The following is a 72089-nucleotide window of genomic DNA, read 5'->3' on the forward strand; positions in this document are numbered from 1 at the left end:
CAACAGAGAAGGAGGGCTCTTCTCCCTGCTCCCAGCTCTCGTGGGAGCTATTTGCTTTCCTGTAACAAAGACTCTGCATGCTTGCTACCTGTGTGTTCACAAAGTTAATTCTTCGGCTGCATGAACAAGAACCTGGAATCTGGTAACATCTTTCCAGCATCAGAAGGTGGCACAGAATTATGTTCCAGGCAAAGGATACCTCATGTACCCAAGATCACCAGTAGGGAAGAACTTGGCAATTTGGAAGAATATCAAGTTCAGTGGGGCTGGGGTGAAAGAGGCACAGGATGGGGCCAGGAGGGCAGGAAGAGGCAAAACCAGCCTTTGTAATAGAATTCTGGCTTTACCCTGCAAGCTGTGAAAGCCCATTTCACTTTGGATGTTGGGGAAGCATACTCTGTAAAAACGGAATCATCTAAAGCCTTCTGCAAGAAAAATTTGAGCTGAGAAATGAATCACCTTTTAAGACGAGAATCAGCTTTAATTAAAGGGAAACTGAAGAAAATCCCTTGGACCTAAAAATACTTTTGTTTATCCAGGCATTATGTTGCAAATTGCTTTTCTTGGCGCAAAAAAAGAAGCTGGAGGATAAAGATTATTTACAACCCAGGTAGTTAAAGAACCTATTTGCTTACAAATCAGATTGAAATTGGTCCCCAACAAAAACCAAACTACATTATAGTCCACTTAAGGGACAAATTTCTTAGCTGCCATTCTGTGGAAAAGATAAGGACTGTCTTTCTGTCAAATTGTTTTGACAGGCCTGTTTTTTACCCATCTGAAATGAACCTTTAATGTTTGCTTGTGAACGTGAACTGTGAAACATGTTTGAGATAATCATGGGGAATCATAAACATAACTGGAGATTGTAATGGTTGGAAAATTTGTAATTATTACTAGTAATGTCAAATGTAAACATAAAAGAGATCAAATGCTTTTTTCCGTTTCTTTGCCTAAACCCTACTATTGACCAAAATTACAATATGGGGAGTTTGAAACAGCAGTTGCCAGTGTTTCTTTGGAAGCTGTTAAAATAAAAATGGGTCGTGGCTCAGCAGTTAAGGAACCCGACTAGCATCCGTGAGGATGTGGGAGCAAACTCTGGCCTGGCTCAGTGGGTTAAGGATCCGGCATTGCCATGAGCTGTGGTGTAGGTCGCAGGTGCAGCTCAGGTCCCATGTTGCTGTGGCTGTGGTGTAGGCCAGCGGCTACAGCTCCTATTGAACCTCCAATTGAACCTCCATATGACTTAGGGTGTGGCTCTAAGAGACTAAATAAATATACAAAATAAAATAAAATAAAAATGGGATCTTTGGGTAGAGTTCACTCCCTCCCATTAACCTCGACAATGGCTCTCACCACCATGGGTCCACGAACTTGCACACCTTTTGCTGTCATTGCCCCACCTGGAATTCCCTTCTCATTGCCAGATCCAGAGCCTAGGATGCCATACCAAATGATTAAGAAGCCATTGCTACTTACTGGTAAGGAACGCACACCATAAATTCAAGTCCTTGGAATGATGGATGAATAAACATCTTGAAAGTTGCGACTCTAAATCCAATTCGCTGCCTTTTGCTGAGTTCCTTCTTTAGGCAGGGAACAATATCCAAGGAAAGAACAGCTGTTGCCAGAATTCAGCCTCTGTCTGCTGGTGCCGAATTGAAATGCAGAGACGGTTTTGGGTAAAGGAGAAAAAAATAGCTTTACTGCTTTGCCAGGCAAAGGAGGGTCACAGCAGGCTAATGCCCTAAAGATGGTGCCCCCCTATTACAAAGAATTGCGAGGAGCTTTATAGTAGAAAGAAGAAAAACAGGTTTTCAGATAGGAATCCGGCTTGGGACAAACATGCATTCTTCTTTGGGGGAATCTTAGTCATCAAAGCTGGAGTCAGGAGATCTTGGTATGATTATGACGGTCTTCTGGGTTATTGCCTAGAATAACAGCACTTGCAAAAAGGGCATATTGATCAGAGATGAGAACAAACCAGGAAAGTTCCTGAAAAACATCATGTACTAATAGTCTTTAACCCACAGGCAATTATGCTCAGGGTTCCTAATCTTTAGCCTATGGGTGATTGTGTTTAGGGTGCAATTAAGCCAGGGAGAAGGACAAGGAAGGACTCTAAGCCATTCAGTTATAAAGTATTCTTTTCTAAAAGAAGCATAAGGAATATAACTTTTCTCTTAGGTGTATAAGATGCCTATGTCATTATATGTATCCCTTGAGAGGGAACCAGGATCCTGCCCCAAAGGCTGGACTATTGTCGCTTGACTGTTCCTCCCTTGTCTTCGCATCCCCTTCCTTCCCTGATCAGCAGCTGTCTGAACCTGTCCCTAGGAACTCAGGAAAGGTCATGGAAGCCAAATGAAGCCCATTTCCTGAGAACAAGAAGTGAGGGACACAGAAAGGCTTTTGTGCCAGGAGCCCCATAAGGCCATGCTCCGTTTCACAGCTGAGAACAAATCCATAGTCGAGCTGTTACCAGAATCTGGGTTCTTGTTCATGGGGCAGAGGAATAAACTTCGAGAACACACACTCACAGGCAGCAAGCCACAGACTTTATTACAGGAAAGCAAAGAGCTCCCAGCACAGACACTGGGAGGGGGAGGAAGAGTCCCCTCTTTCTATTGCTCTATGGAGGTTTTTATTTCTTAAGGACAGGGGTACCAATGTGGGGTCCAGATATCATTCCTGTTTCCCATTGGTCTTGTCCAGTCAGCAATATCAGGCCTTAGCCAATAGGGTCTTAGAGATGGATATGCCCCATAAGTTTTATGGCTACTTTGTTCTTCTTTCCCCTAGACTGGGCGTTGCCATTCTTCACTTTCTTTTGCTAACAGTCAAATGTATAGGTCAGGGGTTAATGTCCACCTTGATGTAAAACAAATGTACCTTCAATAGTTAATCTTCCAACAAGCAAGGCCTGTTTGTCTAGATTTACTTTTACAAATCTTAAACCATGGACATTAATCAGGGAATATATCGAAGCCCATGTTTCTACACTACCTACCTAAATGTTTATTCATGACTCTGCCTCAAAATGACATGCTCCATGAGTCAAAGTGGCAGTCACTCACCCACTGTTAAGAAAGCATGTGTTTTGTGCTCCCCCTTAGCCACTGAGGTGAGAGGGCCAATGAGCTACCCTCATCCTCTCCTCCTGCCCCTCAAAGGTCAAAGTACATGTAGCAGATGACCCAGTTTCTAGACCCATTTGTAGCCAGAGTGAGGCAGCCTGGCTCACATATAAGTTGAGCCTGTCCACACTGGCCTCACCAAATCCAAGCCAAATGGCAACAAAATAGGGTAGGAGTAATCCCGGATATATGGTGCTTGGTCAATCTGGTAGTATTATTGAGACAAATCCTCAGATCACTTAAGATAGTAACACCTTGGCGCCTTTTCAGAGTTTCTCGGAGAAGGGGAAAGATGGCAGGACCAAACTTATCAGAAGGCAGAGGTCAGGTGGAGAACAGTACTCCTCATGCTGCAGAGAAGAGACGAAGGCGAAGTACATGTGGCCTCAGGGTTACTTCTGAGTACACAAACTTTCAGGCATTGCACCCCAAGCTGTATCCACAAACCAACAATCAAAATGGCACCTTGGTGAGTTCCCATTGTGGCACAGCGGAAATGAATCCAACTAGGAACAATGAGGTTGCGGGTTTAATCCCTGACCTCGCTCAGTGGGTTAAGGATCAGGAGTTGCTGTGAGCTGTGGTATTGGTCACAAATAAAGCTTGGATATGATGTTGTTGTGGTGTAGGCCAGCAGCTGTAGCTCCGATTAGACCCCTAGCCTGGGAACCTCCATGTGCCCGTGTGTGGCCCTAAAAAAAAAAACAAGGCACCTTGGAAATCTTCTGGTGTTGGATCTGGGTGGACAATCACATCAGCTCATTCAAACCAAGAACTTCCATGTTTCATGCCCCACGAGTCTTTCTGGGTCCTCATGGTTCAGAATGTGCCCCACAGAGACGGTCCCCAGGACTCCAGCAGCTAGATGTTGCAGTCTTTGTCATTCCAAATCACCACAGCTGCTCCTCTCCAGGCTATCCTAATTAGCAGCATGGCACTCATTAACAGCTGGTGCCAGTTTAAACGTCCCCCGCCCATGTGGAGCAGGAACTATAAAACCTCCCCCAAATACATCCTCCTGCAAAAGTGATGCATTCCTGGAAACATGTTTGCTGATATGGGTCTGACAACTTGCTCTGCTAGGATACAAGATTCTGATCCCTACCCCCACCACACCCACACCCTGCCACCAGTCAGTCAGGTGGGACAAAGCATCTCAGAGGGATACTACCCCCACACAGATTCCCAGTGCTTAGCTGAGCACACAGTAGGTACACAATTACTGTTAGCTACCAGCAGCGCTGCTATTCAGCATACATGCACCAAGACAGCACAAAAGGTATCAAAATGTGGGGAAACTCTCCTACTGGATGTTAAACAGCCACTTCCCCAATGCCCCTATAGACCTTAGGTCCACTTTCACAGGATGCTGTGATGCCTTCCCTAAGGACCCCGGGAACATCCTCATAATCCGGCATCCATTCTGATTGGGCAGTGCCTTAGATGCCAGTCATTCAATTCAGTATCGTGCCTGGCTATCATCATCCTCATTGTTTCATCGCAGGTTAGTAGATGCAAACGATTGCTTTTGGAATGCATAAGCAATGAGAATCTGCTGTGTAGCCCAGGGAACTAATCTGATCGCTTGTGATGGAACATGATGGAGGATGATGTGAAAAATAAAAAGAATGTATACATTTGTATAACTGGGTCAATTTTGTTGCACAGCAGAAATTAACAGACCATTGTAAATCAAGCATAATAAAAAAACTAATTAACAAATGTAAAATACACACAAAAAATTCAGTATTGTGCCTGGCTATCACCTTCCTCATTGTTTCATCATTATTTATGGGCTCTCATTCTCACTTTCATACCCAGGAACTCAGCACTGCCTCCAGTTTCTCCCGGACCTCTCTGACTTCTCCTTCTCATGCTACACAGCAGAGAGACCCTCCTACCCTCTGCCCATCCCTTCAGTTATGCTATTATCTGGCTCTACACAATCCCTGAGTCATCTCACCCACAGCCATGATTTCACTTACGATGACTGAGGATTTGTCAATCCCTGTCTCGGGGGTTGTCAATTCAGCTGGGCTGGACTTCTGTTTCCCACCAGCCCTTCCCTGCATAGTTCTGGTTTAGTATGGCCACAAAAGACGTTTTACAGGAGACTTGGAAGGCAGAAGTGAAGGAGAGACAGTTTTTGTTTTAGTCTCAGAAAGCCCCAGATGGTCAGCGGGCACTGATGCCACTTCCCCGGTCCTCCTCACCCATGTGAGGCAACAGCCAGGCAGGTGGCTCCTCCTGCTCCTGCTGGATCTCTCCCATCAGCATCTCTCTTTGCTGGACCAGAGAGAAGCTCTGTGATGAAGGAAACCAGCATCTCCTGCATTGAAAACCTAAAGGCGATGAAAGAGCAACTCATCCAGCCCAGTCTCATGGGTCCTGGCTCATCTTTGCAGATTCCCTTTAGTTTTGCATCCCCACATTCCGTCTATCTTCCTTCCCTGCCGGCCCTGAAGACAAAAACTTACAGCCCTACATAAACTGTAGGGCTCTCACTGCATATTGCCAAACCCCTATAAATCTGTATCTGTCTATATCTCTATGCATATCCATAAATAAAGAGAACGAGCTCCTAATGGTTCTGCTTCTCTAACTGAACTCCAACCTATACAAAACATTCACCAGTCACCTAAGCCATAAATCAAGTGTCACCCCAATTCATCACTCCCAACATCTGAGAATCCACTGAGCAAGCCATTTCACCTCTCAACCTGTTTTGTTCTCCAAGTTCTTGGATCTTTTTGTTCTGTTCTGTTTTATGCTGGGATTTGACAATGGAACTTTTCTTTTCTTTTCTTTTTGTCTTTTTAGGGCCACATCCATGGCACATGGAGGTTCCCAGGCTAGGGATCCAATCAAAGCTGAAGCCGCTGGCCTATGCCACAACCACAGCAATGCGGGATCCGAGCCACGTCTGCGACCTATACCACAGCTCACAACAACACCAGATCCTCAACCCACTGAGCAAGGCCAGGGATCAAACCCACATCCTAATGGATGCTAGTCAGGTTCATTAACCACTGAATCACAGTGGGAACTCCGACAATGGAACTATTTTCGCTTTATAAACAGCAACTAGAAAAGCATGGTAGAAAAAGCATGGCAAAAGGGAATTCACCAGCAGCTGCTACTTAAGGGCTCAACAAAGAACTGTGAATAACCCAAGTGCAGGTCAGGTTGCCTTTTCATCGTCTCACAACGGGGCAAACATTAAACAACCAGACACGATCCCTGTCCTTCCAAGGACAAGGGAAAGGGTGCCCACACTTGTAAGTCAGAGCCTTTCACTGCAGAGGATTTGTTGCAACCAGTGACAAGCATTGCACTAACTGGGGGGCTTGGCAGCCGCCTGATTATTAAAAATGCCTAGAACAGAAATGCGTCTGTGTTTATTTATCACAAAGGCGACAGGAGTTGCTAAGCAAATTCATACTGCAAACAGCAGAAATGGTAGCCCACTTAAGAGGAAGAAGCTTAAGTACTGGCCTTTATGTGCACATAATAAATATGCTCTTTATCTATCTCCCTCCTTCTGTAATGATGCTCTGGCGTGGATCCTAACACGTCCTCCCTCTTCCCTTTCAGCATTTGTCTTGTGGGTACTTGATTATAATGGAACTACATTTCCTTACAAATCTTTTGTTTCTCCAGCCTACCATTCATCATCTGTTAACCCACGAAACATGTATTAAGTGCTTGTTGTTTGTCAGGTGCTGAAATATGACAGCTGATTAGTAGAGGGTTTGTATGGGTGGCATTTCCATTCTAATGGGGAAGATCATCTATCAAGAACTAATCAAATAAATGACATCATTTCGCTTAGTGATAGATGCCACAACATATACAAAGTTGGATAAGGGATAGTGAGTGTGAACGGGTAGTCAGAGAAGACCTCCTGGAGGAGGTGGCAACTCTGCAGGGATGCAAACATTTGGAAGGAAATGTGGCCGTTTGAGCAAAAGCTTCCAGGCAGCAAGAACCTTCCCTAAGTTCAGCATTCTTCCTGTGATATGTATACATAAATAAGGATTACTAACTGTTTCTCCCTTCAGTTCCTGGGACAATCCAAGCTCTCTTCTGCCTTTGTTCATTCTGCTCTCTTACTGGATCACTCTTGCTCCTGCTTTCATCTGAATGCCTCTTTGCTTTTTTTCAAGTTTCAATCCAAACACCCCTTCTTCAGGGAAGTCTTCCCTGACTCTCCAAGGCAGGTCATCTTTGTGATTTTCTCTGCTAACACCTGCCTTTACCTTCATAAAGTACAACTGTTTATATGTGGTATTAGGCTTCTCCAGAGAAACAGAACCAACAGGAAATATATATAGGTCTATCTATTTAGCAAATTCCAGAGCTATCTATAATACCATATAGATATTGATAGATATCAATATAGATAAGTAGTTCTAGATACAGACAGATGGAGATAGATTTATTACAGGATTTGGCTCAAATGGTTATGAAGGTTGAGAAGTCCCATGCTCTGCTGGCTGCAAGCTGGAGAACCAAGAAAGCTGATGATGTAATTCAGTCCAAGTTCAAAGGTCTGAGAATTGTGGGGCCAAGAGTGTAAGTCCCAATCCGAGACTGAAGGCCAGAGAACCAGAACCTATATCCTAGGGCAAAAGAAGGTAGGACCCAGCTCAAGCAGGGAGAAAATTTATCCTTCTTCTGCCCTTTTTTTCTTTTTCTTTTTAGGGCCAGACCCTTGGCATATGGAGGTTCCCAGGCTAGGGGTCCAATCAGAGCTACAGCTGCCAGCCTACGCCACAGCCACAGCAATGCAGGATCCAAGCTGCATCTGCAACCTACCCCACAGCTCATGGCAATGCCAGATCCTTAACCCACTGGGCGAGGCCAGGGATTGAACCCTTAACCTCATGGTTCCTTCCGTCTGCTGCACAATGACAGGAGCTCTTTTCCTCTCCATTTCTGTTCTACCCAGGCTCTCAGAGGACTGAGTGATGCCCACCCCATTGGTGAGGGTGATCTTCTTTGCTCAATCTGCTAATTCAAATGCTAACCTCTTTCAGAAACACCCTCACAGACACACCCAGCAGTAACGCTTTATCAGCTAATTTGGGCAACAACAAATAGCCCTGTCAAGTTGCCCCATAAAATTATTCATCACATACATGTACTTATTTAACACACAGAAAGCATTCAAATAACTGCCGAATGAATGAACCCATGGATGGATCATAAGACGGCATCCAAACCAGGCAGGTTGAGAATTGACAAAAGGGTGGAGGCGGAATACAAAGTGGAAAAGTTATTGCAAAAAAAACAAATATTTAGGGAAGAAGGAGAGACAGTGGAAGGGAAGCCTGCTGAGAAATCAAAAACAGAGGGGCTGGGTTAGAGGGGAAAGGGGCTGAGAGCACACCAGGCAGGACATGGGTCACAGTGGCAGAGAAAGTCTAATAGCAAAACAACAGCTGTACTGCAGGCCGTCCCAGCAAAAGCTTCAGCACTGTTCAGAAGGACAGCGTCATGTGTGCCTGAGATGCAAGGTCTGAGGGGCCCACCTGGATCACCGGCTACCTCCAGCATAATCCTCCTCTGCCTGAACACTTTCGGCACTGGGCAGGATGCTCATTCCTAGCATCCGTTTTGCATCGATCCACACACAGAGTGTCTTTTCTTCTCTACCGAATCCCTTAACCATTCATGAGACAGTGGCCAAACCATCCACAGTCTGATCACCCACCTCTGTGACAGGTTTCAGTTTAAGACCCCCTCTGCAGGGTACTGCCCGAAATAGCACCCAGAGCACGAGAGGTGGCTGAAGCCTGGTGCACTGGGACAGCTGTGACATTGGGAATTGTGATGGCATAACCTTCTCGAAAACTTTGAAACTGACAAACCCACCCGTTGGCTGGAGGCCTGGGATGGCTTTGAGCCCCACCTGCTTTCACAGGAGAGGTTACAGCAGATGCTCTTGTATTTCATTGCGTGGCAAATGAATGCAATGTGAGAGGAGAGGAAAATAGAACCTGGGAAAGGGTGCAAACCTTTCTGGGGCACCCTAACAGATGGGGCCAGACATAACGAGATAACACAGCTTCCAATCTCAGGACCAGCTGCTGAGGCGTGACTGCTTTCTTAATGCAAAAGGAAGAAATTCTCCTTGAAATGAAAAATACAAGGCAGACAACATATCCAAGGAGAGCTGGAGGATTGAATGACCCCTCAGCATTCTTTGGGGGAACCAGGAAGTTTTACTGAAAATGCCACTGCAGGTGGAGCCGATTCCTTGTTACCTGCTCAAACTGGATGAAAACAGACCCCGAGCATTCTGTGTGCACAGGGCACCCGCATCTCTGATTAACGTCATTTTGGACAGTTTTCTCCTTGGAGCTATCATTTCCCCAGATTTCTTTTGCCAGAAAAATAACTAAAGAGCTCCAGTCCCCTCCCTTCCTGGGATATTTTTTAAATGTATCTATAAAAGGATATCTTAAAAAGGAGTTCCTCAGATTTTGACATGTAGATAATTGACTTGTTACAACTCACAAAAGAGCATTTGTCATTTCGAAACGACCAAGAGCAAGACGTGCTTCTTCCTCCCCAGATGAACGTGGAGACACTTGACTTATTGCTGCCATTAAATTGAAGTGTTCCGCTGATTATTTGGTATTTCAGAATTCCTTATATATCATCGCCTTATTTTGGTGATTACAAGTTTAAGAAGAGGCACTTGATTTATAGGCGACATGAGGGAGGAGGAGGGAGGGGCCAGGAGGTGGAGCACAGGCAAGAGGCTCAAGGAAGACACAACTGGAAACATCTGTTTGATACATCACCCCCTTCTCTACAAATTGCCGCCCTGGGATATGCCTACATCTGGGAGATTTTCCTTACCCCAGCTTTGGCAGATAAATAAAACAAGGAGAAGGGGGCAGGGGCAGGAGCGAGGAGCAGGGTCCATCGCTCTTTCTACATTTGGATGTGCTAGTCCACTGAGGGTTCTGCAGCCCCTCCCCAACTGGGGGTAGAAGAGAGGAGTTCTAAAGTGAAATGCATCCTATCGTGCTGCCTGAGCAAGCCAGGAGATCTAGGTCCGTGTTCACAGTGACAACGAGAGCGCTGGCTCCAGCTGGACACAGCTGGATTCTGAGACGCATCAGAGCAGAAAATGACTTCTTAGGCTCCAGTGAGTCCATCAATCAACCATGTTTATTGGCAGCTGAAGGGAGGATGACCAGTGTAGCAGGCACTTCGGAGGGCCCCAGAAATGATTAGACGTGATACCGGCCCCGGATAAACTTACAGCCTAACTGGGAAGACCTGAGTGACATGCCGACTGTCCCCATCAGGTTAAAAACTCCTATCAAATGTATCATAGGACAGCTATGTATAAGTGGTACCTGGTTCCTAATGCCTCTCCCAGCTACAAGTTAGTGTCTGAAATTTCTTCCCAGGCACAAAGACCTTTCCTCTGGTGACAAGAGGCCAGGCTTGAGTTTCAACCCCCCTAAAAGGACCCTGACGGGTGAGATATGATCAGTGCTAGATTTTTTTTAATTGGAGCATGTACACACACACCGGGGTGGCCAGGATGGTGAGAGAGACTAAAACTAGTCTTATAGAGAATACATCAAGAAAATGGGGCATTCTGCCTGGAAAAGAGAGGGGATATGAGAGCTCATGTGTGTCTGAAAGGTTGTCATGGGAAGAAAGAAGCAGATTTATTTTGTAATCACTCCAGAGAGAAGAGTGAGTATTGCTGGTAGAAAGCTGCAGAGAAGCAGATTTTAGTTCAACATAATCCAGCAATGAGAGCTCTGTGGATTAGAGAGGTGGTAGATAGTGAGCTCACCACCATGGGGAGGGTGAAAGGACAGTCTAGGCAGCCACATCAGACTCACTGCTTAGAGAATTCTGCATTTTGGCAACAAGTAAAGCTAGATGCAATTTAAGGTCCCTTATCTCTGTAAGATTATATGATTCTGTCACTTGAAACTTGAATTCACACTAAAGTGAGAATGGTTTTTTTGGGGGAGGGGGGTTCTTTTGTTGTTGTTTTTTTAGGGCCGCATTCACAGCATATGTTAAGTTCCCAGGCTAGGAGTCAAATAGGAGCTGCAGCTGCCAGCCTATGCCACAGCCACAGCAATGCCATATCTGAGCTGCATCTGGGACCTACATCACAGCTCACAGCAACACTGGATCCCCAACCCACTGAGTGAGGCCAGGGATCAAACCCTCATCCTCATGGATACTAGTCAGATTTGTTTCTGCTGCACCACAATGGAAACTCCCAAGAAACGTCAATAGATTCTTTCCAGAAAGTATATGGTATTAAAACCAGAGGAGAATTTATAAAAAGTGATGAATATGTTGATGGAATTCTATGTGCCCCTAACAGGAGAAATGGACTTAGAAATGGATAACGACTGTGAATGCCCTTTGCAACAATGAACTTGGCATCCTAAATTGGAGAGGCAAGAAGAGATATGGAGTAAGAACAAATGCATTGGCCTTAGCAAGTGGTTATAGGCTTTGGCTCTAGCACATAGTAGCTGTGTGGCTTCGGGAAAGTTACTTAACCTTTCTGAGCTTCATCATTTTCTCATTGGCCAAGTGAGGAACTAATGATGCTACTCCCATAAAGACACTGAAGATCTGACAAGATAATTTATGCAAAGAATTAGCACAGAGCCCGGCTCCTAGCAAGCTCTCAATCATTATAAGCTTTAAGAGCAGTACTACACTTCCTTAATTTAAGACGCACAATTTTATATATTCTAATGTTTTTGAAATCAGAACATGTCTTATAATAGATATTCACATTGAATGTATCATTTCTCTCCCAGTATACACAGGTTTGTATGCGCATGCACTCACGTGCATGCATGCGTGTGTGTGTGTGTGTGTGTGTGTGTTTCTTTGTTTGTTTTTGTTTTTTTAGTTTTTTAGATGACGCACAGGCAGCCATCTAAGGAAATGGCAGGGGGTAAGGGTGGGCCTCACAGGAACAAGGATGCTGCTTGTTTCCCAATAACCTCCCAGGACAGCATTTAGTTCTTCAGCCAACTTCCCAGTCCCGAGACTGGACCTCCAGCCTCAGGGGCCTGCAAGCAGGATCTTGTCAGTCCCCAGAGGACAAGGATTCAGGAAGGCAGACTCAGACCAACACTCACAGAGGACTGGTATTTAAATCAGGCATCAGTGTACTCATTTGAAGTGAGAGCTCTGAGTGCCAAGTGGTCTGCCTATGTGGGCCTGATGAGGTGGGCCCCGTGTCCCCAGAGACAGCCAGATTCCAGCAGGCAGCTCCAAGGGTGTGGAGTCAGGGCTAGGGGGATAGGAAGGCCTGATGCCTCATCCCCAAGAGGGACAGCCTGCCAGAGGAGCAGACAGACTCCCGGGCAGGCCTGGCCCTGCTCCCACTCCCTCTGCCCCTTCAGCCCCTTTGTGGGGGGCTCCAGAGGCCGACCAGTCCTCAGTCTCCTGAAGTCTATCTCTTTGCAGAAGTTACAGGCTCCATGTCTGGCTGTCTCTGTAAGATGCCCATGCCAAGCACTACCTGTTCACTTCCCCCCAACCCCTACCCCTGTGTACCTGGGAGGCCACCTTCATCTGGAAGAGCAGGCTGGGGGGAGCTCAACAACCAGACTCTGCAGTACAGAGAAAGAGATGCTCTGAGGGCCTTGGCCAGTTCCTTACTGCTGCTACACTGCTGGGTGAGCCCAACCTGCAAGGTCTCCTGCCCCATCCCACCAGTGCAGGTTTCAGGAATTTTAGTTCCACCACCCTCAGCCTGGAGTAAGTGCTCTTGCCCCAGAACTGAGGTGTACAGAGCAGATGAGCCCCGAGGAAGGACCTCTCCAAGCTCAGTTCACGGACCCCTGCATCCACTGTCTCAGAAGGGCCTCTCCATCCTTGCTGTCTGGCGAGCCTCCCAACCTCCCTCCAGACCTGAGCCCAGGAGTTCCCGTTGTGGCTCAATGGGTTACAAACCCAATAGTATCCATGAGGATGTGGATTTCAATCCTTGCCCCTGCTCAGTGGATTAAGGATCCTGCGTTGCTGTGGCTGTGGTGTAGGCCAGCAGCTGCAGCTCTGATTTGACCCCTAGCCTGGGAAACTTCCATATGCTGCAAGTACAACTGTAAAAAAAAAAAAAAAACTAAAAAAACAAAAACAAACAAATAAACAAAAACAGACCTGAGCCCAACCCTGAACCTCAACACCTAATAAGTTCCTATACCCACTAAACCACACAGGGGGTAATTCTGGACCCTGTGTCTCCCCCTGGCCTCCTGGTCCTACCTGAGATCTGTCTAAGAATGGAAGGTTCATCTGTATAATAATAACAAAACATTGAATAACAATAATAATAATTGCATCTATCATACACTTATCAAATATTTTCCATATGCCAGGTGCCCTGCTAAATGCTTTGCATACATTCGAATCTCATTTAATCTTTCAAACAAACCCAGGAAGGAAGTGATATCCACATTTCAAGGATGAGGAAACTGAGAGGCCAAAGATAGAATCCTCAGGGCCACACAGCAGGTATGTGGCCCAGACAGGCTTGAACTCAGGTCTATCTGACCCCAGACCCATGTTGATAAGCACTGCTCTATCTTGCCACCCTTCTAGCAGTGCCACCCATCTAGTGGCACTGCCAAGTATGTCATGATGGGAAGAGGAGTGGAAGACTTTATCTCTTCCATGATTTGTTCAGAAGGGCAAAGAAAACAAATGTAGTTCATAAGATAGAGGCGCTGAGGGTATTATTATTATTATTATTATTTTGTCTTTTTGTCTTTTGTTGTTGTTGTTGTTGTTGCTATTTCTTGGGCCGCTCCCGCAGCATATGGAGGTTCCCAGGCCAGGGGTTGAATCGGAGCTGTAGCCACCGGCCTACGCCAGAGCCACAGCAACGCGGGATCCGAGCCGCATCTGCAACCTACACCACAGCTCATGGCAACGCCGGATCGTTAACCCACTGAGCAAGGGCAGGGACAAAACCCGCAACCTCATGGTTCCTAGTCGGATTCGTTAACCACTGCGCCACGACGGGAACTCCTGAGGGTATTATTTAAATGAGGTGATCAGGGAGTTTCTGTTGTGGCTCAGCTGAAACGAACTCAACGAGTATCCATGAGGATGCAGGTTCGACCCTTAGCCTTGGGGATCCGGTGTTGCTGTGGAGCTACAGTGTAGGTCACAGATGCAGCTCGGATGCCGCATTGCTGTGGCTGTGGCATAGGCCGGCAGCTGTCACTCCAATTTGACCCTTAGCCTGGGAACCTCCATATGCCGTGAGTGTGGCCTTAAAAAACAAAAAAAAAAAGGGGGGGTGATTAGAGCCAAACTTCTCCAGCACCCCCCATACTTTAATACAGACTATAAACGCTTCTTAGTCTTATACATACTTCTGTGCAAGAGCAGTCTCAGTTCTGTTTCAGCCACACTGTCACCCCCTAAAGTCTTCCAACAAGAAAACTCTTGAGTCACCTCCATCTGATTCTGCCATCATTCCTCAGGGCTAGGACCATTCTCAGGTAAACTACCCACCCACAAGGTCGCCTGGTAACACACCTGTCCTCCCTAGCACCACCTTCTGCAGCCAGAACAGCTTTCACCAGGCTGTACCTCATGCCCAGGGGTCCCCTAGCTCCCCGACCCACCAACTTTGGGATCTGTCTGCACCCAGGCTGCCTCTTATAGACCATCCCCATTATGCATGCAAAAGACTCCTTCCTTCCCACGGTCCATTGGCATGGCATCCCAGAAAAGAAGAACTGCAAAAAGAAAAAAATAAAGCTAAGGTTTTAAGACTTCCTGGCATAATTCAAAGGAAGATTATGCTAAGTATGGAGAAAAAAAAATCTTTTCATCAAAGGAGCATCATTAGAATTTTCCACATCATTTAAACCCCTGTGAGGATTTAAACCAGTGGATTTGTATAAATAAAAATAAATAATAAATAAATAAATTAAATGATAATATGACCACCATTCTAAAAGTACACAAAACATATCTAAGCAAATGCAAAGCTGCTGAAGATGTCTTTTAATGGGTCCTTCCCTTGCAATGCCAACAGGAGCTAGTATCATGGTTTTCTGAATAATTAGTATCTTGTCCAAGGGCTGTAGCGTGAACACGAGGGAAATGCATAGGAGCCATCATAAGATGATTAGAGGGGAGTTCCCATTGCGGCATGGTGGAAATGAATCTGACTAGGAACTATGAGGTTGCGGGTTCGATCCCTGGCCTCGCCAGTGGGTTGGGGATCTGACGTTGCCGTGAGCTGTGGTGTAGGTCACAGACGGCAGGTGTAGCTCCGATTTGACCCCTAGCTGGGAACTTTCATATGCCTTGAGTGTGGCCCTAAAAAAGCAAAAAAAAAAAAAAAACCAGATGATTAGAGGATGGCAGGTTCTATTTAACAAATATATTTTAAGCCCCTGCTGTATGCCACGGCCTATGCCAAGCATTTATAATGCAGTGATAACAGAGACCTGGTCCCTGGCCTCAGGCAGTTCCTAGTCTAGCAGGGTGACAGCCTAGTATGCCAGCAACTGCGCCATGACAAAAGCATGGGCACCTTTGACACACAAAGGCAGGAACCCTGGAGTTCAACTTCCAACACTTTGACTCAGTTGGGAAAGTTACAGAACCTCTCCACACCTTCCATTTCTGATAACAGAAAATGAGAAGAATCATGATTTGAAGTGTGTAACGGGCCCAAAGAGTACCTGCTACATGCTGTGTGTGCTGCCTGTTATTGTTGCTATTATAATGGATGGGACACCCAGTCTATTCCTATCTCCTCACCTACCACCACCAAGGGCAAGGTTCAAAGATGGTGTGGTGAGCTGTGTTATCAAGGATCAAACAGCTGGCCAAGTGGAAATGTTGGAAGGAAGAGCGAATAGCATGGGACAAGCAGAGGCATTAAAGGAGCTCTATCCTGGGGTGATGGGTGAGGAGGTTTGGAATGGGGAGCAGTAGTAAATAAGGAAGAGAGGTACCAAGGAGTCAGCTCCTGGGGAACTTTCCTTGCCAAACTGAGGAGCTTGAGTGTTTTTGTTTGTGTATTGGAAGCTGTTGAAGGGTTTTAAGCAGAGGAACAACGTAAGCAGATCTGCAACCTACAACAGAGCTTTATGGGGGAAGAGGCTGGAAGTAGGGCCAGCTAATCGAAGTCTGGGATCTTTCTCCAAGAAATGATGCCACAAAGTAGGATGGATCAAGAGAGGACATCAGAAGATACTTAGGACTTCCAGTTCAAGAAGGAGGATTGGATACAGGCATTTTTGTCTCTGTTTCTTCCTAAAACCCCACTAAAACACTGGTGCATGAATTTTTTAGAGTATAAACCCCAAAGGTGTAGAACAGATAGTCAATAGCAATAAACTTTTAGATACCTGAACGCAGACAACTAGTTGGTAACCAACAAGCAAAACCCAAGGAAACTAGATTCCCACCTGACAATAAACAAAACCAAGGACCACCTGATCTGCACCAGGGGAGCCCCAAGGGCCCAGGGCCAGGCAGCACTGAGTCCTCTGCAAGTGACACGAAGCAGGGGTCACATGAGAAGACTGGGTGCATGTCTATTTACACTGCAGTTAGGGAGCCAATCTCAAGAAGATGACTGCCTCTCCCCACTGGAGCATCACCTCCAGCCTCTAGGACAACACTGCCCATAGAAACACAGTGTGAGCTACATACATAATTAAAAACTGTTTAAACATGTCAAATTACCTTTAATAATGTAGTTTATTTAACCCAATATATCCAAAATATTACATCATAAAAAATTACTGGTGAGGAGTTCCCATCGTGGCTCAGTGGTTCACGAACCTGACTAGCATCCACGAGGATGCAGGTTCGATCCCTGGCCTCGCTCAGTGAGTTTTAGGATCTGGCATCGCCCTGAGCTGTGGTGTAGGTCACAGACGAGGCTCAGATCCTAAAGTGCTGTGGTTGTGGTGCAGGCCGGCAGCTACAGCTCCAATTCGACCCCTAGCCTGGGAACTTCCATATGGCACGGGTGCAGCTTTAAAAAACAAACAAACAAACAAACAAAAAAACCAAACAAACAAACAAACAAACAAAGGCAAAAAAAATTATTGGTGAGATCTTTTATACTCATTTTTAAAATATAATGTATTTTACATTCACACACATCAATCTGAATGCTAAGTTTTCGTCAGAAAACTCGATCTATGTATAGATTTCATACTGTCTACAGTTTGAAAAGTAGATCCACGTACCCAAGTTTTTCCAAAATATGTAAAACTTTCCCAATACCCAGTAGGGTGTGAATTTTTTTTTAAATAAATTAAAAAAAAATTTTTTTGAAGGTCAGGTCTCACAGTTTTATTGGCATTCCCAGTGTCAAGAGTTATGACACAGGGCCTTTTGCAGGCACAGTCCCTGCTTCTCTTTCCAATGTGCTGTAGTTCCAGGAATTAAGAAAAAGGAATTCAGAATTTCCTTTGTACAGATTTTTAGTTTTTCTTTAATTAAAATACTTAACAATATGAAGCTGGTGCAATAATTGGCAGGTACATTACACTGGCAAGTGTGGCAAAATGGTTGTGCAATGTTGTTTTTCTATGGTTCAAACATAACCTGACAAACGCAATAGAAAATAAATTGAAATTTAAAATTTAGTTCTTTGGTTACACTAGCCACATGTCAAGTGCTGAAAGCCCCATGTGACAAGAGGCTACATAATGGACAACAGAGGTCTAGGTTCTCTGGACTAAGGGACACCAAGCCCAGTTGAAACCAGGGCCACCACACAAAAATCAAAGGAACTAAAAGGTTGTTATTGAGACTTCTAGCCTTCTTCTCTGAATGGACTCAGTGATTGCCATTAAGCCACGCTGAAACCCTCCAGGCAGGAGACTGGAAAATTTTCCTCCAGGAAACCTGACAAGTCCAAGAGGAAGGTCCAAACCTCTGATATCAAGAGATAAAAAAAAAAACAAAAACAAAAACAAAAAAAAAAACCAAATGGAGTTCCCATCATGGTGCAGTGGAAATGAATCTGACTGGGAACCATGAGGTTGAGGGTTCGATCCCTGGCCTCACTCAGTGGGTTAAGGATCTGGCATTGCCGTGAGCTGTGGTGTAGGGCACAGGCGCAGCTCAGATCCCGCGTTGCTGTGGCTGTGGTGTAGGTCAGCAGCTACAGCTCCGATTAGACCCCTAGCCTGGGAACCTCCATGTGCCACAGGTGCAGCCCTAAAAAGAAAAAAAAAAAAGAAAAAGAAAAAGCGATTCAACTAAACATTCTAGCAAAACTGTCCTATATTGAGGCCCAGGTTTGTGAGTCCCAAGCATGGACAGACAGACAAAGGTAGTCAAACAAGGATCCCCCAAAACATGTGAGGAATACCTTTACCCTGAGACAGACTGAAACACATGTGAGAAAGCAGCATGAAAGGAAGAGAATGCTCAGGAGAAAGAAGACATCCAGACATCTAATGATAATAACCACAGAGAAGCATGTGAAGGCTTTGAAGCCCCGAAATTAAAACAGAATGCTATTAAAAGTAATTTTCAGAAAACAAACAACAACAAAAAAGAGCTCTTGTTAATTACCAGAAACCTGTGAGCAGAAATGAAAGCTTCAGTACAATGGCTGGGAGATAAAATTGAGTAAATCTCCCAGAAAGTACAGCATAAAGATAAGGAAACAGAAAACGAGAAAGAGAAGATTAAAAAATTAGAGGATTAACTCAGAAGATCCAGTAGCTGAAAAATAGAATTCTAGACCTAAAGCGGAGAAAATGGTGAGGAGAGAAACATTTTTTTTGTCTTTATTTTAGGGCCATACCCGAGCACATGGAGGTTCCCAGGCAAGGGGTCGAATCAGAGCTACAGCTGCCGGCCTACACCACAGCCACAGCAATGCAGAATCCAAGCCACGTCTGAGACCTACACCATAGCCCAAGGCAACACTGGATCCTTAACCCACTGAGCAAGGCCAGGGACCAAACCTGTGTCCTCATGGATTCTAGTTGGGTTCATTACTGCTAAGCCACAATGGGAACTCTGAGAAAGACATTTTTTTTTTTTTAAATTTTTCTTCAAGAAAATATCCTGGAGCTAAAGGACAGGATTTTCCGTAATAAAAGGGCCATCGAGTACCCAGCACAATGGATAAAAATAGTCACTCAAAGGTGAAAATTTCAGAACCCTGGGGCCGAATAAAATACCTTAAAAGTTTGCAGAGAGGGGTTTAAAAAAAACAAATAACAGTCAAAATATGATTAACATGAAACTTCCCAGTGGTAACTCTGAAATCTAGATAAAAGTTAAGCCATGCTCTCAAAATACCCTGGGGAAAATAATTTTCAACTCAGAATTGTATACTTATTCAAAATACCAAATAAATGTGAAAGTAGAATAAAAGCACTTTAAAACTTACCAAGTTAAAAAAAAAAAAATTGCCTCCCGTGAGCCATTTCTCAGAAAGTTACTAAAGGAGGGAGTAAATGAAGAAAGAAGATGGCATAAGATCCAACGAAGGACCTGATGCAAAGAAAAAGCCAAGGGACTTCAGGGATACAGTGAAAAGTGATGGAGTGTGGTCTCTGGGCAGCAGGCAGAGAGGGTAGCAGGCCAGTTTCATGTTAGTGGGAAGCTTCATAAGCAACTTCAAGAAGACATTGATAAGAGAGTTCCCATAACAACTCAGCCAGTTACAAAACCAACTATGAGGATGTGGGTTCGATCCCTGCCCTCGCTCAGTGGGTTAAGTATCTGGCATTGCTGTGAACTGTGGTATAGGTGGCAGATGTGGCTCAGATTAGACCCCTATGCTGGGAACTTCCATATGCTGCAGGTGCAGCCCTAAAAAGCAAAAAAAAAAAAAAAAAAAAAAAAAAAAAAAAAAGAGGGAGAGAGACAATGATGAGCTGAGGAAAAAAAAAAAAAAAATCAGAACATGGCTATTTTGGGGAAAGACCCCAATAATAGTTTTAGGCAAAAGAGGCCTTGCAAGCTATAGAACAAAATGTCTTGGGGGCCTGACTCCCAGAGAAAAAAACCAGGCTTGGAGTTCCCATGGTGGCACAGCAGAAATGAGTCCGACTGGGAACCACGAAGTTGTGGGTTCGATCCCTGGCCTCGCTCAGTGGGTTTAGGATCCAGCATTTGCTGTGAGCTGTGGTGTAGACTTGGATCCTGCGTTGCTGTGGTTCTGGTGTAGGCCAGTAGCTGTAGCTCCGATTAGACCCCTAGCCTGGGAACCTCCATATGCTGTTGGTGCAGCCCTAAAAGGACAAAAGGAAAAAAAAAAAAGAAAAGAAAAGGAAAGGAAAAAACCCGGCTTGCAGGAATAAAAGATTAACTTTATCTGTTACATTAAGGAGTATAACTAGTTGCCACAAGGCAAGAAGCTCAACTATAAATTTTAACCTTATCTGTGCCTTCGCTTTTCTGCAGAAAATTCTCCTCTATTTTTTTCCCCTCTCAGAAGCACTCCCTAATCCTGACAGCCACCATGGAGCCACCTGCTGCCGATCAAAGACGTTTGATGATTTCTGGAAATTATCAGTAATCACAAACCCTCCCTTTTGTTATAAAAGCAACTGGCCCCTTCTACATGGGGAGTTGGCATTTTTTTTTTCTGCCTTCTCCCTTGTGCACAATTTATCTCTTTTAATAAAAAGCTTTGCTTGCCTAAGAGTCTTGTGGAAGCAATATTCATTTCTATGGCCTTGCTGTCCAAGAATCTGAAAAAGACTCAGTAACAGAACTAACTTCTATGTCTGAACATACTGAGAAGAGATTTAGAGATTTAGACATCTGGGAGAGCAGTGAATTAGTGATGAGTATAAAAAAAACAAAAGTATGGAAAAAAATTTAATGGAAGATAATTTAAAATTCCACAGAGATCAAAAAGTTGAGCAAGAAACGACAAGTAGTAACTAAGCTTCAAATAAAAATTACAGAGTCGTAATCTTGATCAAACCAAAATTACCATATGAATATAAAGAGAGGAGGGGGAAACTGCAGAATTGTGTGGTGTGGGTACATGAGGAGATAAGAGTGAAAAAACTAGATTCTCACCATATCGGAAAAGCTGCAGATGAGACAAAAACTGAACTACCAACAAGGAGCAATATGAATATAAAAATTCAGAGCTGGAGGTAAATACCAAAATCAACATGAAAGGAGAAGCGCCTTGATCCAATGAAGTGACCTGAGGTGGAAAGAGCAGTATTTTTTAAAAGGACTTGTACTACCATGAGATACCACCTCACACCAGTCAGAATGGCCATCATTAATAAATTCACAAATAACAAGTGCTGGAGGGGTTGTGAAGAAAAGGGAACCCTCCTGCACTGTTGGTGGGAATGTAAACTTGTACAGCCACTATGGAGAACAGTTTGGAGATACCTTAGAAATCTATACATAGAACTTCCACACGACCCCGCAATCCCACTCTTGGGCATATATCCGGACAAACTCTACTTAAAAGAGACACATACACCCGCATGTTCATTGCAGCACTATTCACAATAGCCAGGACATGGAAACAACCCAAATATCCATCAACAAATGATTGGATTCAGACGATGTGGTGTATATACACAATGGAATACTACTCAGCCATAAAAAAAGAATGACATAATGCCATTTGCAGCAACATGGATGGAACTAGAGAATCTCATACTGAGTGAAATGAGTCAGAAAGACAAAGACAAATACCATATGATATCACTTATAACTGGAATCTAATATCCAGCACAAATGAAAAGAAAATCTCCACAGAAAAGAAAATCATGAACTTGGAAAATAGACTTGTGGCTGCTGGGATTGGAGAGGGAGGGAGTGGGAGGGATCAGGAGCTTGGGTTTATCAGACACAACTTAGAATAGATTTATAAGGAGATCCTACTGAGTAGCATTGAGAACTATGTTTAGATACTCATATTGCAACAGAACAAAGGGTGGGGGGAAAAATGTATACATGTAAGGATAACTTGATCCCCTTGCTGTACAGTGGGAAAAAAATAAATTAATTTAAAAAAAGAAAAAAAAGGACTTGTAGAATTACATGAGTCTTTATAGCCACATTGGAATTTGATAAAAAGGAAAGCTTTACACAAGTAAACTATTTAGACACTAAGATAGACAGAGTTTTCTCACTGCAAGGAGAAAAAGAAAGAGAAGAGTATTAGTCAGCTTGTGCTGCTATAACAAATACCATAGACTGGTATCCTAACCCATGGGGACTTAATCTTGGCAGTTCTGGAGACTGGAAGTCTAAGATCAAGGTCCCCTAGGGTCAGATGCTGGTGGGGCTTCTCTTCCTGACTTGCAGATGGCCACCTTCTCGCTGTGTCCTCACAACTCTTCTTATAAGGCCATAGTCCTATTTGATTATGGTCCCACTCTTATGCCTTCATTAGCCTTAGTTACTCCTAAAGACCCCATCTCCAGATAGAGTCATATCGAGGGGTTAGGGCTTCAACATCTGCGTTCGGGGGTGGGAGGCACAGTTCAGTCCATAGCAAGGAGGTAGGATTGATTGCATTCTTTTTTTTTTTTTTTTCATCTTTTCAGGGCCATACCCATGGCATATGGAGGTTCCCAGGCTAAAGGTTGAATCGGAGCTGCAGTCGCTGGCCAATGCCACAGCCACAGCCATGCCAGATCCGAGACGTGTCTGTGACCTACACCACAGCTTATGGCAATGCCGGATCCTCGACCCACCGAGCGAGGCCGGGGATCGAACCCACGTCCTCATGGATGCTAGTCGGGTTCATTAACCATCTAAGCCATGATGGGAATTCCGATTGACTGCATTCTAGTTTGAGTAACTAAATAGATGGAATGTCACCACAAAGATACAAAGCACAGGTAAGGGAAGGGAGCAAATGGCCAGTCAACTGTGCCAGCTTAGGCTAAGTCTGCAGTGCTGATGAGACATCTAAGAGAAGCCATCCAGTTGATGACTGTACATAAGAGTCCAGAACTCAAGGTCCAGATCAGAGCTGGAGATCACAGTTACAGATAGTAGTTACAAACCACAGATTTTCTGGGAATGGAGTGGGGTTAAGAGGAAAGAAAAGGCAAACTCAACACTGAGGGGTCAGTGGGACTACCAACACTGAGGGGTCAGTGGGACTCATGAAGAGGAAACCCTAAGGAAACTGAGGGTGTGACCAATAGTTAAATAGGCCAGACACACCCAAGAAAAAAAGGATGAAAACTTTCCACTTGGTTCTATGGTGAGGACACTAGTAGGTCCACCCAGAGCAGGTGGAGTGGAGTGATGAGGACATAAGCCACCCAACCTTATATTAAGGAGCAAATGGGAAATGAGTGGACAGGGCATAAGAAGACAGTAGAGCACTCTTTCCAGATGCTTGGCTGTGAAGGAAAAGACAGAGTTAGGGCAAACGTATGGCTTCAAGCACAATGGTCATGAACTTAGGGGGAAAGCCAGGAGGGAGAGAAGCTATAAAAACAAATGGTAACTGAAAGAGTGGGATGATGGTAGCTATGAGAGGAGGAGGGGTACAAAGCCATGGTGATGGGATACGTCTTAGGAAGAGCACGTCTCTCTAGGAATGGGAGGGAGTAGGAGCAAAGAGGGAAAGAGCAGAAAATAGGAGAAAAGGATAAAATGTGGCAGCTGGATCATCCTCACAATCTAATCTTTGGAGTTCTTCTTCCAGGAGTTAGTGAGAACTCTTGGTCACTATGCTCTATGATGTATTTTTCGCTCCTGCCCCTTCCTTCCTTTCCTCATTGCCCCTTCTTTGTGCTCCGGGCTACCTGCCCATTTCCTTTTCACTGCCCCACTTGCCTGTCACTAAGATGGTCTTTGTTGAACTTCCACATCCACTATGACCAGCCTTGTAGCACAGGACAAGCACTGAGGCAACCAAGGGAGGCTGGGACCGAGGTGTCCAGGTCCCAAGCACCCTATACTCACCTAATGAGCCATCCAGGGGGTACAGGGAAACACAGCTGGAGGCATTATCAGGACCACAGTTATCCTTCGGAGGATATCCTTGATGGCAAGTGGAGATGATGCCACCACCTTCTTCAACATTGACCTCATAGATTGAGGAGATGGAAGAGTGCAGGAAGGTCAGCCCACCGAGACATGAGTCTTTCATCAGATCCCTCGTCATTTCCAACCCTTTCAAATGAAATCCAAAATATTCTCAGATCCACAGGATTGTACTTTTATACTCATTGCCTGAGAAAATACAGCTCAAAAGGCTTCTCTTCATCTGCTACTGTCTTAAGTATTTTTTATACATATTTGCAATATATGTGAATATATAATTTCAAGACATATCTGTCTATAAGCAATGTTTGGTAAGTATATGGATCTGGGGACACACTGCAATAAATCTACTTTTTCCCAGTTGTCAGGCTCTAAGGTCCACCTGCTGGAAAAGGCAGATCCAGACTCTGTCCAGCATTTGGGTGAAAGATGGAGGGGGAAGAGAATGCTCTGCCATGGCAGAGAAGTACCTTCATGAGATCAAATCAGGTATCAGCAAGATCAGAGAATAGAAATCCTCCCAGAGCCAAGATTCTATGGAAAGATGAAGTTCGACATATCTTCATCTCCTCCTGCGTGGAATTGGCCAACCAGGCCCGAAGGCACCAAAGAGCAATATCTAAATGAGCGTGTGACTCTCCATAACTAAATGAATGTGTAGAGATCACCAGAGTGAAAAACTGCTTAAATGAGTAACTGTGTCAGTTATCATTTGCGTCAAAGCTCTCTCTTCATTCTTACCGACAATTATCTTGGTCCCTCCTTCTCCACCCACTCAATTTTGCAATCCCTTACGTGCAAGCTAGATGCTATATATATCATGTACACCATCTCATTTAATCTTGACAACACTTTCATGGAGTAGGTATTATTATCCTTGTTTTTATAAATGGGGAAATGGAGGATCAGAGAGGTCAACTGTTTTCTCCAAGGTCGGAGAGGCAATAATTGATGGAGTTAGAATCCACATTCAGATTCCATATGGTACAAATTCTCTTTTCAATACAGTGAGCTTCCCTCTTTCCCTCTGAACTACAGCAATCGTGTGAAGAGATGGAGTAGAAGTAGGGGCGGTAGTCATTTTTTAAGTTTCCAGGCAGAAGGAACTCCTCCTAATGGCATTTCCATAATTAGAAGGCATTTTTTTCTGATAGTTATAATTCAGGCAATTGGAGTGACATTCAGCTGAAACCTGGCATGCAAGATGTTCGCTGCTCTTAAAAGTTCACTTTTAATTGGTCCCAGTTCTTTCCAAGTCTGGAAGACATACAGAATGTGTACTTCTGACGTTTCCAATGTTGACGTCTGTTTGACAGAAGGACTCAATCCCTGGAGTTTCCACTGAATACCCTTGTAAGAGAGGGAGGACGAGGTAAAAGCAGACAAAGAGGGAAGGAGGGAAAGAGAAAAGGAGGGGCCCTGTCAGAGCATAGTGTTCCCGAAGGGACTCTAGACTCCAGAGTACATTCTGTAAACAACACGGAATAGGAAAATATCCTGCAAAGAAAATCGCACACCCTCATGCTTCACAGATCTCTGGGGAATTGGGGGCTGCATCCATGATGCTCCAGTTTATCAGTTCGGACCGTCCTTACTGGGTCTCCAACCATTAGAAAAGTGGGCACCATCCAGAGAAGTTGGACTGCAGTCTGTAAAGTGAAAAATAACATAAGACTCCTCTAGAATTCTCACTGCATTTCTGGGCTCAAGGAACAGCCCACATCACAGAGAATTCTAGAATTTGTGCTAATTGAAGGGAGAAAACCAAGGAACTAGAGCGATGTGGTGGGGAGAACAAAGGATGGATGAAATGGAGCCAGAAGAAGTAGATTTAAGTCCCAGTCCAGCTCTAACACTCGATCTCTATGTAAACTCCTTAAGCCTCAACTTTCTGGGCCAAAAAAAAAAAAAAAAAAAAAAAAATCGACTTAATAATCCTGCAATTATTGTGAGGACTAAATGTGGCCTTATATCTAGCCTTGTTCAAATTGTTTCTTACTATAGCAAATTTGAGATTCTGACAAACCCTCCCAGTAGACTACATAAAGTCTGGAAAGAAATGAGTTAGGAAGAAAGTAAATAGAGTTCCCGCTGTGGGTTAAGAATGCAACTGAAGTGACTTGGGTCACCGCAGCTGCCTGGGGGCAGTGGGTTAAAGGATCTGACATAGGCCTCAGCTGTGGCTCAGATTCAATCCCTGGCCTGGAAACTTCCATATGCTGCTGGTGCAGTCATTAAAATATATATATATATATATTTTAAAGTAAAAAATTCTCAGGAGTTCCCATCATGGCTCAGTGGTTAACAAATCCGACTAGGAACCATGAGGTTGCGGGTTCGATCCCTGACCTTGCTCAGTGGGTTAAGGATCCCACATTGCCATGAGCCGTGGTGTAGGTTGCAGACGTGGCTCAGATCCTGTGTTGCTATGGCTCTGGCGTAGGCCAGAGGCTACAGCTCTGATTCGAACTCCTAGCCTGGGAACCTCCATGTGCCACGGGATCGGCCCTAGAAAAGGCAAAAAGACAAAAAAAAAAATTATAAAGTAAAAAATTCTCAAGGGCCAAAAATAAAGGTAGAAACCAGAGGACAATGAAACCAACATTCCCTGGAGGACATTCAGCAAGCCCTGTTAACACTGAGCTTCAGTATTCATGGCCCAGTAGTTTACAGGAGACAAAGGCTGTGGCCTGTTCAAAGTAGGAAATCTAAAAGAACCACTGTCCCCTGCAGAAAGCTGGGAATTCAAAGGTCTGTGTCCTCAAATGGTGAAGTAGAAATAACCCCCAAACCCCCTTTTTGGAGAGGGGACAGTAGAGAAAACTGACTATCTCTGACCTTGGATTCTAGGTGGAGAAGATAAAAATTTCTGAGAACTCCAACTATAAACCCAGAACATAACCAGGACTTGAAGGTCAAGTTGTTATTACCTGGATTGTTCACAAAACCTGAAGCTGGCACTATCACTTAAAGAGGTCCCAGTTTAACTACATCCCCCAAAGCCTGTCAGAAACAAACCAGTGCTTTCTGGAGAGACTCATCTTCAATCCAGGCCTCAAATAATTCCTATAGATAAAGTTCCAAGGAAGGTGTAATTATACTCAAAACCTAACACACAAGGCACTATGACACCATGAGTGTCAGCAGCGACCCATAAAACAGCATTAAACCCATAAAAACATCAGATACTCAAATTAAAAGACACAATTTTACATGTTTGATATGTTTAGAAATAAGGGGGGAAGCAGAAGGGAATAGGATAGACAGGGAGTTTGGGGTTGGAAGATGCAAATTATTACATTTAGAAAGGATAAGCAATGAGGTCCTACTGTCCAGCACAGGGAACTATATTCAATCTCTTGGGATAGAACATGATGGAAGATATATAAGAAAAAAAATGTATACATATGTATGACTGGGTCACTATGCGGTACAGCAGAAATTGGCACAGCACTATAAATCAACTATATTTTAGTTTCTTAAAAAACCAAAATGGTGAGACAAGAAAAAAAAAAAAAAAAGAGGGAGTTCCCATTGTGGCTCAGCAGGTCACCAATCATGAAGATGTGGGTTCAATACCTGGCCTTGCTCAGTGGGTTAAGGATCCGGCATTGTCCTGAGCTGTGGGGTAGGCCAGCAGCTGCAGCTCTGATTCAACCCCTAGCCCGGGAACTTCCATATGCTGCAGGTGCAGCACTAAAGAGCAAAAAAAAAAAAAAAAAAAAAGAAAGAAAGAAAGGGAGGGAGGGAGGGAGGAAGAAAGAAAAAGACTCAAATTAAGAGTAGGGAGAATTATATAAATATAACCAAACAGATTTGAAAAAGAATCAAATATACCATCTACAGACAAAACAACTGTAATAACTGAAATCAAAAGTCCATCGATGGTGTATTAGATACACATAATGAGAGATTTCATCAACTTGTGGGCAAATCTGAAAAAAATTACCCCAAATGCAGCATAGAAGTAATAAAAAAAATTCTGAATATATGAAAGAGTGGTTAAGAGACATGGAGGCTAAAATAAGAAGGTCTAACTTTCATCTGATCAAAGCTTCAAAAGGAAAGGAGAGAGAGATAGGAGAGAAGCATTATTTGAAGATCTGATAGCTGAGATTTTTTCAAAACTAAATAGACATTAATCTCCAGATTCAGCAAATACCAAGCAGAATAACCAAAACAAAATCTACTTGTAGACATAGTGAATCTGCCAAACACCAAAAGCACAGAAATAAAATTTAAAATAACCAGGGGGAAAAAAAGACAAACAAAGAATAATCGAACTGGCAGATGACTTCTCAGTGAAAACCTAAAGACAGTGGAGTGATATCTTTAGGTGCTGAGTAAAAAATAAATTGTATACCCACCAATATTTTTATCAAGAATGGGGGCAAAACTTTCAGATGAAAATTGAGACAGGTATCATCAGAAGACCTTCACTGTGCCACCTGTCAATTTATGTCTCTCAGCTCCAAATTCACCCTTCTGCTCTGCAAAAGTAGAGGTGGGCTCTTTGTTTTATTTTAGTTTAGTTTAGGGTTTTTTTAGGGCCATACCCGAGGCACATGGAAATTCCCAGACTAAGGGTTGAATCAGAGCTACAGCTGCTGGCCTCACCACAGCAACAGCAATGCCAGGTCCAAGCCTCATCTGCAAGCCACACCACACCTCATGGCAATGCTGGATCCTTAACCCACTGAGCGAGGCCAGGGATCGAACCCACATCCTCATGGATGCTAGTCGGATTTGCTTGCACTGAGCTGAGATGGGCTTTTAGTTTTCTTTTGCCAGCTGGCATTATGTTAATAAGCTTTGTCAATAGAGGGCAGTAGAGAGATAATGCAGGGGTGTTTTTCTTCCTGGTTCCATTTCTTAGCCTCTCATATATATATAGCATATACGAGACATATAGAGAGAGTAGTAGTAAAGAATATAGGGATAGCGGACACAGGAAGCAGCCTATATTAATGTATTCTCTTTGCCACTTATTACCCAACCCCTTATTATGCCAGTCCCCATTTAATTAATAATTCTGTATATTAAACTTCCCCTGCTCAAATTACTGTGTGGTCTCTCCGATCGGACCCATATTGATATATTTACTAAAGGACATGCTTAATTCAGAAGAACAGTGATCATAGACAGAAAGTCTGAGATGCAATAAGGAATGATAACCAAAGCAAGTGGTAACTATGGATCAATCTGAAAAATATACATCCATTTCCGATTTCATCTTCTTAAGCCTGGTACCTCTAAAGCAAATCTTTTAAATTCTCTCTTTGAAACAGATTTGTGGTTGCCAGCGGGGAGAGGGGAGGAAGTGGGATGGATGGGGAGTTTGAGGTTGGTAGATGCAAACTGTTACATTTAAAATGGATAAGCAGGAGTCCCTGTCATGGCACAGCGGAAAGGAATCCGACTAGGAACCATGAGGTTGCAGGTCCAATTCCTGGCCTCGCTCAGTGGGGTAAGGATCTGGTGTTGCCATGAGCTGTGATATAAGTCTCAGATGTGGCTTGGATCCAATGTTGCTGTGGCTGTGTGGTAGCCCATCAGCTGTAGCCCTGATTGGACCCATAGCCTGGGAACCTCCATATGCCACAGGTGCAACCCTAAAAAAAAAAAAATTAAAAAGCAAAAAAAAAAAAAATATGGATAAGCAATGAGGTCCTACTGTACAGCACAGGGAACTATATCCAATCTCTTGGGATAGACTGTGATGGAAGACAGTATGACAAAAAGAATAGATGTATATATATGACTGGGTCACTTTGCTGTACAGCAGAAATTGACACAACACTGTAAATCAACTATACATCAATAAAAACAATTAATTAAAAATTCAAAAAAAAAAAAAAGAAATTCTCCCTTTGGTGCTCCCCTTCTAGAAAAGCCAGAATGACGGCTTGATGAAAGCATGAGTTTGGAATCAGACCAGAGTATAAATCACAGCTCTGCCATTTGTCAGCTTTGTGACTGACCTCAGAGAAATGTCTTAACCTCTTTTCACCTGTTTCCTCAACTAAAAACTGAGACGATGACTAACTCACCCATGTGCCATGAGACTTAACCAAGATAACCCATATGACAGGGCCAAAACAAAGCAGCTTCTCTATTTCTTTTGAAGAAATCTTTTTTTTTTTTTTTTTTTTTTTGTTATTTTGTCTTTTTGCCATTTCTTGGGCCACTCCCGCGGCATATGGAGGTTCCCAGGCTAGGGGTCGAATCAGAGCTGTAGCCACCAGCCTACACCACAGCCACAACAACGTGAGATCCGAGCCATGTCTGCAACCTACACCACAGCTCACAGCAATGCCGGATCCTTAACCCACTGAGCAAGGCCAGGGATCGAACCCGCAACCTCATGGTTCCTAGTCAGATTCGTTAACCACTGAGCTACGACGGGAACTCCTTGAAGAAACCATTTTGAAAAGACATTTTCCCCCAGAGATCCCTGGATCTCTGTCCGAGTCAGAGAATGTTCTTTCCTCCAAAGGACCTCCATGCTCTTGAAAGGGATTCTCCAACATTCTTTTCCTAATGGGCTTATTTCATTAGCTGATGTCTGCACATGGCTCAGAAGAAAAGTGCTAAGCCAGCTCTTTCTGCCACCTGGTTCTCTTCCCTACCTAATGGACTTCTAAATCTTTAAATCTGAGCCCTGGGTATCTGGCCCTCGTGCGTAATCAGATCCGGGAAAGACCAACTGTCCTGAGCCAAGGATGAAGTGGCAAAGCAAGATAAATGCTTACGCATGTTCTAAGGATATCTGCTGCGCTGTGAGTTTTAAGTCAGCACATCCTTGCAGGAACTGACTGAGTCATAGCACTCTAATATATAGGGCTGGAGGGAAGGGGAAGGATTGACATCAAGCCACTTCCCCAAGTCCACAGCATAATCTGGGTATTAGCCAGCTCTGCTCACCCCCACCATGTGTTTGAGGGTAGCGGGTCTGAGTGGATGCCAGCTGGAACCCACACTATTCAGTCATTCAGCCTCTAGCCACCACTCTGTCAATGACACAAACAGTATCCTGTGTGCAAAGCCCAGCATGAGGACCTATGTCAAACAAATGAAAAATTACACATGGACTCTGTCCCCTAGAGGTTCATACAAAAGAAAGAGAAGAATTAACTCACCATCTTAGTATCAGAAGGGCCTCAGAGGTTGCCTAGAGCCTCCTCCTTCCCAACCCAGGACTTTGAGCATCTGATGGATGTTTTCAAGGATGAAAATTCACATTCTCCATGGCAGGGTCTCCTGTGAGAGAAGAGCTGATCATTAGAAAGTCCTTCTCCACCTCACACAGGTCAGAATGGCCATCAGGAACATGTCAACAAATAAGAAATGCTAGAGAGGATGTGAAGAAAAGGGAACCTTCCTACTATCTTGGTGGGAATGTTAATTGGTACAACAACTATGGAAAAAAGTATGGAGGTACCTCAGAAAACTAAATATAGAACTACCATATGACACAGCAATCCCACTCCTGGGCATACTTTCATTAAAAAAGATACATGCACCCATATGTTCACTGCAGCATTATTCACAATAGCCAAGACATGGAAACAACCTCAATATCCACTGACAGATGAATGGATGAAGATGATGTGGTACATATACACAATGGAATACTACTCAGCCATAAAAAAGAAAAAAATAATGCCAATTGCAGCAACATGGATGGAACTAGGGGCTCTCATACTAAGTGAAGTAAGTCAGAAAGAAAGACAAATACCATATGATATCACTTATATGTGGAATCTAATATATGGCACAAATGAACCTATTTACAGAAAAGAAACAAACTCATGGACTAGGAAAACAGACTTGTGGTTGCCAAGAGGGAAGGGGAGGGGGAGGGAGTGGGATGAACTGGGAGCTTGGGGTTAGTAGATGCAAGCTATTGCATTTGGAGTGGATAAGCAATGAGAGCCTGCTGCATAGCACAGCGAACTTATCTAATAACTTGTGATGGAACATGACGGAGGGTAATGTGAGAAAAACAATGTATATATATGCATGAGTCACTTTGCTCTACTGCAGAAATTGACAGAACATTGTCAATCACCCATAATAAAAAAATTTTAAATAATGCAAAAAAAATTTTTTTAAAAAGAAAGTTCTTCTTTGCCTGCAGCTGAAAATTTCCTTCCATGAAGAAAAGAACATATGATGTTGAACCTCCAAACAGCAGGCCAGTGTCCAAACAATAGACACACGGGGTGATGGGAGTGTCCCAGGACTGGCTGTCAGAGGACAATCTTCAGTGATTATTTCATGGAGGAAGTGACCACTTACTTATTCTCTTGAGTTGGGACCTCATACTGACATCTTCTGAATCAAAAATTTTCTCCCCAGAGAGGGGAATGTCCACTTCTGAGAAGATGGACTAAACAAACTTTCCCCTATCCCTCCTGCTGAGTTTAACAAACACCCTTGGTCCTACATCCCAAAATGAACCTAAGAAGCATTTGAAAGATGGAGAAAAGTGGACAGATCAGCCAGAGACCAAGGAACCAAGGAATGAGATGGTGATGAGTTGCCTGGGTTTTATTTTTGCCTCAAATATCATAGATACTAAAGAAACCAGCAGCCTGAAAATGCCAGGAGATGCAGACCACAGAAGGAGCAGCCTAGTAAGACAGAAAAGTTTTAGACAACAAGCACTCTACTCCCACAAATACCACATAAAAAAATCTGCAGCCTCATCCCCATCTATGCCAGCTAAGGTTGAATGAGATCTCAGATTTCCATTCTTGTGAGGCAGTGAGGAAGCACCCTAACAACCCAATTAGGCTGGTGTCAGTGATGGACGAATAGGAAGCTGAGACTTATATCTCCACAGCATAGTGATGAGGCCAACCACTCCCCCCCCCTGCAGTGTTAGAGGGACCACATGGGGATCCTGGACCTTCATTCCCACCTGGCAGTAATGAAGCATCCTTCACTCCTCACTACAGTGGTGTCAGCAGATGTCAGTGGAGAGTCAGGACTTTGACCAGCTCCCAGCAGTAATGAGGCACCCCCAATGGTATTAACAGAGATACAGTGAGGAATCCTCACTGCTGCTTCTACCTGCCAGGAATGAGGCAGCAACCTCCCTCACCACCCCTTCTTGTCAAGAGTGTGTCAGAGAAGACCAGCTAAAACAGGAGGTTTGAATAAGATCCAGTGTCTACAACATAATACAAAAATGTCCAGTTTCAAGCAAACATTCCTTATCATACCCAAAGCCTGAAAAATCTCAAAATGGATGAAAATTCAATTAACAGATGCCAACCCCAGATCAAAGAAATATTAGAATCATTTGACAAAGATTAGAAGGAGCTGAACAAAATACTTCCACGAGCAATGACAAACAATGGGAAAGCCTAGAAAAGAGATCAGAAGGTTTTAGATATAGAAAATGTAAGAGAGAACCAACTTGAAATTTTAGAACTGAAAAACACAATAACCAAAATAAAAAGCTCTATGGATGGGCTCAACAGCAGAATGAAAGGGATGGAGGAAAAAAATTAAACAAAAAACAAAAAAAGGAGTTCCCCTCATGGCGCAGTGGTTAACGAATCTGACTAGGAACCATGAGGTTGAGGGTTCAATCCCTGGCCCTGCTCAGTGGGTTAAGGATCTGGCGTTGCCGTGAGCTGTGGTGTAGGTTGCAGGTGCAGCTCGGATCCCGTGTTGCTGTGGCTGTAGTGTAGGCCAGTGGCTACAGCTCCAATTAGACCCCTAGCCTGGGAACCTCCACATGTTGTGGGATCGGCCCTAGAAAAGACAAAAAAACAAAAACAAAAACAAAAAAACAGTGAGCTGAAACAAAAGAAATTAACCTGAGTAACAGAGAGAAAATGGACTGAAAAAAAAAAAAAGAAGAAGAACAAACCCTCAGGGGTCTGTGAGACTTGACAAAAGATCTAATAGTCAAGGCACTGGAGTCCCAGAAGGAAAAGAAAAAGAGAGAAGGTATGAAAAGGAATTCAGAGAAATAATAGCTGAAAACTTCCTAAATTTTGAAAAAAAGAGATAAACCTATAGATTCAAGAAACTAAGGGAATCCCAAGTAAAATAAACCTAAAGAAATCCCAAAACATTATAGTTAACATTACAAAAATGAAAGACAATTTTTTTGAAAGAAGCAAGAGAAGAACTCCTTATCTCTATGGAAGAAAAAATTTAAGTGGCTGTGGATTTCTCATTCAAACTATGAATGAACACTAGAGAACTCTACCAAACATGTAAAGAATAACATCAATTCTACACAGTCTCCTCCAAGAAATAGTAGAGGAAGAAATGCTTTCCAATTAATTTTATGAAGCTAAGATTACCCCTCATACCAAAGCCAGACAAACAACAGTACAAAAAAGAAAACTACAGAAATATCCTTCATGAATACAAACACAAAATCCTTAACAAAATATTAGCAAATAGATTTTGGCAATATATAAGAATCATACATTATGACCAAGTGGAACTTATTCTAGGGATGGAAGGCTCACTCAATATTCAAAAATTAATCGATATAACCTACTATATTAGCAGGCAAAAACAGAAAAATCACATAATCATATTAATCAATGCAGACAAAGCACTCAACAAAATTCAGCACTCATTCATAATTTAAAAAAAAACCAGGAAAACTGAAAAAGGGGGACTTCCTCAACTTCATAAAGAGCATCTGCAAAAAAACCTATAGCTAACATTGTTTAAGGGTGAAAAACTGAATGCTTTCCCCCTAAAATCAAGAATAAGTCGGAGTTCCCGTCATGGCTCAGTGGTTAACAAATCCGACTAGGAACCATGCATGAGGTTGCAGGTTCGATCCCTAGCCTTGTTCAGTGGGTTAAGGATCTGGCGTTGGTCCGTGAGCTATGGGTAGGTGGCAGATGTGGCTTGGATCCCGAATTGCTGTGGCTGTGGTGTAGGCCTGCAGCTACAGCTCCAATTGGACCCCTAGCCTGGGAAACTCCATATGCCATGGGTGAACCCCTAGACAAGACCAAAAAATAAAAAATAAATTAAAAAAAAAGAATATGTCAAGGATATTACTTCTCACTATCTTATTCAATTTAAGAAGAACATGAAAGGCAGTGCTGAAAGTTATTGCCAGTGCAATTAAGCAAGAAAAGCAATGATGATGCATAAAGATCAGAAAGTAAGAAATAAAACTGGGGGAGTTCCCGTCGTGGCGCAGTGGTTAACGAATCCGACTAGGAACCATGAGGTTGCGGGTTCGGTCCCTGCCCTTGCTCAGTGGGTTAACAATCCCGCGTTGCTGTGAGCTGTGGTGTAGGTTGCAGACATGGCTCGGATCCCGCATTGCTGTGGCTCTGGTATAGGCCAGTGGCTACAGCTCCGATTAGACCCCTAGCCTGGGAACCTCTATATGCTGCGGAAGCGGCCCAAGAAATAGCAAAAAGACATAAATAAACAAATAAATAAATAAATAAAACTGTCCCTACAAATGACATGATTGTCTATGTAGAAAATACCAAAGCATCTACAAAATAATTCCTAGAACTAATAAGTAAATTTAGCGAAGTCACAGATTAGAGATAAACATACAAAAAAAAAAATCACTGTTTCTATATACTAGCAATGAACACAGAAATTTTAAATACAGTACCATTTAAACTCACTCAAAAAATGAAATACTCAGGTGTAAATCTAACAAAACTAGTAGTGAAAGATTTAGATGCCAAAAACTAAAAAATACTGATGAAAGAAACCAAAGAAGAATTAAATAAATAGAGAAACACTTCATATTCATAGATTGGAAGATTCAACATAGCAAAAATGCCAAATCTCTCCAACTTAATATACAGGTATAATGTAATTTTTACCAAAATCCAACAGAGATTTTTTTTTGTAGATATAGACAAGATTGTTCTAAAATGTATATGGAAAGCTAAAAGAAGAATTTTGAAAAAGAATAAAGCAAAATAAATCAGTACAACTTCAAGACTTAACTACCTAGCTATACTAATCAAGACTCTATGGTATTAACAGAAGAAGAGGCATAGTCATCAATGGAACAGACTAGAGAACCTAGAAATAGACCCACATAAATACGCCCAATGGACTTTTTCCAAAGGTGCCAAAGCAATCCAATAAAGGAAAGATTGTCTTTCTCAACAAATGGGGCTGGAGCAATTGGAAATCCACAGACCAAAAAAAAAAAGTGAACCTTGACTGAAGTTTCACATGTTACACAAAAATTAATTTAAAATGTATCATGCAGGAGTTCTGCTGTGGCTCAGCAGGTTAAGAACCCAACCAGTATCCATGAGGATTCAGGTTTGATCCCTGGCCTCACTGAGTAGGTTAAGGATCTGGTGTTGCCATGAGCTGTGGTGTAGGTCCCAGATGCGGCTCAGATCTGGTGTTACTATGGCTGTGGCGTAGGCTGACAGATGCAGCTCTGATTTGAACGCTAGCCTGGGAACTTCCATGTGCCACAGGTGTGACCCTAAAAATAAAACAAAACAAAACAAAGTGAATCATGCACATGAATGTAAAACATAAAACTGGAAAACTTTGGGGGAAAAATCTTGTGGATCTAGGGCTAGACAACCAGTTCTTAAACTTGACAACAAAAACTTGATAAATTCACCCAAATTTAAAATTTTTGCCCTGTGAAAAGTCCTGATGAAAAAAAAAAAACTACAGATGGGGAGAAAATATTTGCCAACCACTTATTCAACAAAGGACGATATTCAGAATATACATAGAACTCTCAAAACTCAGAAGTATAAAAGCAACCCAATTAGAAAATGGGCAGAGGAAATGAAAAGTCATGTCACCAAAGAGAATATACAGATGGCCACTAAGCACATGAAAACATGTTCAATCAACATGACTGCTCACTAGGGAAATGCAAATTAAAACCACAGTAAGATATCACTGCACACCTATGAGAGTGGTTAAAATAAATAGTGACAATACCAAATGCTGGCGAGCACGCAGAGGAACCGCATGGCTCATATATTGCTGGTGGGGATATGAAATGGCACAGCCAACTCTGGAAAACAGTTTGGTAAGTTGCTTTAAAAAGCCAACATTCAGCTACAGTACAATCCAGCAGTGGCACAATTCTGCCCTTATCCCAGGAATATAAAGACTTGTATTCATATAAAACCTGTATGTGAGTGTCTATAGCAGTTTTATTTATAACTTCTAAGAAACAGAAACAACGTGGCCATCCTTGTATGAATGAATAAACAATCTGTGGTTCATCTACACCATGGCTTGCTACTCAGCAATACAAAGGAATAAACTATAGATAACCAATAGGGACCTACTGTACAGCACAGGGAATTGTACTCATACTCTGTAATAAGCTATATGAGAAAAGAATTAGAAAGAGAATGAATGTATGTATAATTGAATCACTTTGCCAAACATCTGAAACTAATACAAGATTGGAAAGCAACCATACTCCAATAAAACAATGACTAATTAGGACTATATCTAGTCACTTGTGATGGAGCATGATGGAGGATAATGTGAGAAAAAGAATGCATATTTGTATATGTTCCTGGATCACTTTACTGTGTAGTAGAAAATTGTCAGAACATTGTAAACCAACTAAAATGAAAAAAATAAAAGTCATTTAAAAAATGAATTAATTGATTTTTTAAAAGGAATAAACTATGGGAGTTCCCACTGTGGTATAGTGGATTAAGGATTTGACTGCAATAATAACTTGAGTCCCTGCAGAGGCACAGGTTTGATCTCTGGCCTGTCACAGTGAGTTAAGGATCCCACAGTCCTGCAGCTGTGTCATAGGTCATAGTTGTGACTCAGATTCAATCCCGGGCCTGGGAACTTCCATATGCCACAGATGCAAAAGAAAAAATGTGTGTGTGTGTGTGTGTGTGGTGTGTAAAGAAAAAACTTTTTTTGGGGGGTGCATCTGCGGCATATGGAAGTTCCCAGGCCAGGGGTCAAATTAGAGCTACAGCTGTGGGTCTACATCACCGCCACAGCAATGCAGGATCCGAGCCGTGTCTGCCACCTACACCACAGCTCACGGCAACACCAGATCCTTAACCCACTGAGAAAGGCCAGGGATCAAACCCACATCCTCATGGATACCAATCAGAGCCACAACAGAAACTCCAGAAATCTGATTTATACAACTCAGAAGGATCTTCACAGAATTATGCTGAGCAGGGAAAAAAAAAAAAAAATCTGTCCTCAAAGTTTACATATATATGATTCTATTTATATAATATCCCTAAAATGACAAAATTCTAGAAATGGGGAACAGATGAGCATTTGCCACAGTTAAAGAGGGAAGCAAGTGTGGCTTTAAATGGGCAACAGGAGGGAGTCCACATCGTGGCCCAGAGGTTAACAAACCTAACTAGATCCACGAGGATGTGGATTCGATCCCTGGCTTTGCTCAGTGGGTTAAGGATCCAGCGTTGCCATGAGTTGTGCTGCAGGTCAGCAGCTGTAGCTCTGATTCGACCCCTGGCCTGGGAACCTCCATATGCCACAGGTGCAGCTCTAAAAACACAAAAAATAAAAATAAAATAAAAGGGAAACAGGAGGGATGTTGTGCTGATGGGTGGAAAACGTTCTTTATCTTGATTTGATCAGTAGTTAGATCCCAACTTTGATATTATACCATAGTTTTGCAAGACGTTACCATAGGGGGAAATGCAGAAAGGTAACAGGGGAATCTCTATTATTTCTCTGCATGTGAATCTGTAACTATCTCACAATAAAAGTTTAAATTTAAAAAAAAAAAAAGCTCCCTCTCCATTTCCAGTACTGCCTTGATTTAGTCCCTGCTTGGCCTTCTATACTAAGCTCAAAGCCAGACTGCTGGGAGCCAAAGCCAGGCCTGCCCTCTCAGCATTTCCTCTATGCTGACAAGGAGGTCAAGGGCAGCCTTCTGGCATCAAGCCTATCATGAAAGACTGACTCTGAAAAGACAGGACTCAGGCAAGGAAGTAAGCAAGCCTGGCATGGGAGCTTGAAGCAGCAGATCCCCCATCCCAGTCATTGTTCAGTGCCCATCAGAAGATTACTTGGTCCTTGGTCATATGAGACAGTGCACTTCCTGGTCACCTGACCTTGTCCCAACAGCCAAATATAAAGTGAGGCCTTCGTTCCCGGGGTCACATTTTTTAGGATGTGCAGAGTGGCAGAACGCCTCTGGATCAGCCATCTCTTTGTCATCTGGTTAAGCACAGCAAAGTCACTCCTCCAAAGAGTAAATTTGTGGAGATGATCTGGTTATACACAGATATGGTCTCGTTATATTTCTTTCATTATTTTATTTTGCTTTTTAGGGCTGCACCGACAGCATATGGAGGTTCCCAGGCTAGGGGTCAATTTTGAGCCACAGATGCCAGCCTACACCACAGCCACAGCAACGCCGTATCCTCAACCCATTAAGCAAGGCTAGGGATCGAACCCACATTCTCAAGGATACTAGTCAATTCGTTTCCACTACACCACAATGGGAACTCGCTGATCTCATTCTCTCTCAGTCTTTTGCAGTTCTCAACACTCTTCCACCACCAGAGTCCCTGAAGCACCTTACACTTTTCCCAGCCATGCATCCTGCTGTTATGTTTCCTCAGAAGTGAGCCTAATATGGATCCTAACCTTAAGGCCAAAGGAGTCCATCTCTGCAGGTCATGGATGCTGGAAGCTGCTCCTCAGAGTCTATTCACATTTGGTGACATCTGGACTCAAGTCAGAACACCCCGGATTACTGTGTGAAGTGGGGGGTGTAATAGCTTGGGTGGAAGATTGGCAGGCAGCTGTGTGTGTCTGGAAAGAGTGAAAGAACAGCAGCTACCTCCAACCTGGAGAGGAGGAGGCTGGGGCTGTGGATGCTACATTTAGAAATTTGAGGGCAGTCATGCAGAAAGGGAGACATGCTCTGAGTGACAGCAGCTGGGATAGCAGGAAAGAAACTACAGACAGATCCATTTCTATAGGAGTTTCTCAGTGGTGGAATGAACTGCCAGGGGTCATAGCAAGCTTTTGAAGTCCATGGGGATGTTAGGGCTGATGGTCCTTTGAAAGGAACCTTGTGAGGCTGGAAACTTAGATAATTTAAAGATGTTCAGAGAGGGGCTGAACCAGAATAGATAACTCTACAGATCTTTGCAGCACTGATTCTGATTGCAAGGATCCAGGCCTGTTAGGAAGTCAGGTTCCATGCTGTGGTGGGTGTCTACATCCAGGGACCACAACAACGTTGAGCATCCAACCCCAGAGAACCCCTGGGGTCGGATCCTTGCTTTTTTGAGATCCAGATATCATGTTGAAAACTCCTGAAAGAGGAGGAAGCCTCACCTGGGGAAAGCCAAGGGCACTCTCCTACAAGGACACAGTTACCAGGGAAGCAATAAAGTGGCCCCAGTAAAAAAAGGCTTCCATCATCCAAGTGCCATCAGGGAACTCAGCTCCCCCCAGTATCCAAGGACCAGCTAAAGCCCAAGCCCAGTCTGAACCACACTGGCCCGAGCAGAGACCATCTTATAAACAGAACTGTGGGACTTGTGCTGACCTCATTGCTCAGCCTCCTACTCCTGCTGTTCAACTGGTCTTTGCTTTACACCTTTCCTTGTGCTTCAAACTTTCCTATGAAGGACCCAATAGTAACTGTTTTGGACCTCATAAGCCCTATAGTCTCTGTTGTTGCAAATACTCAACTCGGAGGTTGCAGCATGAAAGCAGCCAGAGACAGCCTGCAAATAAAAGGATATGACTGTGTTCCAATAAAAATAGATGTATAGGAGTTCCCGTCGTGGCGCAGCAGAAAAGAATCCAACTAGGATCCATGAGGATGCGGATTCAATCCCTGCCCAAGCTCAGTGGGTTAAGGATCTGGTGTTGCCATGAGCTGTGGTGTAGGTCGCAGATGCAGCTCAGATCTGGCATTGCTATGGCTGTGGCATAAGCTGGCAGCTATAGTTCTGACTGGACCCCTAGCCTGGGAACCTCCATGTGTCGCAGGTGCGGCCCTAAAAAAAAAAAAAAAAAAACTGTATGTACAAAAACTGGTGATGGGCCAGATTTGGTCTGTGGGCCACAGTGTGTCCACTCCTGATGTCAACTCATGACCACCTTAGCCTGGCAGGCTGGATTCTCTCTGATCCTGAGTTGTATCCATCAAAGAGCCCTCCCCCTCTGTGCCTGGCCCATTCTCCCAGCCTCCTCCAGGACTTTTGGCTCCCTTGGGGCCGGCCAAGGCCAAAGAACTCCTCCTGGGGCATCTCCAGTCTCCTGATCTCTCCATGCCACTCCCTGCATCTTGCATATTCTCCAAGACACCAAATATCTTGCGTTGTCCAAAATTCCCCTCTATGCCCTTGCTCATGCCACCTCCTCAACCTGGACCATCCTACCTCCTCATCTTCACCATCTGCTTCTTCAACCTTTTTCAGAAGCAGCTCAGCCATGTGATCTTCCAGAAGGCCTTCTCTCTACCACCCTCCATCACTGTGCACCCCAGCCTGAGCCAGAGGCCCCTTCCCTATCCTCTCCTGTCATCCTGTTTGAAAATTGTCCGTTTGTTGGTCTGACTCTCTAATTAGGTTGAGGATTCCTGGAGGGCAAGAATAGTGTCTCATTTATGTGCTGCTAGCACCCAGCCCTGGCTCAGAGTAAGTGCCCGGTAATGGCAAAGGGAACAATCAGCTGGAAGAATGAATCACCAGTCCTGGCCTTTTTCACGGAGTTGCCGTGCTCTGCATACACATTTCCTCATCTCCTCACATAATGCCCTGGAGCTCTGAGCAATCATTTCCCCAAGCCTGACTCTCATCTCCATCCCCACCCCATCCGTGGGTCTAATGTTTCTACATGCAGTTCTCTCCTAGGAAGATGGAGTTTGCATGCCTCTTCCCCCTTCTTCTCAGGATTTGATGAGCCCCCCATCCCCGGCACCTCAGCCCCTCCTCGGGGGTGAGCATTTCTCTAGCAGAGATGATCAGGAGCTTGAGGCGTTTCATGTCTGGGAATAAATAAGAATCTTCCAACCCCGAGAGCATCATCGCCATTAGAAGACATTCTGCTGGTTGTTAACCAGAGGAGCCCATGGTTGCTAAGAGGTTGGCGATAAAAGAAGAGGAAAATCCAAGCCCAGATCCCAGCCAGAGAAGCACAGAGTTTGGATGGGGGTAGCGGTCAGTAGGGGTCGGCGGGCAGGGGGGGATAGATGTTGTGAGTTAGAGCTGGCAGAACAGCTGAAGACCTTACCTTCTCCAGCTCCTCTGGGCTGCACACTCAAGTCAACATCTGTACATTCAGCCTGGCCAGTCTTTAAGGTTTCTCTGTGCCAGGATGGTGAGAAGGTAGGGCGTCTCAGTTCCATTAGCAGGGTTGGGGCCGGGGTTGGGGGGACACCAAGAGAACTTTGGACCTTCATGTTTTCATAGACTTCTTGCCTCCCCCCACGCACCTATCATGTTGACCTGGACCACAAGACTGGGCTTCTGCCCCATTTCCCTCCTAGTGTGTGAGTTCTCTGCCAGGACTGCCTGTGCTCTGAGCCCTAAGTAGCCTCCATGGTCCTAGCATAGCTCCTGACCTAGTTCGCATCATCACTTCCTCTGGGTCCAGGATCCTCCTTCTGCACTCTCTGCCATGACCACCCACCCAACACCAGATGCTGTGCTGATCCTCTCTGAGTCTCTTCGGATCCGTTCCAAGTCTCGGCACTTCCATGAGATGCCTATTGCCCTTCCTCCTAGGTCTCCGGATGGTGATGCCAGTCGGTGCCAGGCTTAAGTGCTCTATCCTCTGCCCCGCCCCCGCCATGGACATTTTATGTGGATACCTGACAGCCACCACAGAGACTGACCCAACAGCCCTGCCAAGCTCCAGGCCTGATCAGCCCTGGTACCTCTCTTGCCCACAGGCCAGTCCTGCTATGCCTTCAAGGTCCTCCCACCGAGCTGTCACTCATGCCAGCCAGAAACCATGCAGAAGGGGAGGCAGAGAGGGGACCTTCCCTTTAAGGTATTGGAATGACTGACATGGGCCCCTCTGGGAGAAGTGTAGACTCTGAGCTCTGAGACTGCAGTCGTGCAGCCCAGCCCACCCGGTTCCAGGGCTTGAGGCCTCTCCTAGTCGAGTGGGTAGAAAGGTTTGACAATCCCTGGCTCCACTAATGGCTGAGGGGAGGAAGAAGTCTAGGTCTACAGGGTAACGACTCTGACAGGGGCTTAGATGCACAGGCCTGGGTGGCCTGAGGGCTCTGGCACTGGAAAAGGATCCTGCAAGGGACAGGTGACACACAGCGAGCTGCCTCCACCTCCTGCAACCTGGGAGCAGCAAGGAAAGGTATCAGGGGATAGGAGAGTGGGCAGGAGGTTAGCAAGACCAAGGAGAGCTTGTATAGGAAGCTGCCATCTCCCCTCCCACCTCCCCAGCTCCTCTTCCCAGCACAGGCCGAAAGATTGAGAGTCCAAGGTCAGAGCCAACCTGATCTGAAAGTCAAGGTTTGAATGGCGCCCCCTCTCCCTGAGCCTCGCACCGGGCTGGGAGGTTTCCAGACCTGACTCTCATGCTCAGCACAACTCCTCCCAGAGGGCATTGTAGAAGAGAGTGGGGGAGGTTCAGAGAGGGTGAGTGACCAACAGTGACACCGAAAGCGATAGGGTCTGCATTGCATGCCACCCTGACCCCTTTCCACAGTCTGACACAACCTCCCTCAGAAGCACATCCAAGAGGAAGGCAGGGAAAACAGGAGCAGAGTCAGCCCCTAGGCAGCAGGATCCACAGGAATGAGATGAGCAAGGACAGGAAAGGGGAGGCGTGGTACAAGCAGGCCTCCCGCAGAAAGAGCTGCCTGTGTGGGAGGCAGGGAGACCCCAGGGCTCCAAGACAACTCGGGCACAAGGGACCAGTAGGTGGCTGGCCTCTAAACAGGGGTATCCAGTGAGGGCTGCCACCCAACGGCACTGCCGGAGGCCCAGGTGATGGAGCCCCTGAGTGCTCAGAGGAACAGCCCCTATTTCTCTCCCATGAGCTTCCTCCTCTAGAAGAGTGTTCTCCCTCCTCCTGGTGCTCTGAGTTTCCTGGAATAGAACCCAGACTCTGCAGCATCCTCCTTTTGGCAGGGTTTCATCAATTAATCTTTCATCCACATTGATCCCCTGAAAAATGACTTCCTCACGATCCACCTTGCAGAGTTTCCACTTGGCAGTCTGCATGGCACTGCCTGCGTCAAACTCCCATGCTCCCTGGGCAGGGGGAGGGCCAGGGCTTTGAGGTCAAAATGACCCGAGGGAGGGACCCAGCTCTGCCACCTTCCAGCCACGTGACCTTGGTGAGTCACTTGGTCTCTCTGAACCTGTCTCCCCATTTGTAAAACAGGTTAAAAGAATGCCCTTCGTGGAGTCATTGAGAAGAAAGAACACAATTCATCTGAGATTTTTACAAACAACTATACAAGCGTAAAGTCTGTTTTCATTATTATTGTTGTTTCTTCACTGGTTCCCAGGCAGACTGAGGCTGACATCCAGTTTCTAGGTCTCAGAGAGGCGAAACTAAAGGCGCAGGCTTGATGTGTATCCCTAAAGGCTCCCCACCACTCCACCAGCCTGAGAAGCCACAGCTTACCCTGCCCCTCAGATGTAATGGAGCCTTAAAATGAAAGCCAAGGAGTTCCTGTCATGGCACAGAGGAAACGAATCCAACTAGGAACCATGAGGTTGCGGGTTTGAACCCCGGCCTCTCTCAGTGGGTTAAGGGTCCGGTGTTGTCGTGAGCTGTGGTGTAGGCAGATGCGGCTTGGATCCCATGTTGCTGTGGCTGTGGTGTAGTCTGGGAACCTCCATATGCCACAGTGCAGCCCTAAAAAAAAAAAAAAAAAAAAAGAAAGAAAGAAAGACATTGGATGGTGTGCTCAAAACTGATGACCCCAATTCAGACCAGCCGAAGCCTGGGAGGGGTTGCTTGGTACCATTGCAGAAATTTCAGGCTGTGGTTTCCTCCAAAGAACATTGGCTTCCTTTGCCCTCTGTCCATGTACAAAGGAAAAGGGGTTGAAACTCCGTATCATTGGAGTCCATCCTCTCTTTTCTGCTCCCTCTCCTCCTCATGCTGTGAGACCAGGAGGACAAGGGCTTTGATGTCAGATACTCGGTGTCAAGTCCTGGCTCCACCCACTGCCCATCTCTCTGGCTTCAGATTCTTCTTGTAAAAAGGAGATGATGAGACCCATCTTGTCAGGTTGCCGTGAAGATCAAATGGATATAAAAGTGCTTTGTTAAGCATGAAGTGCTATCTAAATATCGTTTCTTACATTCCTTCCTTTTTGGACCTCCCCCTATCAGGCCCAGGTTTCCTGCTCCCTAACTAGTACGCACGTGCAAACACACACACGCACACACACACACACCACACACACACTTGAGATGGCGGAGTAGAATGATCCTCAGCTCACCTGCTCACAAGCACACCAAAATCACAACAATCTGCAGAACAACCATCCATGAAAAAAAAAAAAAAGTAACCTACCAGAAAAGATCTTCTACAACTAAAGACATAAAGAAGGAAGCACAATAAGCAAGACCCTGTGAGGGGTTCCTGGGCATAAAAGCCTTTCCACATCCCCTGTTTCTTATTTGCAGGATAAAGGCTTCAGCATCCTAGACCTTCTGTGACTACTGAAGAGCAGGTTCAAGCAGTTGCTAATCAGGGAACTCAGGGAATGCAGGAACAAAGGAGGAAACATCCAGAAATAGTAGTGCAGGAGTTCCCGTTGGGCTCAGTGGTTAACAAACCTGACTAGTGTCCATGAGGACGTGGGTTCGATCCCTGGCCCCCCTCAGTGGGTTAGGTATCCAGGGTTGTCATGAGCTGTGGTGTAGGTTGCAGATGCGGCCCCGAGTTGTTGTGACTGTGGCGTAGGCCAGCAGCTGTACCTCCGATTGGACCCCTAGCCTGGGAACCTCCATATGCTACGGGTGTGGCCCTAAAAAGACAAAAGACAAAAAGAAATAGTAGTGCAGCTGCAGAGCATGGTCCTGATTCCTCCTGAAGGAATAAAAACATCTTTGAAGTTACCAGGTAACTTCAGGCTGAGCACAAGATTCCTGGAATACCTGTTTCTTCACCACCAACCAATCAGAACAAAGTCACACACACTGCCGCCTCACCACCAACCAATCAGAACAAAGTCTCACACCCTGCAGCCTTCACCCCAAATTTTGCCTGTTAAAAACTTCTCCCTGAGGAGTTCCCCTTGTGGCTCAGTGGTTTGAGAACCCGATATAGTGTCTGTGAAGATGCAGGTTCAATCCCTGGCCTCGCTCAGTGGATTAAGGATCCAGTGTCGCCACAAGCTGAGGCATAGGTCACAGGTGCAGCTCATTCCGCATTGCTGTGGCTGTGGTGTAGACCTCCAATTTGACTCCTAGCCAGGGAACTTCCATGGGCCACAGGTGCAGCTTTAAAAAGAAAAAAAAGAAAAACTCCCTGAAAACTGGAGTTCCTTGGTGGCACAGTGGGTTAAAGACCTGGCTTGTTACTGCTGTGGTTTGGGCCACGACTGTGGCATTTGTTTGACCCCTGGTCTAGGAACTTCCACATGCCTCAGGCATGGCCAAACAACAACAACAACAGCAAAAACCAAAAAACTGTAGGGGAGTTCTGGAGTTTTGAATATGAGCCACTCATTATCCTTGCTTGGCCTGCCATAAACCTTTCTCTGCTCCAAACTCTGATATTTTGGTCTGTTTGGCCTCCCTTTGTGGCAGGCACATGAACACGCATTTGGTAACAGTAGGAGGGGCGGACTCTCAATATGATTAAAACCCTTAACCCCTGGCTGGGTGACCCACAAGTGAGAACAATTAAATCTCAGAGCTTTGCCCAGAGGAGGCTCCCCGGCCTGGGGGTCTGGGCACGGGGAAGATGAGACCCCAGAGCATTTGGCTTCGAAGGCCCATAGGACTTGACAGCAGGAGCCCCACAGACCTGGGGTGGGGTGGGGGTAGACAAAGGCTCCGCTCTTAAAGGGGCCCACGAAATCCGGCGCACACGGTCAAAGCGGTAACTCGATAGAGCCTGGGCCAGACCTACCTGCTGCTCTTGGACAGTCTCCTGGAGAGGTAAAGAGCGGCTGCGGCTTTCTCTGCGGACCCCGACACTGGAAGTAGCCATTTCTGGGAGCTCATTCTACTGCGAGGAAGGCGGTGCTGGCGGGCGCCTTTATGGAGGCTCCTCCCTCTCGCTCTAAGCGCCAAGACCTGGCCCCGCCCACCCAGCAGCCTCCGCCACAGGCTAAGCAGCTAACTGGACAGGGGATGCAGCCCCAGCCATCTGCAAACCGGCTGTCTAAAGTCCTCATGCGCCCACAGCCACATCTTGACACTGCCCTAGGCACAGCCCTGCAGACCAGAGGGCCAGGACACAGCTCCATTCACCAGTGGGCAGGCGCCAGCACCTCCGGCCCGGAAGTCAGATTTCTAGATCAGCCTCAGCCACCAGGAGGCAGACACCAGGAGCAGAAAATGGGGACCTCACAGTCTGGGGTCCGAGACCACTAACAGCAAGCCAGACCCTACCCTGGGACAAGCTGGGCCCTGGCCCTGCCCGCTAGCAGGCCAACGCAACCTTCAAGATACCCTGGACCCCATACGCAACTCTGTCAGAAACCAGCACCACCTACCAATGATCTGAAATGAGCCCTGGGATCCCTGGGCCATGCAGCCAGACTTGAGAAAACAGTTCTGCCTGCCAGGAGTCCAGTATTGACCCCAGGATCTGGCTTCACCTGCCAGCAGCCCCAGAATCTTCGGGAGGTAAGTCCACCCACCACTGAGCCAGCACCAGGTCCCCAGCCCCCTAGGATTCCATAACCAGCTGCCTCATGACCAGGCCCAGCTAAATAGCAGCCAGCAGCATCCACACAAGCAAGGCCTGTCAATCAACCTGGACTAGGGGCCAGCAAAGCCTACCAGACCATCCACATGGTCAACATGCTGCAACAGGACCCACGAAGCCCTCTTAGGAGGAAACCCTAGAGCATATAGAATGGGTGTCAAGAGGGGAGTGCACTGCTGGAACGCACAAAGGCAGGAGTGGATGAGATCAGATGCACTGAGACCAAAAATCAACCACAGCAATGTGTTTCCCTCCCAGAGGACTATGCATTTATTGACCTGAAACAAATAGACTGCCAGTTATTTCTCCAGAAAAGATGGGTTTATATGGATCAGCAGAGAATTGCATTCCACAGTCTGCAACCATGGCGAGCCACAGGTACATCTCCATGCGCCAAGGAACAGGTAAGTCTCCGTGTGACAAGAAAAGGAGAATGTTTTTATAGAGGAGAAAGGAAGTTGGGAGGGCTAACAGCAAACAAGGAGCCCTTGGCTTTTGATTGGCTGAGCCCTTGCCAGCAAAGAAGAGGAATCTTCTTCCTCTTGGGCTCTACTGTGATGTCACGGGGTATGAGCTCTCCCCCTTCTGCTCTCCTAACTCTATTTCATTAAGATTTCTATTTATTAATTTTTTTGCAAATGAAAAGTTTTCTCTCTGTTGGAGGGAAAAGACCTATAGCTCTTCCATAACAAGATTTCAGGCAAAATAATAATCCTTTCAGGTAGAAGGATTATTTGGGAGGAGTGATTGGGTTCCTTCCTTCTGAGTTCTACTAAGACCAAGATTTATTCTTGGGGAAGATGGGTGCAGGGTACCTGGTTCAATCAGAAAATATTGCAGGATCTGGGAAGGCTTTTCCATTCTCCTTCCACCACCCTCTTCCTGCCCCAGATGCCTAGAGTTTATTCCCTCTTGTGGAACTCCCTGTTTGCTGTCCTACCCATTGCTTCCGAACTGATCTACCACAGCTCTACTACTGATGTGGAGGTTGAAGACAGCTCATCCACAGAACCTAGAAATAGCCCGGTCGTAGAGGGTTGTGTTTTTTGAATTTCATTTTATTGAAGTTTGTTGATTTATAATGTTGTGTTAATGTCTGCTATATAGCACAGTGATTCAGTTATACATATACATATATACACACATATATATTCTTCTTTTTCATATTCTTTTCCATTATGGTTTATTACAGGACATTGAATGTAGTTCCCTGTGCTATACAGTAGGATCTCATTTATCCACTCTATATATAATAGTTTGCATCTGCTAGTTCCAAACTGCCAATCCAACCCTCTCCCACCCCCTCAAAGATTTTTTTGTAATACCCATCTGTTTTGTTTTGGTTTGTTTTTGCTAAAAGGGCCATACCTGTGGCATATGGAGGTTCCCAGGCTAGAGGTTGAATCAGAGCTGCAGCTGCTGGCCTACACCTGAGCCACAGTAATGCAGGATCCAAGCCACATCTGCGACCTACACCACAGTTCATAGCAACACCCAATCCTTAACCCACTGAGTGAGGCCAGGAATTGAACCCACATCCTCATAGATACTAGTCGGTTTTGTAATCTACTGAGCCACAGCGGGAACTCCTTTAATGTCCGTCTGAATGACTCTGCTATGAATTTGCCATTTGGGCAAGAAACATTTATGGTTAAAAGCCCAGACTGCCCAAGTTCAAATCCTTTGCTCTTCTTAGTAGCTTGAACTAGTTGCTTCTCTGGTGTGCTTGGTTACCTCATCTCAAAAATGGATTCTTAGAAGGATGAAATTAGTTAATATAACTAAACCCTTAGAATAGTGCCTAGTATGAAGTGCTGTATGTGTTTGTAGCAGATGTTGCGTTAGTGTTGCTGTTTTTGTGATGTTGTGTTATTGCTGTCATGTTATGGCTGATAAGGTGGCGGACTGAAACACAAATTGAACATTCCCAGAACCCCCAGCAGCTGGGTTTTAACAAGGCTTCCAGGTGATTCTCATGCACAGTAAAGTTTTAAACCTCTGGGCTAGAGGGGTGAATGCTAGCTCTGGTTTAAAAAAAAAAAATGCAGATACTCTTAACTGGATGAAAAAAATGTGCAACCCCACTTATAAGAAAAATGAATGTTAAAATTACGTTGAGATATCCTTTCTCATTATCCAGTTGGCAAAAATCTAAAAGTTGGATGACAAACTCTCTTGGTGACTCTATGGGGAAACAGCATTCCTTTTTTTTTTTTTTTTTTTTTTGTCTTTTTAGAGCCATACCCGAGGCATATGGAAGTTCCCAGGCTAGGAGTCAAATCGGAGTTGCAGCTGCTAGCCTATGCAACAGCCACAGCAACGTGGGATCTGAGCCATGTCTTCCACCTACATCACAGCTCATGGCAACGCCAGATCCTTAACTCACTGAGCTAGGCCAGGGATTGAGCCTGCATCCTCATGGATACTAGTCAGTTTCATTAACCACTGAGCCACCATGGGAACTCCAGAAACAGCATTCTTATAAATCATTGGTGGGAATGAAAAAGGTTTCACTTGGCAATATACAGAAAAATTATATACATATTCACCTTTTAGTCCATAATCCCACATCTAGGAGTCTGTCCTAAGGGAACACTTGTAAAATATAAAGGGGAAAAAATAAATGAATGAGACTATTCATTGCAGCAGTATCTATAAAAGCAGAAGATTAGAGACCACTCAAACATCAAGAGGGGACTGGTTGAATAAACTGTGGTATGCCTGTACAGAGGAGTACCAGGCACCTATGAAAAGGAATGAAGAATATCTCTATCTTCTACTGTTGAGTGACCTCTAAGATACCAGGGTAAGTGAAGAAAGCATGTGGGAATAAAGTACATAAAGTGTTATTTTACCATTTCTCTAAAAGAGAGAAACAATAGGCCTATTGTTTAAAAAAAAAAAAATACACAGCACAAGAGTGTGTTGGGCTCCATATTCCATTTGCACAGTCCGTGGATTAGCTCCATGCAGCCATTGCTTCAGCACCCAGATGTGCACAGCTGTATCCTGTCAAAAGCTGCATTTTCCTCTGAAATATGTGGGCCACTGCTTACAGCCACCCTGGTTCTTCAGCACACTTGGAAGTTCCGGGGAGTTAACACCCCAAGGACAGTCCTTGACTGATAGGAGAGCACAGAAGCTGCAGGTCAGTATTCCCGTGGTCTACATCTTGAGCGGACAATTCTGAGGCACATTCTGAACAGTTCCTCAGGTCCTCTGTGGTTTGAGCCCCAGTGGCCCACTATAGTTATCAGCTCAATAACACACTCTTAGATGGATCCCCTTCCCCTATCTCTCATTACTGTCCCCTAAGGTTACCTATAAAAATTAATTACCTGCACACAAGCATTGTCTCATAGTCTGCTGAGACCCCAACTAAGGCAAAGAATAAACTTTAAAAAAATTTAATGATTACTTATAGGAACAGGAGAGAATAATATGGAGAGAATAGGAATAGAAACTAGCTTTTATGAATATCCTTTACATTTTGGATTTGACCTTTGGTACATTTAAGTATTTTATGTAGTTATAAAACAAGCTAAACTTCAAAAAGTCATCCCCCAAACTGAAAGTAAAGTGAAACTCAAACCTAAATGTGGTATAATGTTGGAGAGATTATCACCCAGAGAACTACTCCAAGTGACTTTGAAATACACAATTTAACTAAATCCCTAGTGTAATCAACCTTAACCCCCCCAAAAAAAGGGAAAATAATTTTAAATTGTTTTCAGTAGTCACATTGTTAGCAGTAGTCTTATTAGTGCTATTCTGATACTGCTGTATGTGTAATACAAGATAAAATCAATGAGAATTGTATTGATGTCATTGAGAGCCTGTATTTGCGACGAAAATGAAAGGAGATACAGATGTAATATTGATGAGATTGTTTTAAACCATAATTCTTCATTTGAGTTAGAAATATCAGTAAAAAAACAAAATAATAAACAGCCTCATAATATATATAATGTTTAAAAATACATTTTTTTCCAGCTCCATCCTTTTATAAGACCTAGAAATAGTGATTTAAATGATTAGAAACAGTATGAGTGAAAACCATAGCACCCAAATTGTGGCCAAGTAAAACCATTCCCCACATTAAAAAAAAGGGGGGGGGTCTTTTTGGAGGAATGGCTGATTCCAAGTTAGGGCAAGACACGTACAAGATGGACATGGAACATTGGGCCGTACTAGAAAGGAAAGAAGCTATCAAAGACCATTAGGCTGTGAGTTCCCATTGTGACTCCGTGGGTTAAGAACCCAACATAGTCTCCAGGAGGATGCAGTTTCAATCCCTGGGCTTGCTCAGTGGGTTAGGGATCTGGTGTTGCCACAGGTTGTGGAGAAAAGGCCACTGGGCTATGTCAACGGGTCTGAGAGGCTATTTGAATAAGTGCCTCCTAGTCAGCCAATAAAGGGCTGATATGAACACTGATAAGGAAGTGCTTCACACAGCAATTGATTGAAATGCAACACACATTCTTAAAAATCACAAATTGGTAAATAAAGGGAAAGAATCTAGTATTTTCCTGCCTTTTCTATACGACTGTGCATCATAATAATTAGACAATTCATGAGAGGAAATTTCTCTGTAGAAATATTCTAATTTAATAAATAAGAAATGATCAAATTAGACTATTTCCATTTTGCAACTTCTGACATTAATGAATCCAATCAATTCTATCAATAGTTGTATCATCACAAAGGAAGAGACAGTCAGTTATTATGTACCTCCTGATGGGCCACCTATGAATAGCCTTGGCAAAAATCAAACCTGAATCTAACCAAACTTCTAGATTTATCTACCAAGTTATGGACACCACAGGGAGACAAGCAGCAAAATTCAGACTATGGGAAACTCTACAAGACAAAAGGCTCAGCTTCTTTAACAAGTAAACTTTAAAGAAAAAAAAGAGATCCTATAGATGAAAAGATAGTTGAGACATGCAAGCAATTGCAATGTATGGACCTTACTTGGATCCCAATTAGGCTTGGCATGCACATCAAAGACATGTCTCTCTTTTGACCATGTTCCCTGCTCCAGCTGAGATCAAACTTCCCCATCCTAGGGGAATCAATGGATCCTATTGGAGGATCTATTTCCATTGAAATGAGGGCCATGGTCAGCATTCACATGCGCTGGTCCTTCAATCCCCATCCCTTCCCCCACCACGCCCTCGAGCCCCCTCCTACTGCTCAGGGCATCAGTGTTGAACTCTGTGTCTGCTCTTTGGCCTTTATTCCATCCAATTCTTCACTCCCCTGCTTCCAAACTTCATTGTCCATTGTCCTATTTTTGACCTCATCCATCCCTCCAGAGGTGACAATTAATGCCACCTACCCACTGAGTCCTGGGCTCCCCACCCCACCCCTCATCCAGGTTCTCCCTCCAGCCATGGTGCCTTCCATAAATGGCACTCCACTGGCCCCCCTGTCTCCAAACACCATATTTCACTCCTCAGCTCACCGGGCCTGTCAGCATCACCCAGTACATGTGCTTTCCTGACACCACCCACCCCCTCCCCGCCCAGCCATCTTTCAGGGGCTCACAGAATGTCTAAGTGAGAGCTGTCTGCTGCCAATAGGTGTTAAGGAAGCCTCCTTCCAAGAAGCCTAACAGATAAAACCTCCACACTCCGCCCATCAGTGTAGACATGAGGTCTGGCCGGTCAGAAGTCAGGAATAGGAGGAACGATGGCTGTCCACTCACATTTACAGAGGGCTGGACAGCATTCTAACAGCTCCCCCCAGTTATCTTCCAGTCTGGCTAGCTCTCTTGGTGGGGTCAGGGCAGCAATGTCGGCTTCTAACCCTTTGCTGGGCTCAGGACAGGGGTGGCAACTCCACCCAGAGGCATTAATATCAGGTGGTTCATTGGCCTCAGAATGGCGAGTCCACTTGAAGACTTACAGGGCCTCTTCGGGGCTAACCAAAGAGACAGCCAGCCCCTGGCTGAAAAGAAGCAATTGTGAGAGCCAGACGCCTTTTAGAGTAAAAGATGAAAAGTAGCGGAATAATTTGTATTAGGAAATATGATAAGGCAGGCCAAAATGAAAGGAAGTAAAAGCGAAGGCATTCTTCTGGGAGGAAAACACGAATACAAAGAAAGCAATAGGAAAAGCAAGTCAGCTTTCCAAGCCAGCTGTGGCTGTTAGAAATTTTGTTCTTGCCCTGGGTTCACACCCTTCCTCCTGCAATTATACTTCTCTGTGCAGCTTCTGTCTTTTGAATGGTGTATCATCCTGACGATGCCGAAAAAGAAGCATTTCTGTCCCCATTTTACAAAGTCCCGAAGTGCGAGGTCATGTGGCTTGCCTCTTGCCATCCAACCAAATAGGAAGGAACCAGCCTGTGAACCCGTCTGTCTGATTCTAAAGCTCATGCCCTTTACCGAACTCCTTGCCACCTTCGGTCCAACGCCTGCTTCTCTCTTCGCACGAGAGCCCTTCACAGTTTCTAAAACAACCTTGAACTCCCCACCTCTTCCCTGCTCCCAGATCCATGCATCTCCGCCTCAGTCCCTCTGTTGGTCAGCATGACATGGTTTCAAAGCTTTGCATCTTTCGTCCCTGAATATTTTCCAATTTTCCCAAATCCCCTTAAACATGTGAGGCTCAGAGGTGGACACAGATTTTCAGATCTGGAGTGATGGGTTGACCAAAGCAAAGCCTGCAGGGATTTATCTCCTGCTTTGATGAGGAATCAAAGCTGACGGGAGCACGGCTTAGGATGGATTCATTAGCTCTGCTGACAGCCCTGGCATAGAGCTGGCTCATAATGGGTGCTCACTCAGCTAAAGCTCCCCGGAGCTTTGGACCCTGGCCTCTGCTAAGCCAGCTCTCCTCTCCCTACACTTGAGCGATTTGTTGTTTTGAGCCTCAGTTCAGAACCTTCTCACTATTGATTTCAATGCCATTCAACACACACCCACTGAATTAGGCACAAGGGCCCGTTGCTGGGGAACCCAGATAACAAGGCACTATTGATTTCCACGCTGCTGTTTTTCCAGCCCCAGCGAGGCTTGGAGCACCCCCGGACCCCCCTCATTCACATCACCCCTCGGGGGGGCCTGGGACACCCTGCACTCTGTCCACCGCCCAGCCTTCCTCAAGAGCAGAGCCACACCTTGCAAATCGAGGGGCCTCTGGAGCGGTTTCTGAGTTGACCATCGCTATGCCAGGAGGGGTATTTTTGTTAGTGAGTGAACAGCTGCCAAGAACATTTCAAGAGATGATTTACTCCTTCTCCAAGGGCTGTTTACACCAGAGTGCTCTGTTCCCATCAGAGCCTGTGCCTCCCATGGAAAACCTGTCACAATTTGTGAACTGAGAGGAGCTGAATGCCTGAAGGAAGAAATTGCATGCATTTTTTTTCCAACGGGAAATAATACCATGTTTTCTCACTTGCCCAGGACATGTTCTTCCGGCCTGGAAGTAGGCATGGAAATACCAGGGGCATAAGCTGCCGCAGCCTAGACCCTGGCCCAGTGAGAGGTTCACCATAGTTTGAGGTACTAGTTCATGGTACCTTTACCCTTTGACAAGCTGATAGTGCCTGGGCAGAGGTATGAAATACTTAACTTGGAATTCCAATCGTGGCTCAGCAGTAATGAACCTGACTGGTATCCATGAGGAAACAGGTTCGATCCCTGGCCTCTCTCAGTGGGTTAAGGATCTGGCGTTGCTATGAGCTGTGGTGTATGTCCCAGATGCGGCTCAGATCCCACGTTGCTGTGGCTGTGATGTACGCTGGCAGCTGCAGCTCCAGTTTGACCCCTAGCCTGGGAACTTCCATATGCTACAGGTATGGCCCCTAAAAAGACCCCCTCCAAAAAAAATACTTTTTTCTTTTCCATATGTTTTATTACAAGATATTTAGTATAATTCCCTGTGCTATGCAGTAGGACCTTGTTATTTACCCATTCTATATGTAATAGTTTGCATCTGCTGACTCCAGGCTCCTAATCTATCCCTCCCCCACCCCTTTCCCCATTGGTAACCATAAGTTTGTTTTCTATGTCTGTGAGTCTGTTTCTGTTTTGTAAATAAGGTCATTTGTGTCAAATTTTAGATTCTACGTATAAGTGATATCATATGACATCAGTGTTTGTCTGGCTTACTTAGTGTGATAATTGCTAGGTCCACCCATGTTGCTGCAAATGGCAATATTTCATCCTCTTTATGGCCAAATAATATTCCATTGTGTATATGTACCACATCTTCTTCATCCATTCATCTGTTGGTGGACACTTAAATTGCTTCCATGTCTTGACTATTGTAAATATTGCTGCTATGAACATTGGGGTGCATGTATCTTTTTGAATTAAAGATTTCAACTTTTCCAAATATATGCTCAGGAGCGAGACTGCAGGATCATATGGTAGCTCTATTTTTAGTTTTTTAGGGAACATCCATACCGTTTTCCTTAGCAGCTATGCCAATTTATATCCCCACCAGCAGTGTAGGAGGCCTCCCTTTTCTCTACACCCTCTCCAGCATTTATTATTTGTAGACTTTTTTTTGCATTTTTAAAAAATTTTACTGGAAATAGGTGACTTACAATGTTGTGTTTGTTTCAGGTGTACAGCTAATAAAAATGATATAAAGGAACTTATTCACAAAACAGAAAGAGACTCAAAGATTTTGAAACCTAACTTATGGTAACCAGTGGGGAAACACTGTGGGGACAGATGGATTGGGAGGTGCGACTGGCATATACACACTATATACAAAATCCATCAGTAACAAGGACCTACTATGTAGATTGGGGAAATCTATTCAACACTTCATGATTGCCTATATGGGGAAAGAATCTGAAAAAAAGATGGATATATATTTGTAGGCTTTCTGATAACAGCCATTCTGACTGGTGTGAGGTGTTAACGCACTGTAATATTTAACTTTTTTGTTATTGTTGCTTTTTAGGGCCATGCCCACGGCATATGGAAGTTCCCAGGCTAGGGGTCCAATGGGAGCTACAGCTGCTGGCCTACACCACAGCCACAACAATGCCAGATCTGAGCCACATCTGTGACCTACACCACAGCTCACGACAATGCTGGATCCTTAACCCACTGAGCAAGGCGTGGGATAGAACCTGCATCCTCATGAATCCTAGTCAGGTTCGTTAACCAATGAGCCAAGAAGGGAACTCCTGGAAATATTTAATTCTTCAAGGTCAGGAAAGCATAGTGTAATCCTAGTCCTTTCCAATTAGCCCATTAGTCATTTTGGCTAAAATGACATGAGATGGTTTAGTATACAGCATGGCTATGTGGTACTGTGACCAGAGCTCTAAACTGGGAGCCAGAAGACCTAGGTGTGGGTTCAAACTCTAGCACTAACTGCTGTGTGACCTTGGGCAAGTTGTTTACACTCTCTGGGCCCCAGTTTCCTCATCTGACCCAGTAAGATTAACATACAGGCTCTCCAAAGGCACTGCAGACTGTGACATTATATAGTATTGTGGGTTATGAGAGTGGCTACAGAGCCAGGGTGCCTGAGTTTATGCCCTAGTTCTGCCATTTACCAGCTATATGACCACAGGTAAGTTACTTCAGTTTTCTAAGCCTCCTTTCCTTTTCTGTAAAATGGATATAATACTAGTACTTATCCCATAGGATTCTTAGGGGGATTCAGTGAGAAACCTGGCACACAGTAAATTCCCAATAGTTGGGGTGTTGCTTTTGTTGTTGTTTTTATTACTGAGTACCAACCTGAATCTAGCCTCAACTATCAATAATAAAATTAGCTGCTTTTGAGACAATCAAGACATGGAGGCTTTCTGCCTCCAAATGTTCCTCTGGCAGAGGTTATCTGCAGTTTGAGGCCCCTCATAGCATGAATGGGGGATGTACCCATGTCCCCCAGAAGACCCAGAAGAGACAGGGACTTTGATTCAGAGGCAATTTGGTGCTGATAGTTTGCATGAACATCTGGAAGTGTTTCCTAGGCAGAACCCAGAAGAGCTCTCTTTCCAGAGGCACAGCCCACACTCTCACCAGCTCTGAATAATCCACGGGGTGGGGAGAGGCCAGGAGGCTCCAAGGCATTTCACAGGGTTCCTTCCAGGCTGTGCTAGAGGGGCAGCTCCTGGCTATGCGGCCCCTCCCTGCCCCACCAGGGTCTCCGCCAGAAGGTGAGCCATCTCCCTCTTCCGTGAAAGGCCTTTCTTCCTCTGGAAAAGGCCCATCGAGATGGCGGTGGGAAAAAGTGAAGAGCTGTCATGCTTCTGGCATTGCTGACCAACTGGCCTTTGAACACAAGGGAAGAAATTAAAATTCCTAATCGTCTTTTCCGGAGGCTTAGCACTGCCCATTGAGGTGGTTCCAGGACAAGGCTTAAATGGCTTTATGGGCACTGCTTCTTTGCTCTTGCTAATTTACCATGTGCCTAAAATAGCTGGAGGGAGGCCTATAAATGGCAATGCTATTTTCCTGGCCTGGGATCTCAGTTTATTGGATGGTGAGACAAAAGTTGGAACTGGATTACTGAAGAAGCTGGTACAGGAGGATATGGCTGAGATATATGGAAAAGAACTTGCTCATACTGAAGCCCAGAAGTCAATGGACTGGCCGCCCTAGTCACAGCAGCTCTGGACAGCCACAGACTCTCACACTGAGACCTGCCCAGCTCACCCCTAGGAGGAAAGGGGCCAAGCTGCACATGCCCAGCACCTCGTCCCAAACACACCAGTCAAGGCCGAAGCCAGGAAGGTTATACTAACTTGTCCTCCACATGGAAGGGAATGTCAGAAATGGTGAATAAGTATTCTTTCCAACAGCCTCCTGCCTACTTTGCCAAATCCTACCCACCTTCCACACTCAGCTCCTGGGCCTTCCTTTGGGACTCTGGTCCATGTCTGTGGCTGTGTTCCACTGAAGTGAAGGATTGTCGAGGGCCAAAACAGTCTTCATCCTTGCAGTGACTCAGAGTGTAGGCTGTGTGACTCTGCCATTTACTAGCTGTGTGGCTTTGTGCGAGTTACTTAACCTCTGTGGGCCTTAAGTTCCTTTTCTGTAAATGATGCAGTAATAGTGCCTACCTTCTGGGGTGTTGTGAAGATTATTTGAGATAATTGTTAGAACAGTGCCTGAGCTATACTTCGTGATGCTGATGGCGAGGATGATGATTGTGGTGATGGTGGTGATGTTGGTGATGGTGAGATGAGGATGATGTGATGATAATGATGATCCGTGTGGCCAACATTTGGCAAAGGCCCACTTATGGGAGGAGATAAAATGGGGGACAAAAAGAGAGTGCCCTGCCTTGTGTCCCTTGCTTGAACAGCCTGGCTCCCACAGGTGTTCTGGTAGCTACCCACCTTTATCTATAGCCTTCTCCATGCCAGGGCCCTGGGCCTCACGAGGACTCATGTATCCCAAGGACCAGCAGCCACAGCAGGTAAAGATGAGGACATCGCAAAGGATATTGTCCCTGACCTGCTAGTCCATCTCCCCTGGACCAGAATATGTAGCTCCAACAAAAGAAATGAGAGAAGAGCCTTGAGATCCCTATTGCCTATGAATGATGACATTGCCCAAGACAGAGACCTGGAACACCTGTCCCCCAAGTCCCAAAATCTGCTCCCTGCTGAGAAGTTCCAGGGGCCCAGAATGGGATAGCTGAAACCCAGTCCCCTCACTGAGCTGGAGGGCTGGGGGCCTTGGGGGCCCTCCTATAGAAAGAGCTGTCATGGCAGCATCACATTTTCCTGACAGAACCTCTGAAGTTGTTTTTGACAACAGGAAAGCCAATAACCTGGGGACCAAAGTTGAAATCTGGGCCAGCCTGGACCAGCTCCAGGCCAGCCCCAGCCCTAGTCCTAGACCAAAGGCATCCCTGGACCTAGCCCAGGCCTGAGGCTTCTCAACCAGGCCCGGCACCAAACTCCCTCCCAAGTTCTAACAGACTCCTGGGCCTGCTGGGTGGGTTCACACATCTGGGCCCCACCAGCCCAGAATCACCAGGCAATTAAACTTGCCTTTTATTGTGGCCTTGAGAGTGATAAACAAGCAGGCCTGACATACGGGTCATTCCTGAGACTCCTGCTTCATTGCTTTTAAGGGCCCCTTGGTGGTAAAGAATTTCAAAGCCGCTAACGCCACAGTATATTAAAGTGGAATAAATTCCTCTGAATGGTCCTCAGGTGAGAACCAGCGCTTAGCAATTGCCTCTCTTATTCCTCTTGAAGGACCCAAGACTGACCTCTGGTGGTCTCTAAGACCAGCTGAAGTCCAGCCTTCCCCGTGTCCATCCTCTAGACTCTTCCCGGTCTGACTCTCTCCCTCCCCCCACCTTCTCTCTTGTCTCCTCTCTTCCTCCCCCGCCCCATCCTCTCCCCCCACCCCAGTTTTGGTCCTTCACTCTTTCTGTGTATATCTGTATATATGTGTCTTTCTGTGTATTTCCCTCTCTCCTCCCCCGTGAGACTCCCAAACCCTCAGAAATGTAGGTGTGATGGGATTTTATTTTATTTTGTTGTCTTTTTGTCTTTTTAGGGCCACATCCACAGCATATGGAGGTTCCCAGGCTAGGGGTCTTATTGGAGCTACAGCTGCCGGCCTACACCACAGCCATAGCAACACCAGATCCAATCCGTGTCTGTGACTACACCACAGTTCACGGCAACGCCAGATCCTTAACCCACTGAGCGAGGCCAGGGATCGAACCTGCAACCTCATGGTTCCTAGTCGGATTCATTTCCGCTGTGCCGTGACGGAAACTCCGAGTGATGGGATTTTAGAATGGGACTCTTGCCTTAGTTTCAACCAAGGCACCAATCTGTGAGAAAGCAAATACAGAGACACCAGATACTAAAATGAGTGTAAAAGCCGACCCCAAATATGCACATTTACTGAGGAAATAGTGTCCAGAACTTGTTTCAGGACCTTTTATTTTTTTATTTATTTTTTCAATTACTCAGTGAATTTTATTACATTTACAGTTGTACAACAATCATCACAACCAAATTTTTTCAGAACTTTTTAGAGCCACTCAGTCCATCAGTTTCAAAAGGCGATTGTCCTCACTAACCTTTCCAGCTTCCTTTGCATTACATGCCCACTCCCCCTGTGCCACACTGATGGTGAACTTCACACCTCTTCGCCCCAGCAACCTGGAAGCTCTCAGCCTCTAGGCCTAGGTTTATCCTGCCTTTTCTCCTTAGAATACCTTGCCTTATCTTGCTTCTCAAAATCCGGTTTATCCTTCAAATCCAACCTGTTCTTCCTAAAGCCATCCCTTACCCCCCAGTGATGAACTGTACCCTTCTCTCGGCTCCCACTTGGTCTTCTCAATTCTTTGCATCTGGTATCAAAGAGTGGGGGATGAGAGTGGGGAGCGGGTAGGAAGGGCTGGGAATTTGGCGTTAGTAGATACAGACTATTACATTGAGAATGGATAAGCAATGAGGTCCTACTGTATAGCACAGGGAACTCTATCCAGTTTCTTGGAATAGACCAGGATGGAAGATAATATAAGAAAAGGAAGGCATGATGTATGATGGGGTCACTTTGCTGTACAGCAGAAATTGGCACAACCTTGTAAACCAATGCTAATAAAGGTTTTTTTGTTGTTTGTTTGTTTGTCTTTTGAGGGCTGCACCCGAGGCATGTGGAGGTTCCCAGGCTAGGGGTCAAATCGGAGCTGTAGCCGCTGGCCTATGCCACAACCACAGCAATGCCAGATCCAAGCCGTGTCTGTGACCTACACCACAGCTCAAGGCAACGCCAGATCCTTAACCCACTGAGCGAGGCCAGGGATCAAACCCATGTCCATGGATGCTAGTCGGGTTCATTAACCACTGAGCCACAACGGGAACTCCTAATAAAGTTTCTTTAATTGTTAAAAAGGAGTGTATGTGCACACCTGGCTCCCCTACCAGCCTCTCGGATCTTTAGGGCCTGGGTTTCATCTAGGTCTTGCCTGGTAGAACATGTACACATAATGCTTGGTCAGTGAGTCAATGAGTGGGTCCTATTGGCAGGGCTCTCCGTTTCCAAAGCAGAAGGATTGGTGGCTCTTTAAGATTCTCTCAAGGTTTTGGCTAGAAATCTGTAGTCTTTGGCTTTAATTTTTTAATTGAATTGTCTAAAATAATTGTAGAATTACATGCAATTGTAGAAATTCTACAGAGAGAGATGTTTGTACACTTTGCCCAGTTTCTCCCAGGGGTAACAGAATTTTTTGTTTTGTTTTGGGAAAGAATAAGGCAATAATATCACAACGAGCATATTGATATTGATACAATTTACCCGTCTTATTCTGATTTCCCGTTATTTATTTATTTATTTATTTATTTATTGGTGCCAAAACCTGGGAGCAATGGTTTCCCCTGTTTTAACTTGTACTCATGTGTGTGTGTGTGTGTGTGTGTGTGTGTGTGTGTGTGTGTTTGTAAGTTCCACACAATTTTGTCACCTGGGTAGGATCATCCATCCACAATCTCAGACAAGACATTGATCAGTTCCAACAACATAAGGAACCTTTATTTGCCCTTTTATAACCACACCTCCTTCCCGTCCATACCTCCTTCTTTCCCCCAGTCCTTACCTCTGAAAACTGCAAATCTGTCCCCTCATTTCTAAATTTTTTTCATTTCAGGAGTGTTATATAAATGGAATCATACAATATGTAACGTTTTGGGATTTGCTTTTTTTTTTTTTTTTGCTCAGCAAAATTCCTTTCAAATTTATCCAAGTTGTTGTGTGTATAAATAGTATGTTCCTTTTACCACTGCCGTAATTAGTATGTGATTAGTATGAACCAGTTTGCTTAACCATTCACCTGTGGAAGGACATCTGTGCTGATTCTAGTTTTTGACTTTTACAAATAAAGCACTTTTGTGTGAACTTAAGTCTTCATTTCTCTGGGATAAATGCCCAAAAGTGCAATTGCTGAGTGGTATGTTAGTTGCATTTTTTAAAAAGAAGCTGTCAAACTGTTTTCCAGAGTGGTTGTACCATTGTTTTGGCACTGTATATATTCTGTCCATTTTCTAATTGGATTGTTTTATTTTTTCATTTTTGAGTTTTGAAGAGTCCTTTATATACTTTAGATGCTAGTCTTTTATCAGACATGTAGTTTGCACATATTTTCCCCCAATCCATAGCTTCTTTTTTCATCCTCTTCACATGGGCTTTCACAGAGAAAAAAATATATAATTTTGATTAGGTCTAACTTATCCATTTTTAAGTGTGCTTTTGGTGTCAACTCTAAGAACTCTTCGCCTGGCCCTAGATCCCCAAGACTGTCTCCTATTTTTTTCTAAAAGTATTAATAGTTTTTTGTTCTACATTTAAGTTAGTTTTTTCCACTTTAAAAATATTTTTAATTAAAGTATAGTTGATTTATAATGCTTCTTCAATTTCTGTTGTATAGCAAAGTGACCTAGTCACACCCAGTTCCCTGTGCTGTACAGTAGGAGCCCATTGCCCAATCCATCCCAAATGTTATAGTTTGTATCCACCAACCCCAAACTCACCATCCATCCCACTTTCCCCCGCCGCCCCCACACTGGCAACCACAGGTCTGCTCTCCATGTCCATGATCTGTTGTATTTTGAGGATAGGATCATCTTGCCATATTTTAGATTCCACATATAAGTGATATCATATGGCATTTGTCTTTCTCCTTTTGACTTACTTCACCTAGTATGAGAATCTCTAGCTCCATCCAAGTTGCTGCAAATGACATTATTTTGTTCTTTTTTATGGCTGAGTATTATTCCATTGTATATATGTACCGCATCTTCTTAATCCATCCCTCTGTTAATGGATATTTAGGTTGTTGCCATGTCTTGGCTATTGTGAATAATACTGTAATGAACAAAGGGGTGCATGTATCTTTTCCAATGAAAGTTGTGTCCAGATATATGCCCAGGAGTGGGATTGCTGGATCATGTGGTACTTCTCTATTTAGTTTTCTGAGGTACTCCATACTATTTTCCATAGTGGTTGTACCAATTTACATTCCCACCAACAGTAAAGGTAAGTATACTTTTCTCCACACCTTCTCCAGCATTTGTTATTTGTTGACTTGTTAATCATGGCCATTCTGACCAGTGTCAGGTGGTACATCTTTGTAGTTTTGATTTGCATTTCTCTAATAGTTAGTGATGTTGAGCATTTTTTCATATTGGCCATCTATATGTCTTCTTTGGAGAAATGTCTATTTAGGTCTTCTGCCAATTTTTCAGTTGGGTTGTTTGGTTTTTTGTTGTTGGGGTGTATGAGTTGTTTACATATTTTGGAGATTAGGCCTTTACTGCTAGAAATCATCAATTAATGTGGCAAAGTTGCAGGATACAAAATTAATACACAGAAATCAATTGCATTTCTGTATATTAACAGTGAAATATCTGAAAGAGAAATCAGAGAAACCATCCCATTTACCATTGCATCAAAAAGAATATAATACCTAGGAATAAACCTACCTAGAGAGCCAAGATACCTGTACTCTGAAAACTATAAGACATTGATGAAAGAAATCAAAGACGACACAAGCAAATGGAAAAATATACCATGCTCTTGGATTGGGAGAGCCAATATTGTCAAAGTGACTATATTACGCAAGGTAATATACAGATGTAGTGCAATCCCAATCAAATTACCAAGGACATTCTTCACAGAACTAGAACAGAATATTTTAAAATTTGTATAGAAACATAAAAGACCTCTAATAGCCAAAACAATATTGAAAGAGAAAAATGGAAGTAGAGGAATCAGACTCCCTGACTTCAGACAATATTACAAAGCTACAGTTATCAAAACAATGTGGTAGTGGCACAAAAACAGAAATACGATCAATGGAAAAGGATAGAAAGCCCAGATATAAAACCAAGCACCTATGGTCAACTAATCTATGACAAAGGGGGCAAGGACATACAGTGGAAGAAAGATAGTCTCTTCAATAAGTGGTGCTGGAAAAACTGGAAAGCTACATGCAAAAAAATGAAATTAGAACACTCTCTAACACCATACACAAAAATTAACTCAAAATGGATTAAAGACCTAAATATAAGAACAGATACTAGAAAACTCCTAAAGGAAAGCATAGGCAGATCACTCTTTGACCTAAATCACAGCAACATCTTGTTTGATCCACCTCCTAGAATAATGACAAGAAAAACAAAAATAAACCTGTGGGACCTAATCAAACTCAAAATATTTGCACAGCCAAGGAAACCATTAAAAAAACAAAAAGACAACCCACAGAATGGGAGGTTTTTTCCAACTTGAATTTATTTTTGCATAAGGTGTGAGGCGTAGGTTGAGGTTTTCTGTGGGTTTTTTGCATGCGTATGGCAAATTGCTCCAATACCATCTGTTGAAAAGGCTATTTAATTTTAATTTTTACCTAGGCTAAACTGAAGGTATTTGAGGTTTAAAATCATTCCCCCCACTCCCTCCCCCAACACACAGGAGTAAACAGCATAGAGTTTGTAAACAATCAACAGAAGTATACATAGTTACAGCTAGTTACTAGCCATCTAAAATGGTGATATTAAAGCTTTTTTCCAAAAAAAAATTTTGCAACACATTATAGTTAAAGATCAACTATCAATAATACTTAAGGAACTCTTAAAAATTGAGGAAACAGGGACCAAACATCAGATACAAATGGGTAAAATTCATAAACCGATAATTTATCCCCCAAAACATATAAAATGGTCTTTAAACTTATGAGAAGTCATTCAACTCATAAAAAGAAAAATGCAAATTAAAGCTACAATAAAATACCATTTATCATCTATCCAATTAGCAAAAAATTTAAAACTTGGCACCACATTGTGTTGGCAAGGCTGAGGAGAAATAAACACTCTCATACGTTGCTGGTAGGAATGCAAAATGGTACCGCCTTTTAGGGGGAACTTGGCAGTATTTAACAAAACTATATGTGCATTTACCTTTTGTTCCAGAAATCCACTTCTAGGAACATACTCTGGAAATACACCTGCGACAATACAAAGTGATATATGTACAACTTTATTCACTGCAGCATTATTTATAATTGCAAAATGTTGGAAACAAATGTTCATATGTAGGAGATGTGTTGAATAAACTAAATTGTATCCACGCAATAGATTACCAGGCATTGATAAAAGACAATAGGAATGGTTTCTATGAAGGGATATGGGGTAAGTTCCAGAACATATTTTGTAAGTAAAAAAGCAATCTGCAAAAGGAGGTACATACATTGTATCTATATAGATATAGATATATTCTGAATTTTGTGTGACAAGAGGAAATAAGAAAATTACATGTAATTACGTACTTAGATACAAAAGGAAATTGAGAAAAGAGAAACTAGAAACTACTGAGAATTGTTGCCTACAAGGGTGAGTGGGAACCAGATGGATAAGGGAGTAATTCTTCAGTGAGAGTAATTACTTATATAGTTTAGAGTCTGAAGTCACGTTACTATTTAAATACTTTTAAAAAAACAATAACAGGAGTTCCCGTCGTGGCACAGTGGTTAACGAATCTGACTAGGGACCATGAGGTTGTGGGTTCGATCCCTGCCATTGCTCAGTGGGTCAGGGATCCGGAATTGCCGTGAGCTGTGGTGTGAGTCGCGTTGCTGTGGCTCTGGCGTGGGCCGATTGGACCCCTAGCCTGGGAACCTCCATATGCCTTGGGAGCAGCTCAAGAAAAGGCAAAAAGACAAAAAATAAATACAAAATAAATACAAAACAAGTCCAATCAGTATGGATGTCAGTTTGAAAACTCTAAAGTGGAATACAAATAGAAAATGTAATGAACCTAACTATAATTTAAAGAATAATATAACCATAGTTGAGGGAAGAAACTAGATAAATCCAAGTCACTTTTTTTTTTTTTTTAAAGGGCTGCACCCACGGCATATGGAGGTTCCCAGGCTAGGGGGTCCATTCGGAGCTGCAGCTGCCAGCCTACACCACAGCCACAGCAACACCAGATCAGAGCCGCATCTGTGACCTACACCACAGCTCACGGCAATGCCAGATCCTTAACTCACTGAGCAAGGCCAGGGATCGAACCTGCCTCCTCATGGATGCTAGTCAGATTCATTTCTGCTGAGCCACAACAGGAACTCCCAAATCCAATTCACTTTGAAGCACAGTGTTTTGACTGTTGTACCTTCAATCTGAAGTCAAAAGGAAAAAAAATGTAAATAAATCATTCTACTATAGGCTTTGTTCTTGCAGTGGTATGGATTAGCAATTCTGAAACCACTTTCTGTGAAAAGTCAGATTGAGCAAAGAAGCAAATAGATTGAAATGGTAGAAGCCAGGTTCCTCACTGTGAGAGATAGCTGTTAAAAAACATGGAAGGTAGACGTGAAGGATGGATCCCATTCCTTAGGATTAGAATTGGACAGGCTTCAATTCCTGGAGGTATGGAATAGGTAGAGATAGCCCTCTCTCTCTGTCTCACTTTCTCTCTCTGTTTGTCTCTCTCTCTCTTCTGTGTGTGTGTGTGTTCTAGACCTGTAAGCTGAAGGGGCCTAGAAGCAATGATATGCCAGTAGCAATGGACACACATTCAGCTCCAATCTTCTAAATATTTCTTATAATAACACAAGGAACCAGGGTTCCTTGGAGAAATAGCTGATTGCAAGGTTGAGCCAAGAAGGACTTAAAATATCTTGTCAGAGAAAGTAAAAGTTTCAAAAACTTGTAGAAACATATCCAAAAAATATAGGAACCAACTTCAGGGGGCGCCACTAGCCAAATCTGGGTCGGTGTGAACATCAAAATAGTGATACTAATGACTTATGACCCATTAAATAAAATAAGATCTATGAGTGTATACTAATACAATTAAATATGTGACTAGGTAAATGGGAGCTAAAACAAAGAGCTCCCTTAACCAAAGGATGACGGTTACCACCTCCAATAATAGGACAAAGAAACATCATGCCTTTCCAGTATAATGCTCCAAAAAGGACAGAGTCTTTTGGATTCACTTCTGTGGAATTCACACTAAAAATGCAAGATCTGAATTCTGTCATGAGGAAATATGATCCAAACCTCAACTAGGGGCTAATTTACAAAACAATTGACCTGTACTCTTCAAAAGTGTCAGAGCCATAAAAGACAAAAGCTGAGTAAATATCTCAAATTAAGGAAGGCTGGAGAGACATGGTACCTAAATGCAATGTGTGAACCTGGATCAGATCCTGAATCAGGAAATTAAAAAAAAAAAAAATCTATAAAGACAATTGGCCAAATTTGAATTTGGACTGTGGATTGGATGACAGCATTTTGTCCATGTTAAATTTCCCAATTTTGATAATTGTACTGTAGTGCAAATGACAAATTACAAAATGTCCTCATTCTTAAAAAATACACACTGTCGTATTTAGGGGTAAATAGATATAATTAATGCCTACTTACCCTCAAATGACTCAGATATATTTGCATTGAGAAAAAGAGAACAGTGATCATGCAAACGGGGCAAAATGCTGGAGTTCCCATTGTGGCACTCAGTGGATGGGGTATCTGGCGTTGCTGTGAGCTGTGGTGTAGGTCACGGATGCACCCCCAATCCCATGTTGCGGTGGTTGTGGTGTAGGCCGGCAGCTGCAGCTCAGATTTGACCCCTAGCCTGGGAATTTCCATATGCCGTGGGTGACCCTAAAAAGCAAAAAAAAAAAAAAAAAAAAAAAAGCTAACTCTTGGTGAATCTGAATCAGGGATATACGGGAGTCCTTTTTCCCATTGCAACTTTCCACACATTTGAAATTACATCAAAATAAAAATGTCAGGAGTTCCTGTCGTGGCTCAGTGGCTAACGAATCCAACTAGGAACCATGAGGTTGAGAGTTCCATCCCTGGCCTCACTCAGTGGGTTAAGGATCTGGCATTGCCATGAGCTGTGATGTAGTTCACAGACGAGGCTCAGATCTAGCATTGCTGTGGCTGTGGTGTAAGCCGGCAGCTGTAGCTCCGATGAGACCCCTAGCCTGGGAACCTCCATATGCCTCAGGTGCAGCCCTAGAAAATACAAAAAGACAAAAAAAATTAAGAATGTCAAAAAAAATCTTTTTCCGAGTTCCCATCATGGCTCAGCAGTGCCAAACCTGACTAGTATCCATGAGGATGTGAGTTTGATCCCTGGCCTCACACAGTGGGATAAGGATCAGTTGTTGCCTTGAGCTATGGTGTAGGTCGGTCACAGCCATGGCTCTGATCCTGTGTTGCTGTGGCTGTGGTGTAGACTGGCAACTGTAGCTCCAATTGGACCCCTAGCCTGGGAACCATAGGCCATGGGTGTGGCCATAAAAAAGAAAAAAAAAATCCACCAGTGGAATATTTTCTTGAATGAAATCTAGTCTGGAAAATCAGTATGTTCAACATGTAAACTCAAAGTTAGTGACTGAAGCAGGGATGTTGGATCCAGAAGCCTGCACTCAGAAGCCCTCCCACCCTCCATCAAGTTCCCACCTAAAGTGAAGACCGCAGAGGCTTGGCTATTAGCTGCTGGTCCCTCCACACTGGAGCCAAAAGTGGAATCTCTGGCCTCATCCCTGTCCATATCCTCTTCCATCTAAGCACCTCTGCTCTCTAACTTCCTCTAACCTACACCCTACACGCTTATCTGGCCTTTTCCTAATATATATATAGGAAATGTGTCAACTGCCGAGAATTCTCAATCTCTGTATCTATTACTGCCTACTGTTCACGATGCTCAGAAATGTTCTTCCCCAAGTACACAAATCTTCACTGCTGCTATTTCTTTTTCATTATTACTATAGTTGACTTACATTGTTCTGTCAATTTCTGCTATACAGCAAAGTGGTCCAGTCATACATCTATACATACTCTCTTTCTCACGTTATTTTTCATCATGTTCCATCACAAGTGATTGGACATAGTTCCCTGTGCTGTATGTACAACAGGATCTCATTGCCCTGTGGCTATTTCCATTTCTGCTTCCCGCTGCAGTTGCCCATGCCTGTGCCAAGGAGAAGCTTCCTGAGGAAGGAAATGCCCTATGCTGTTTCCCTCTTGCTCTCCTTGCCCCTGGAAAATACCTCTGATGAGTGGAACTCTTTGGCTTCGAGGGAGAAAAAGATACTTGCTTTCATTTCCTATGGCTGCTATAACACATTACCACAAAGGTGGTGGCTTAAAAGAATACAAATTTAGTATATTACAGTTCTTGTATTAAGGAGTCCAAAAATCAGTGGCAATGAGCTAAAGTCAAGGTGCTGGCAGTGCAGGTTCCTGCTGGGGGCTGTCAGAGGAGAATGCATTTCTTTGCCTTGTCAGTTGCAAGGTCCTGCCTGAATTCTTTGGCTTGTGGCTCCTTCCTCCATTCTCTTTTTTTTTTTTTCTTTTTTTTAATTTTAATGATTTTTATTTTTTCCATTATAGTTGGTTTACAGTGTTCTTAAATTTTCTGCTATACAGCAAAGTGACCCAGTCATACATATACAACCACTGTGGAAAAACAGTATGGAGGTAACTAAAGATAAATATAGAACTCTCTCTCTCCATTTTCAAGGGGCATCGCTCGAATCTGTTTCCATCGCTGACTTCTCTTCTTCTTCTTCTTTTTTTTTTTTTGGAAGAAAAAAACTTTTATTTTGAAAACACTCAAACGAGGAGGCTGGGGCAGGAGGGAGGGGAAAAAAAAAACTCAGAACAAGGCACGTAAGGTGTGTAATACAACAATGCTCTCAGCTCCCAGACCATCCTGAAAGCCGATCCGCTAATGAAGTGAGTTCTCCTCCACACCTCTCATATGTGCCATCCTATCTTTACAGACACTCTTGCAAAGGCACTTCCTGGACAGTTGGATGTAACAGAGCCATCTCCATGTAGTGGGAAACCCGAGAGACTGAACTATTAGCAGCCTTAATATTTGGATAATCCTGCATCATGATTTCAGGGTTGATTCCAGAAAGCTTTACCGGCTCCTCCACACGATAGGTACCTGGACCCTTGGGTGACCCCCTTTAGAAGGGTGGGAGGAGCTGAAGGACGCTGGCTTGTAAACAAACAATTGATTGCTGCCTGGGAAAATGTAAACAAAAGCCAACCACCTTGCCCAGGAGATGGGGCCAGTAGTATCTCGTTTGACAGAACTTGCCATCTGGATTTGCATCCTCCTCCACATTCTGGAAATTCTGCAGGAGTGAGAGTTCTGAGCCCCACGTCAAGTCCCTATGCCTGGGGATCTGGCACTGGGAGAAAGAGCCCCCAGAGCATCTGGCATTGAAGGCCAGCGGGGCCCACGCAGGAGCTCCACAGGACTGGAGGAAATGGAGACCCCATTCCAGAAAGGGGCACACAGGCCCTCACGTGCACTGGGTCCCAGGGCAAAGCAGAGGCTCCACAGGAATCTGGGTCGAACCTGACTGCAGGCCCTGGAGGACCTCCTGGGAAAACAAGGGAGTGACCATGGCTTGTTGTGGGGGAAGGGCACCGGAGGCCAAGCTCTGGGGAACACTCATCAGCTGTCCCTTCTCTTCTTCTAACAGCACTCTGCATCCTCTCCTATAAGGACACCTGTGGTTACACCTAGGGCCCACCCGAAGAATCCAGGATAGACTCTCCATCCCAAAAACCTTAACTTCATCACGCTTGCAAGGTCTCTTTTGTTGCCTAAGGTAACATTCACAGGTTCTAAGGATTGGGGTGTGGATGGCTTCAAGAACCCTTATTCAGCCTACCAGAGATACCTAGATTGATCACTCATGTCCAAGAGCCTTTCCCTATTACTCCAGTACCCTCAGTTTTCTTTTTTTCTTCCAGTTGTATGGAGATATAATTGATATACAGCACTGTATAAGTTTAAGCTGTACCACATAATGATTTGACTCACATCATGGGATGATTAGAACAATAAGTAGAGTGGACATCCCTCATTCATATAGATATAACATTAAATAAATAGAAAAATATACTTTTCCTAGGGATGAGAACTCAGGATTTACCCTCTTAACAACTCACATAACATACAGCCGTGTTAATTATATTTACCGTGTGTCCATTTCTCCCCTAGTCCTATCTCTATTATTATAACTGGAAGTTTGTGCCTTTTGACAAACTTCATCCAATTCCCCCTTC

The 72089-nt window shown here is 44.2% G+C and overlaps 1 long non-coding RNA gene across 3 annotated transcripts; it reads right to left on the bottom strand.

Annotated features, from left to right (window-relative positions):
• LOC106509423 lies at positions 1327-47372 on the bottom strand. Of its 3 annotated transcripts, none has more exons than XR_002341575.1 (3): positions 47226-47372; positions 31301-31421; positions 1327-1648 (listed from the first exon to the last, which is right to left on the bottom strand). It is a non-coding gene; the product is annotated as an uncharacterized LOC106509423 (long non-coding RNA). The 3 variants fall into 3 exon arrangements; XR_002341574.1 differs by lacking the exon at positions 1327-1648 and adding an exon at positions 24103-24290; XR_001306967.2 differs by lacking the exon at positions 1327-1648 and adding an exon at positions 24425-25810.

Source organism: Sus scrofa, chromosome 2 (assembly GCF_000003025.6).
Source record: "Sus scrofa isolate TJ Tabasco breed Duroc chromosome 2, Sscrofa11.1, whole genome shotgun sequence".
Lineage (NCBI taxonomy): Eukaryota > Metazoa > Chordata > Mammalia > Artiodactyla > Suidae > Sus > Sus scrofa.